This window comes from Akebia trifoliata, chromosome 6 (genome assembly GCF_017979445.1).
Source record: "Akebia trifoliata isolate Shusen 1 chromosome 6, ASM1797944v1, whole genome shotgun sequence".
Classification (NCBI taxonomy): domain Eukaryota; kingdom Viridiplantae; phylum Streptophyta; class Magnoliopsida; order Ranunculales; family Lardizabalaceae; genus Akebia; species Akebia trifoliata.
Window position 1 is genome coordinate 4,055,324 of NC_141380.1, and position 70,873 is coordinate 4,126,196.

At 35.0% G+C, this 70,873-nt stretch overlaps 6 protein-coding genes, 1 non-coding gene and 1 pseudogene across 11 annotated transcripts; 2 read left to right on the forward strand and 6 right to left on the reverse strand.

Moving 5' to 3' along the window:
- Nucleotides 1-1,379: 1,379 nt before the first annotated feature.
- On the reverse strand, nt 1,380-7,173 carry LOC147399724 (lactate/malate dehydrogenase family protein). Its single transcript, XM_086445193.1, has 14 exons — nt 6,913-7,173; nt 6,729-6,825; nt 5,841-5,927; nt 4,160-4,244; nt 3,791-3,972; nt 3,370-3,440; nt 3,194-3,284; nt 3,010-3,084; nt 2,813-2,914; nt 2,572-2,694; nt 2,192-2,260; nt 2,029-2,097; nt 1,889-1,942; nt 1,380-1,784 (listed from the first exon to the last, which is right to left on the reverse strand). The coding sequence occupies exons 1-14, from the start codon at nt 7,068-7,070 to the stop codon at nt 1,731-1,733; spliced, it is 1,317 nt and encodes a 438-aa protein (XP_086301319.1). The 5' UTR covers nt 7,071-7,173; the 3' UTR covers nt 1,380-1,730.
- A 4,005-nt stretch (nt 7,174-11,178) lies between these two features.
- Nucleotides 11,179-16,549, reverse strand: LOC147399725 (NAC domain-containing protein 53-like). The gene is made up of 6 exons (XM_086445194.1): nt 16,260-16,549; nt 15,892-16,169; nt 15,558-15,758; nt 12,180-12,653; nt 11,982-12,096; nt 11,179-11,813 (listed from the first exon to the last, which is right to left on the reverse strand). Exons 1-6 carry the CDS (start codon nt 16,423-16,425, stop codon nt 11,386-11,388), a joined length of 1,662 nt encoding a protein of 553 aa, XP_086301320.1. The 5' UTR covers nt 16,426-16,549; the 3' UTR covers nt 11,179-11,385.
- Nucleotides 16,550-19,259: 2,710 nt separating this feature from the next.
- LOC147399726 (ras-related protein RABE1c-like) lies at nt 19,260-29,250 on the reverse strand. The gene is made up of 8 exons (XM_086445195.1): nt 29,015-29,250; nt 21,250-21,322; nt 21,066-21,166; nt 20,435-20,500; nt 20,200-20,297; nt 20,047-20,109; nt 19,872-19,964; nt 19,260-19,788 (listed from the first exon to the last, which is right to left on the reverse strand). Exons 1-8 carry the CDS (start codon nt 29,085-29,087, stop codon nt 19,705-19,707), a joined length of 651 nt encoding a protein of 216 aa, XP_086301321.1. The 5' UTR covers nt 29,088-29,250; the 3' UTR covers nt 19,260-19,704.
- A 5,171-nt stretch (nt 29,251-34,421) lies between these two features.
- On the reverse strand, nt 34,422-34,493 carry TRNAP-AGG (transfer RNA proline (anticodon AGG)). The gene has a single exon. It is a non-coding gene; the product is annotated as a tRNA-Pro (tRNA).
- A 1,051-nt stretch (nt 34,494-35,544) lies between these two features.
- LOC147399728 (Ankyrin repeat family protein) lies at nt 35,545-39,465 on the reverse strand. The gene is made up of 6 exons (XM_086445196.1): nt 39,194-39,465; nt 36,779-36,870; nt 36,611-36,689; nt 36,109-36,203; nt 35,922-36,017; nt 35,545-35,839 (listed from the first exon to the last, which is right to left on the reverse strand). Exons 1-6 carry the CDS (start codon nt 39,363-39,365, stop codon nt 35,759-35,761), a joined length of 615 nt encoding a protein of 204 aa, XP_086301322.1. The 5' UTR covers nt 39,366-39,465; the 3' UTR covers nt 35,545-35,758.
- Nucleotides 39,466-41,573: 2,108 nt separating this feature from the next.
- Nucleotides 41,574-53,402, forward strand: LOC147399729 (uncharacterized). 5 transcript variants are annotated; one of them, XM_086445198.1, is made up of 8 exons: nt 41,574-42,237; nt 43,480-46,371; nt 49,130-49,183; nt 49,681-50,026; nt 50,316-50,405; nt 50,508-50,571; nt 51,267-52,611; nt 52,920-53,395. In XM_086445198.1, exons 1-4 carry the CDS (start codon nt 41,707-41,709, stop codon nt 49,936-49,938), a joined length of 3,735 nt encoding a protein of 1,244 aa, XP_086301324.1. In that variant the 5' UTR covers nt 41,574-41,706; the 3' UTR covers nt 49,939-50,026; nt 50,316-50,405; nt 50,508-50,571; nt 51,267-52,611; nt 52,920-53,395. The 5 variants fall into 5 exon arrangements, with proteins under 5 accessions (XP_086301324.1, XP_086301325.1, XP_086301323.1 ...); XM_086445199.1 differs by having other exon boundaries at nt 50,327-50,405; nt 51,267-53,402; XM_086445197.1 differs by having other exon boundaries at nt 51,267-53,400.
- A 10,106-nt stretch (nt 53,403-63,508) lies between these two features.
- LOC147399730 (aquaporin TIP1-1-like) lies at nt 63,509-64,587 on the forward strand. Its single transcript, XM_086445202.1, has 2 exons — nt 63,509-63,981; nt 64,072-64,587. Exons 1-2 carry the CDS (start codon nt 63,598-63,600, stop codon nt 64,444-64,446), a joined length of 759 nt encoding a protein of 252 aa, XP_086301328.1. The 5' UTR covers nt 63,509-63,597; the 3' UTR covers nt 64,447-64,587.
- A 5,386-nt stretch (nt 64,588-69,973) lies between these two features.
- LOC147399731 (pentatricopeptide repeat-containing protein ELI1, chloroplastic pseudogene) overlaps nt 69,974-70,873 on the reverse strand; it is a 1,617-nt pseudogene continuing 717 nt past the window's right edge.

Here is a 70,873-nt window from a genome sequence, read left to right on the forward strand (position 1 = left end):
AAGACTTTTTCTTGTGAAACAAAGATCTCACTTTTTCCCATTTTTTAAGATGTGGATTAGATGCATAATAAAATTTGATTATTCATTATGGGATTTGATTATAATAACTTGAATTTTCATTAGATATATATGTTTTCATAATTTTTAATATATATTTTTATTTTCATCATTTTTTCCCACTTTTTGGTCAAAATTTTTTTCCCTTGCCGATTTAAATCCATACTCCCGACTTCGTGACTATGGGTGGAATACCTTGAGAGCATATATATATAGGGGGTGGTTCAAGGGACATATGTAAAAACAATGGTTTTTCAAAATATGGGTTAGAGGTTTTGGATTTAGCTGATTTTTTTGCGAGGATGGTCACTATGATGAGAAGATCATCCTCACAAAAAATCAGCTCAATCTGAAGTTTCTAAATCCATCAAAGATGATTTACAAATTATTGAAAAAAATTGACAAAAAATCGACGATCCACATTCTAAATCACTTTTAATGGGGTTAAAAGTTTCAGATTGGACTGATTTTTTTTTTCCGGATGATCTTCCCATCATAGAGATCATCCTCAGAAAAAATCAGCTCAATCTAAAACTTCTAACCTATATTTTAAAATTTTATTAATGTTACATTGTTTTTACATATGTTTTTTCATGCCCCTTATATATATATATATATATATATATTTTAATACCGAGATTCGGAACCATGTATCCACTTGGGTTGTCATGAATAAAAATATCTTAATGACCTTCAATATGCCCTAATCTTCAAGGTCTCTTGTAAATGAAAAAAATGCAAAGTTGAGAGTTCAACACCCATTACAAGCCCATTTGGATAGAAAATAACTAGAAAACAAAAAGTAGTTTTTAGGAGAAACTAACTTTTAAGGAAATTTTTTTTTTCATTTTCTTAAAGAGTTTTAGAAGTGATTTTTCTAAAATGAATCCAAACAAGTTTTTTAACTGTCAAAAGTAACAAAATCTTTTTATGTGTATCCAAACGGGGCTCTAAAACAGTTAATAAGCTCATGCCTAAATTCTTTATGAATCAAACCCACAAGATTCATATGAATTCTTTAATTGTGCTACAGTTTCCAAACCTTTTAACATACTTCTTTCCTCAATTGATCTCAAAACCCTATTGTTAAAATATGCTGTGAGAGGTACCTGTAACATGTAAAACAATAATGATTTTCCAACACCCCCCTCTGACATACGCTCCGATGTGGCATGTGTTAGAACCATAGATTTTTTCTTGGGATACACAACTGCATATATTTATGGGGATGTACAGTTGTGTATTCCAAGGGAAAAAATCTATGATTCTAACCCATGCCCCATCAAGGAGCGTATGTCAGAGGGGGCCTACGTAAAATCCTCTGCATCAAAGACCACATAAAAGAGTTTTGGCTAACAAGAATATAATACATTATTACAGGCAGACATTGGCTATATAAACTCCAAAATTTAAGCCTGCCCAGGTTGGTTGATCGAAAAAATAGCAACAGTTTACCAGCTCAGAGCCACTCCTTGGGAGGCTATTAGAACCTCAAAAAATTCTGTGTTGAAATATGACATATTTATTTCCTATGACTGAATTAATGCCCCACTCATACATATATAATACATATATCTGCGACAAGTGGCATACTTGTGATCATATGGGCCCGCCGCTCTTGCCAACAGCTGTTTCTACCAAAGTTTGCGATAATGAACGAAATCTGATCAAAGCTACTGCTCCCCAGGAAGCATGGTGTCCTCGGGAAGATCACAAAATGCGTTACCCTGACAAAGAGTACATCACATTGCATCACCAGGTTAAACTAAGCAATCCCATGGAAGTAATTGGCCAACACTTGAATAACCATAACATAATCTGTGTTTCTCACCTCCCCTGTAAGGTGTGCTACACATCTCTTCTCGGCGAGTAACTCGGCTTCAGTCTGTAATGTAATTGTAGAGTCACATCACATGATAGATATATATATGGTGTCTTGAGCAATGGGTTAATGAAAAAGAAAAAAAAAACCTTTTTTATACGCGCACGGAGGAAATCGTCAATGATCACATCCTTGACAAACTCATAATCGCCGTCTCCCTGAATAGTAGAAAATCATTTTTAATAGGTGATCTCCAAATGCATTTGAGAAGAAAATAGTATTACAATGTGAATTTCCAAACACAAAACTTACATCTGATCTGCATGGCATGCTGAAAACAATATCCTCCGCTATACCATAGGGGTTGCCATTGGTATAAACCTGGAATTGCACCATAAATAGTGAGCTTAGAGAACATCCTTTAATTTGAAAAACAATTCAATGGTATGGATTGGAGGATCAGTACTACTTTGATGATGTTCAGTGAAACTTTAAACATGTAACCCCTTAGAAGATTAGTATGGCTGCTGAACATGGGAACAACCAAGCAACAAAATAAAGCACAATCAAATGCTTGTATCTCTATCCACGTATTTAGCAATCTATTGACAATGCAAACAAATCACTTTTGTACAACTGCCTTAGGAATGAGAACAATGAGAAACAACACACTTCACCCAACATAAACTCACCCCAGAAGAAAACCAATCTCCTTTGGGAGTGGGAGTGATGAGGGACCTTATGGCGTCTACAATTGAGACAGAGGTTGATGCAGCAGAAGATCTCCCCCATTTTTGAATCAGAACACCTCCTCTCTGCAAATAAATTTAGTTCTCTAGTATTAGAAGATCACATACAACGTAATTTAATCTAATAAGATAGTTAGCTAGACTGCCTTTTTTTGTTTTTCAGTTTTAATTCTACAGATTTTACCTTCTGGACATTCTCAGTGAACTCTTCCTCTAACCACTTGGTGTCCTTAATAACATCTTTTGCAGGCACACCATCGATTCTAGCATTTAAAAAATCAGGAACCTGTCGATATTTCAAAGACAGATTGTAATAATAGAGACCAAAATAAGGCTTGTTATCTATCTGCACTCTATATAACAAAACTCATATCCAATGACCTGAGTAGTTGAGTGGTTTCCCCAGATCGTCATATTTGACACCTTATCATAAAATACTCCTGCTTTAAGAGCCAACTGCACCAAGTCACAATAAATGTATATTATAACCTTTTAACATTTAGTGGTGATAATCATAATTAAAGAGACTTGTCGGCATAAAATGCTCTTAATGAATGATTTTTACCTGGCATTTGGCCCTATTCTCATCCAACCTAGTCAAAGCATGAAAATTCTTTGCAGGTATATTTGGTGCATTTTTCATACAAATCAGGGCACTACACAAAAAGAAGCCCGGATTAATACAATAAGGACCGTGGAATAGATAATATAAAGCCTGTACGTCATGTCATGACATCTTACTTTGTATTGCATGGGTTGCCCACAACCATAACTTTAACATTATGGTTTGCAACAGCATTGAGTGCCTTTCCCTAAATTAACATGTAGAACCAAAGGATTAGAGAACATATAAGAAACAAAACCATATGGGTTAAATTATAATTTATTTGCAGGTATTGTAACCATAGTCACCAAGTTGGAATACGGGTTTAAAATGGCAAGGGAAAACTTGGGGAAAGAATGGAAAAGACAGGAAAGAACCGAGAATAAATTACTCAAAAGACGGAAAATTCTTCTTTTTTTTTCCCCCCCTTTTGAAAAAGACTAAAGAGTTTTTTTCGTATTGTTTTGAATGCATTTTAAAAGAGACTTCTAAAAAACAAACAGAGTTTTTGTTACTATGATTGTAACTGATACGGGATATTCAAATTATAAGTAGCACCTGTTCAGCAAAAATTTGACCATTTATGTCCAACAAGCCAGCTCGTTCCATTCCAGGTCCTCGAGGCTTTGCTCCAATCAGAAGAGCCCATTCTGCATCCTGGAACACCTCATAAGGATCAATGCCGATACTTACCTCCCTTAATAAAGGAAATAACGAGTCCTCCAGTTCCATAGCCACTCCTGCACATCACAAGGTAGCATTTTCGGTGAGGCATCAATCTTAATTCCAAGGAATTAAAAGATTAAAGCTAGACAGAGAGGATAAGCTAGGAAGAAAAAGGACCACCTTTAGGAATCTGGATCAAAGTATGCACCAATTAAAAATTTAAAGCTCAATAGAGAGAATAACTCCATTTAAGAATCATACCTTCAAGAGCTAGGAATGACCTTTCAGATCCCAATAGTTTCAAAGCAATTGGTTGATCTGGCCCAAAAACCTCACCGGATGCAAGCTGAAATAGCAAGATAAAGTAAATTGCCATTTAATGATTATAGGAGAATGCATGAATAAATGACACGAGTGGGTCCAGTCCCACGGAGAGTAAATCCAGATTATAGAACCACAAATTTACTCTTTTATCTAAAAGACGAGTTCAATCTACATTGCATTTATTGTTGGGTTATGTCTTCTATTCTTGATATATGAAGAGTTGTCATGAATTCAACCCAGATCTTTTGATGGTCCGCTAACGACCCGTATGACCTGTTTAATTGGTAATGTGTGGGGTTTCCCATTTGGACCCATTTGGTTTGGATTTGGATCTGACCCATTTACCCTCTTTGTAACCCTAAGTATATAAAGGGTAAGAGATGAAACCCTAACAGAGTTAGAGAGATATATGAAAGGCAGAAAAATTGTAACCCTGTTCTTCTTTGGTTATCATAGTGAAATCGCCGTTTTGGCCCGTGGATGTAAGTCAATGCTTTGACCGAACGACGTATATCTTGTGTCTTGTGAGATTATTTGTGTTCTTGTTGATTTATACTTCGGATCTGAGGATTTTTTCTAACATTTATCTTATAGTTTGAGTTTCTACCATGAACATTTTATGTCTGGATCAAGTTTTGTTGATCTTTCATAAATCAGATAACTAAACAGAGGCTTATAGGTCCCTGGATCAAAGTCATTTAATGTTTAGGCGGGAAAAGTACTTAGAGATCACTTAACAATAATTGAAATAGTTAATACTATTGGTAAAATCCAATCTTAATCAGAGCATAACTAATACTAGTTATAATGAATTTAGGAAAAGGACATTAATTGGGGTACTAATAATTGTTCTTGAAGTAAGACAATTTCACAATCGAGGCTATGTAAATGTACTAGGCCGTCATATATGACTAGTAAACATTAAATGCAATTTAAAACCATTTCCAAACTAAGCTACATTTTTCCTGCTAATTATGGCTTCACAGGGTACATTTGAGTCTTTCACTATCATGAACCTTTAGTGAATTTTGGCCCCGTTGATATATATATATAGAGATCTTTCGTATCTTAATGGGTCATTCTCAATTACAATTTTTGGGGGATCTTAGATTCTAAAAATATATAAATTTATTTAGAACTTACTGTTTACTAGAGTTTTTTTGTAATTATGAATGGGAATAATTTTCAAATATTTCTATAAAGGTGAATATCCTAAAAAAAATTATGAAAGGTGTGGGGAATCGGTCTAATGCAATAAATAGTTTGGGAAGTTATAGATTGATATGTAGGGCTTAAGGTACGACAACCCTCATTTATTTCAAAATGAAGAGTACAAAAAAGAAATTTGATGGATTAATATTGTTCCATTCGTTCCAAATTTCATGGAACAAGAAAGAGAGTTTAAGCTTTTCAATCGAATGTTAAGAGCCCGTTTGGAAACACATAAAAAAAGCAACTTTTTTACTTTTAAAACGAATGGAAACTACTTCAAAAGTAAAAAACTTAACTTTTAAAAAAGCAAAAGAAAATTACTTTCTACTTTCTACTTTCTATTCAAACGGGCTATAAGAACTCGAAACAATCCATTTTGACAGCTAGAATGGTAAGGACTGCTTACTTTAAAAAGCAGATGATTAGATATCATGCCAGCAGCGCCTGAAACTGCAATATTAATTAATTTCTTCCACGATTTGGTCTCCTCTTCCTATAAACACAGTAAAATACAGATCCATCAGCATTCATCACTAAGCATAGTAGATAAAACAATCCAACTGTAAGGATAAAAATCATTTTATACACATAGCGTCCCTTTAAAAAAAAAAATACAAAATTTTTCTTTTCTTTTCCTTTTAACTCTTTACATGGTTCTTTCATATACTTCTGTTTCAGATAGGGAGGTATCGGTTTAAAAATGCAAAAAAAGGTTCAAAATTGATCTCTCTTTTTGTTCCTTTTTCATGTTTTCAGATCCTCAACATCATCTAGGACTAATCCCAACTAAATTCCGTTGGGATTGAAGTATTGAGAGCAAATATGAACACACTAAACTTAATAGAAGACATAGCTTTATATAGAATTGAATAGATGAACAAGTTCCATTCAGCCGAACCCAAATTTTCGGGATAAGGCTTTGATGATGGTGATCCTGACTCCTCACTATAGTTTCAGTTAAGGCATGTGTCCTCATATCCTTCCTTAATACATCTAGAAAAGTCCTTTTTAGTCTTTCTCTTGGACTTTTGGGACTCTAAATCCAAACCAAAGCACTGCTTCTAACACTACCTAGTCTTCCTTGTATTTGTATGTTTCAGATTTTAAATCTGTAATTATTTTCCTTTCAAATGGATCTTAAATTTGATTGATATCGGTTTTGGCTCCAAACAGTTTCAGATTTACTCCAAACTAGAACTTCATCAAACAGTTCTCTTCAAATTCACCATTAATTAATGATAAATTACTAAGAAATTCAAAAATGAAAGTCACAAGAAAATCGATTGAAGCTTACAGCTTTGAGATCATAAGTAACGCAGAACACGCCGAAGCATTCGCGCTTGATCTTGTTGTTGTCTGTCTGCTGTGGAGCGATCGGAACCTCAACTTGGCTGAGATTGACCAAAAACAAAATTAAAGAAGAAAAGGAATCAGAGAAGAACAAGAGCAGAAGTAGAAGACGAGAATTCGAAGCTTACTTGGGAGCAACAGAACAGAAAACTCTAGCATTTCGTGATCTCTGAAGTGGACGAAACGAACGACATCGATTGTTATGGAGACGTGTAGATATGGAGGAGAATTGGGAAGAAAGAAAACGAGTTTCAGAGTAGGTGGGAGTGAACTCTGCAACCGCCATTTAAACAGACAAGTTTGAGATAACAGAGACTCACTATCTCTGACTCTGCTTTATTGGGAGAGATAGAGAGAGAGAGAGAGAGAAAGATTGGTTGGATGGATTTTTGAAGGTCATCAGATGGACACGTGGAAAGACATGAAGATATGAACATCTCTGCTTCTCGTTGCTGGTCGGTATAGATTTTGAAGGAGATGGCAGTACTGTCTAGAAAGTTTTAGGAAATTTTCAAAAAGACCTCCCAAAATTATATATTCTTAAAATCAACCAAAAAAAGATAAAGAACTTTTTTAAAGACCTGATCTTCATCTTTACTATTAAAATGAGAGAAGTTCGACACCAAATCTTGGTTTAAAATAAAAAAAAAAAAAAAAATCGTGATAATCTAACGCTCCCTCATAGATCATTTTCTTTGAGATACACAAGAAAAAGATTTATGATTTTGTAATTGTCGAGTGAGGGAAGCGTCGGAATTATTATTAGTTAAATAAATCAATAAAATTAAAACACACCACCCAAGAGAATCAAGTTAGTTATTTTTTAAAATTATAAAAACATCCATTTTTTTAGTATGCAATATTCACAAATCTTTTAATCAATGTTTTAATTACAGATAAACCCTTTGGATATATTTTGCATCACTTCTAAATTTTTTATATTAATATTTAATTAATTTTAGGACTTTTCTTATAAGTATAACTAACATTCTACAACTCGAGCTTAAAGTAGGTCGGGTTCGGGTTGGATATATGTTTACCCAAATTCATATTCGAATTTTTAATTTGGGTCTAAATCCGACTCGGATCCTACTAGTTCAAATCATATCTGATTTTTTTTACTTCCATTAAATCCATATGGATCGGATAATTTTAAGTCAATACAAAATAATTTATTAAAAAATGTGATTTAAACTCAAGCCCTATCTACTTTTGAAAATAACCTTTGACCATTACTCTTAACACTCATTTCTTGACAAGTGATATACTAAAAAATATAAAAATATAACATATACAACATATAAAATAATATATCATTCGAATAGAGGCAGATATATGATTGGATTTGTATTTGACCCGTATCCAACTCGGGTCAAGGGACATCAACTCCTATTTTAATTTGGGTATAGTTGAGAAACCAAATCCGCTAAAAATCATATTCGGGTTTAGATAAAATTCGACCCATTTTAAACCCTAGTTTGTAAATCCGCTACCCTATAATAGAGAGATTCTATTGCCACCCCAACTTTTACTAACTCTAAGTTAGCAAAAGTTGGTGTGGCAATAACAACTTTATTAGAATAGAGTAAATGGTCTAAGATTGAAATTTTGTGTACATTATCTTAATTTTTTTTACTTTTTACACCCTAATTACTCAAATTATTTATTACTTCCCAACTAATAATTAACACACCCCATTTAAAGTAGGAATTGACTTCTCCACATCAAAAAAAAATTTCATAATACTTGCACAAATAAAAAGAAATAGTCATGAATTGCCAATATGATAACCTATAAAAAAGAACAAGTTGACATCAACAGTGATCATGTACTCTAACCTCTTGATGTTGATCATGTGCTCTTTGATCTTTGATCTCTCCATCAAAGTGAGAAAAAATCAAGATAAATTGTTATTTCCTAAAGTGAGAGAATGATAATCTCACCCTATGAATTTTTTTTTACTTTTGAAATTTAGTTGGGTGCCAATAGAAGTTCTCTTATTTTTATATTCCTCTCTTATATAATGATTGTTAGTGCTTGATCTCATCGGATTCACTTACATTTAAATCATTTTTACTTGTCAAATAATAATTATTATATATTGTTTCTATGAGATTTTACTTTATCAAGATTGAGAGTCCATATCGTTAAAAAAAAAAACGATCACAAAAGATTGCCAATGCATATTTGAATATCTGCCAGTATCATACAATGGTATCTTCTCTGTGTCAAGCCTCTTAAGGATGTGTTCCACTTAGAGCAACTCCAACGCGCCTTCCAAAACAAACATTATTTTTCCTCAACTGTTGTTTTTGAAGTGTAGCCTACTTGAGGGGTCTCCAATGCAGTCGCCATTTCCTATTCCATTTTGGATTTTTCAAGTTTTCAAACTCTAAAATAGAAGACAAGTAGAGCTTCTCCATTTTTTGGCTCCAAAAGATTTCACATCCTAATTGCTATTTTGGAGGATCATTTTGAAATCTTAGGATCTTCAATCCGGTTAGTCATATCAACTCCATTTTAGGTTGAATTAAAAATATTTTGAAAGACAATTGGAGTACAAACCCCTTAAATCTAAAATGATGGTCTATAATGCTCTCCTTCTCCATTATGGAATATTATTATGGAGTTTCCCCTTGGAGTTGCTCTTAAGCATGTGTTCCCCTTATGCCATTGATCAATCATTGCTTGGAGCGCACGTAACTATTGTTTTTGACTTCTTGAGGGTAAGTTTCTTCCTTGAGATGATACCAAGATCGACACCAAAGATTGGGTCAGCATGCTAATTCTTAGAATAGATGCAGTGGCAATTTCTCCCTCAAAAATTAAAAATCACCGATCAAACTAATTTTGATTTACAAATCTTAGTGGTAAGAACCCAATTGCATCAATGAACTGAATGCAGTAGAAATACTACCCTGTTGTCGATAAGCCTTCAATTCCCAAAACTTTACAATCTCAACTATCTGGCTAGGAAGAATGGTGCTCCCTCTAGGAGTAGGTGTGGAGAACTTTTTGTGGGGAAAGGAAAATTAAGGATGAAAGAAAAGTAATTTTTTTATTATTATAAGATAACCTACCAATTAGATTAAAAAATGAATTACAGAAAGATTGAAGTACTCTGAAATTATGATAGAAGAAAAGAGAAATTCTATATATTTTTTTTCTTAAAGATCATACCAAAGAAGGGGGGATATTATATGTGAAGTTAACAAATAATCAACAGTTAAAACAATCAAATGGGGTAACAAACAACTAACAAAAATGTCATCCTTATCATTCACCTCATTTGTCATCCAATGCAACATCTCTTAGACACTTCAATTGAACTTGTAAGAGGAACTCCAATGCCAATAGGCATATCTGCTAGACATTTTATTGTGGAGAGTGATTTTGCCTATTAAGGGGTCTTCACTCCAATCATACTAGTCAAAATGACTCCACAAATTCAGCTACTTTAAAATGTTTCACAGTTGCCATTTTTTTTTTTACTACCAATAGGTAGAGAGAGAAACTTGTTCTTTTCTTTTGCCTCTCCCACTTTCTCTCTCTCCAAAACATTTCACACTAGAAAACTTGGGCCGAGAGCATTGGAATGCTTTCAAAGGAATCTAGCTCAGTAAAATGACAATTGGGAATGAGACCTCCTATTGCATTGGAGTTGCTCTAATTAACCTTTTAGTCTATAGAGCTGAAATCAACTTTGTATTGGTCAGAGTAGAAAGAGGATTGTTAATTGACAACATCAGCATTGCCTTCACATTTTGGAATCATCCTTAGCATAGGGCGGAGAGAGGTGTTTTCTTTCTAAATTTCATGTGCTCTTCTAGTGTTCTCCTTCAATAGATAAAGTGTTTTACAAAAGTTTTTTTTTGTTGATAATTATAAATTTATTGAGATAAGAAAAATATTACAGGACGGTCTAGATGACCAACGACCAAGACACATGCCTACATGACACACAAAGTTTCCCAACAAAAAACAAAGTCTTCAAAGAAGACGCCCTTAAATTAGGGCATGATTTACTCAAGTAAAATAAAAGGCTCAAAATACTTGCAACAATCTCTTGCGATGTGTAAACCACCCCTTTGAAGATTCTCCTGTTCCTCTTCAACCATAAACCCCAAACAAGCGGCAAATGAAAGAAATCTCCACAGGATGTTCTTTCTTCCCAGGAAGAGAGAAAAATCCCAACTTTTAAGGTGTAATAATGTTTAGATAATAATTTGAGTCATACCTTTGCAATGTTTGAATGGTGTGTTTTAATATTTAATTGGAGTGTTAAAAATAATTTAAGAAATTGGGGTGTAATAAGTAAAAGTTGGGGGCCAATATCAGCTCTCATAAAAATTCATCAAACAAAAAAAAAAAAAATCACTGAGGTCAAATCAGAATTTAAGATCACTTACCAAATGGGCTGTAGCATTATAATTTCAAATTAGTCATGAATATATGTTGTAATAAAAAGGACGGCAAATGTTGTTCGGTCTAAGTTCCTTATCCACCACATCAGCTGCCATTATATGTTTCTCTCAAAAAAAAACACACCATATTTTCCAATGTTCATCTGTGTAGTAAACCGTCTATCCCAACCGATAACACTACCAGGTGTAAATATAGCTTCCAATTTTGTAGCTCACTGAAAGAACCAGAATCCAAAGGAAGATAAAATAGAACCAGCAATGAGCCATTACCGAACCTCCCTTGCTCGACAGTACCGAATTGCTGATCAAACGTTCAACTGTCATCAAATCACCCATTGTACTTCCATATGGAAGGATGAAATCCGTATCTTCGCTTTTCGCAAAGGACCAGATCTTTTCGGTGCCACTTACTGTCATGCCACTTATACGGATCATCCCAGCAGTAACATGGATTGAACTGGAAGATTGTGCGGTTGAGTTCTGTCCAAAAGTTGCTTCCTTTGTTGGGAACTCTGCAGCAAATGCAGGAGGAGCAGAGATGGAGCCCAACATCCGACTGACTTGTTTGGCAACGGTATCATCCCAACCCTCATTGTATTGGCCATCTGCAACAGAAAAAAGTTAGACAAGAACGGTCCCTTGAATGAGGTAAAAATCCCAAATTTGGCAGCATAATTTTCAAGTAATGAGATACAATGGGGCTTTATCCCTATTATTCCCTGGAAAATTGTGCAGTTGGAGAAAAAAATTTCTTTAAAAAATAGAAAATGTACCTGGTGCAACCTTTGTGATCTCTGGTTCTTGCTTTGAGGAGGATGCACCTTCGTTGCCAGGTGTTTTTGAAAATTCTGGGGAGACCAAGACCAATTCTCCGTTTCCTCCACCCACCTGTAACAGATTGAAATATTACATATGAGTTTTGAGGTTTTAGATTTCACAAGCAATATATACAAGGTATCATCTGTTACTACCTCCTCGGTGAAGGGTGATTGATTAAAGTTATTGTCTGTTGCATCAAAGTATTGCAGGTATTCATCAAGCATTGCAAACCCTGATGGATCAGCATTCACAGGGTTTAGATCATCAATTTCTAAGAATGATTCATTTACAACTGGTGGATCATGAGGAGGAGCATCATCAAAGTATGTGGGCATTGAGTCAACTGGGTCATCGGTATTGTGATCAGCATCCAAAAGATTCAAAAGATCATCCGGTTCAAAAAATTCGTTTTTTACTGGTGCCAGGTCCATCTGAAAATATTCGGGTGAGTCGAAGAAGTTTTGTTCATCAGGCAATTCCGGCATGTCATCACTTTCCCCCGTGCCAATGAAAAGTTTTTGATCATCTTCAAGGAAACCCCCCGAGTCACCTAAATAGTTGTAATCATCTCCACCATCAGAGATTACCTGAAGTTCATTTACGGGTGGAACTTGCATCACAAGATTCTGGAAACAGAAAAAATTCTTCAGAGTTCAACATAATTATATACAATTAAAAGATTGTGGATGCATATCGCAGAGGCTTCTATATGCATCGGCCAATAGCGGAAACAAAACTAGAAGCAAGTCAAACAATAGTGAACACTATAAATGAATCTAAAGAAAACGTAGAGGTCCAGCATAACCAGTCCAACCAACCATCCATCCAATAGACAATCTTGTGGGTTGGCTATAGGGACGGTGCCATTGTCCACATCATACCTATATGTACAAAAAACCTATCATTCCAGTGAAATATGGAGGACCACTCCAAAAACCTTGCACACCATCACGATTTCCAAAAAATAAATAAACTCACTTGTTTCAAAATTAAACTACCATCAAGAATTTCACCTTCTACGCTAAGGTTTGAAATCATTTTGTTTTATTTCTTTCTCAGGATCTTTGGAACTTAAAAAAGTTGACTTTTCTGATTCTACAAGAATTTTGGAGGTGGTAGTAAAGTTAACCAAATATTTGGTGAACTTAACCAGATTTAGCTTTTGGGAAATTGTTATGTGAAAAATAATCATTCCAATAAGGGTACTCAAGTAAAAAATAAGCTCATGTGCTCCTCAAAGGTGGTGTATTATTTTTAGTTATTCTTAGGTAGAAATCATTTTTATCTAGAATTTAATGTCTTTTCACATACTTAAGCAACAATAACAAATGTGTCAATACAGCAGATCCACAGATCTGTAAGGTAATTACACAATTTTCATTTACCATCTTTCAGATTCTTAGGGTAAGCCCGTAAGAAATTTATAGTAATGTAAACCACTTTAAGTTACTATTAATAAATAAAGCAGCCAAAGTTTTACTTAGAAAGAGACAGATGGAACACTGGCGTATGCATTAAATTTCTTCCAAAAGGTAAATATCAGGATGTAGAAAAATAAATGAAGCCAGAATCAAAGGGAACACTCGATCAAAAAAAAGAATCAAAGGGAACACTAAGGGATGTACTAAATTTCTTCCAACAGGTCAACGTTGGGAAGCAGAGGTTTGATACGTCAATCCTATCCTACAGAAAGTTCTTTGGATCAGTCAAATCTTCTTTTTCAGTTGGCACGAAGAAAGTTGTGAAAATAAAATAAAATGACCGACAAGATGAAATTTGAGAAACAAAATATGCAAAAACATAGCAGCTTGTTGGAAACTGAAGGAAGAAAGACAACTTACTGAAAGCTTAGAGAACACAACAAACAGACACCAGAATAATCCTCAAAACTCCAAGGAAGCAGTTGGCCATACCATTTAACAATGATTTTCAAAGATGGGATGTGAACATCACATGTATTTTTGCACTAGAAGAGCAGATCACTGCACACAACTTATTCATGGGTGATAGAAAATTGGCAAATGATCTTAAGACAATTTCTGGGAAGCCAAGTAAGTTTGTGGTTTTCAAATCCCTTCCAAGGTGGGTGACTTTTTCTGGATAGATTCTCTTCACAAAAGAAAAAACTTAAGGTGGACAACTTGATTAGTCAGAAGATCAGTTATGGCTAACATGTCTCTTATGCTCTTGTTTGCAAATATAGTAGAGAATCAATTGACCATTTACTTATTCAATTCTAATTGTGCTTGGTTAATCTATCTTCTGCTCTTTGCAATTGAGTAATGACAAGTAGTCCTATTGAGCTTATATAAGGTTGAATGGATGAGGCATTTGCAGTTAGAGCACTTATTTGACAAAGATTGCCTCTTTTCTCCACTCCCCACTTATTTGTTGGTGAGTACGGAATGAGTACTTGTATTTAAAAAGTGTGTTTTACTGTTAAGATCTCATAACATACATTAATCAAATATAATCATCAAAGGAGTTCTCTAGAGTACAGTATTAAGAGTAGTGATTTTCTGACTCCCCCAGGTGGTATACTCAAAATACTCTCTTGACGTGGCATGTGCTAGAACCATTCATCTACTAATCATCGGGATACAAAACTACACATAATTATGGGGATGCACAGATGTGTATCCCGAGGCATAAAATCTGTGGTTCTAGCACATGCCCCATCATTGGGGATATTTTGAGTATGCCACGTGGGGGAGTCAGATGATCACAACTCAAGTATTAAGTCTTTTTAGTTTTTTTTTTTTTTTTTTTGGATAAGTTAGTCTTTTTAGTATTACAATAGTTGACCATGAATATTCCAATCCTTGAAGTGCTAATATTTTAATTAGTCCAGTCTTAGTCTACTAAAAGCATAGGAACAGTCTTTTCTTGCTAAGCAAGGTTCCACCCTAACCATTAATGTAGCACCCCACCAGGCTTGTATTTTTTCCTTTCTTTCTTTCTTTCCTTTTTGATCTTTTTTGTCTTGTTGTTTGGGGGCTATCTCAGCCTCCTCTTCTCCTTTTCTTCATTAATAAAATTTATATTTATCAAAAAAAAAAAAAAATTAATGGGCACTAAACTAAACTCTATACGGATAAATAGGGTGATTACTCACTCACTAACACTGATGATGGATGTCGAGGAGATTCAGACATCCTCCTCTTTGTGCCTGAGAAAGATGTAAACTCTTCATATTAGGACATGGGGGGATATTATAGTGCATCCATTCGCTCCTTGTTAAGATCCAACTAACTAAATACAATCTAATCTCCTTCTAGGCAACTGGTTCTCCATGAATTCTTTCTTTGCGAAGGTTTAGTATCGTGATTGTGCAAACCCCATGGTAACCCCACTTGTATAATCAGTAATCCCTAGATTCTAACCAAGCTGACAAGGATTAAACATCCAAAAGTCTCTATTTTGGTCACTTGGAACAATCCTTTATCACCTAATCATTCTTGAACTTGGATCGATAATTACAGCATTTACACTTAACAAAGAAAAATTTTAAATAAAAATAAAATACATACCTGCTCAAGTTCAACATCATTCTGCTGCTGAACGTATTCATCTTCATCGCGAATCTCACAATATCCATCAACGCCAACCTCTCTTTTCGGAACCAACACATTATCATCCCAATCCTCCTCAACGAATGGCGCCCCGTACTGCTCCCCGTTCTTCGGCCCCGTTCCGCTCTTCTGGAAAACCCTACATAACACAAATGCATCCTTCCCCACACAAAACCAAACCAAAAAAAAAAAAAAAATCAAAAAAATATACAAAAATAAGCAATTTAAATCAAATGGGTCTTCTCCATAGTCCATAATGAATTTCAAATTCTCGATTACCTAATTGACTTACCTGAGCAATACCAGCTTTCCCTAATTCTTCATCAACAAGTTTGTACTCGTGCATAACCCAATTAGTACGCTCCCCTCGCGGAGCTCGTCCGATGTGAAAAACAAGGGTTTTCTTCATCCCAACCGTCCGATCGAACCGTCGAACCGAGCGGTCCTTTCCGGTTGTCTTCCAATACCCTTGGTCCGTAGCTCGGTTCGTCCTCCACCCGTTACCGTATTTCTTATCTAGGGCACTAAAGAAGTACCACTCTAAGTCTCTGCTCTTCAACCTCGATTGACCTAAACAGAATTAATCGAACAAATTCATCGAAAAATCAGAAATCAAACTGAAAACGATGATGACGATGATATTAAAGAGAATAAGTTGACCTGGAAGATCCCACGGTTCAGATCTGTAGATGTCGATCTCAGAAATCGCATCGAAACGAAAGGGTTTTCCGCAGACCTTTCGCTTGAGATAATAGCTGACGAGTTCTTCGTCTGTTGGATGGAATCGAAAACCTGGAGCGAGTGATGATGATGCTTCGTCTCCCATTGATTCTGAATCTGAGATGTATATCTTGAGAAGCTGAATTGGAATTTTTAAAGAAAAGTTGGATTTAGAAATTGGTATCGAAGCTCTTTGCCATGTATACGGGAAAGAGAGAGAGAGAGATGGTCTATTTTCGATCGATTTCGCTTTCTTTTCTTTTGTGCTGGAAGTTTGATGTTATGCTCCCCGGACCATTGAAGTCTCCATAACGAACATGTTCTAAAATGCCACGTGGTAGTAGCTTACGAGCTCAGTGACATATGAATTTTCTGCCCAATACATTACATGCTGGAGAAATTGAGTCACCGCTTCAAATTTTGAAGCAAACCTCTTCGTCATAAGACACGTGGCAACTTGTATTAATGACCTTTTTTTAAATCTTATTTCTTCTTTTATGTTTAGGATTTTAAATGACCTAATCATAGTAATACACAACTACTGAAATTGTTTGAAGGATTGTTATAATGTTGAGTAATAACTTTTAGGGACAAATCTTTGTAATGTTTGAATGGTGTCTTTTAGTTTTTAATTAGAGTGTGATGTGATAAATAAGTAAAAAAAATTAGGGTGCTAATAGAAAATCTCTTTCCTTGTTTTTTTTGTTCTCATTTGTTTTTTCGTACTCATTTGTATTGATTGTAAATCATCACACATTTTCTTTCAATATTTGGTAATGGTGTCTTTGGTGTATCTAATATCTAGAAATTGCCTTGTTTGATTATATTATTAGCATCTACTCGCTTCTAAGATTACAATGTTATTTTCTCCAGAACATTATCACATATTGATAGAACACAAGAAATCTCTCTAGATTCCAAGATTATTGAAGTGATCTGCATCAAGGTCTAGTCAATTGTTTTATCCTTGAATTTGAAAAAGGATATTTTGTAATTTTAAAATTTAATCAATGGATTTTAGGGTCATGACTTGTAATTTTTTTTTTTGTTTTTATTATTAAAATAATATTAATTATATTAAGTTTAAATGTAATAGTGGAGATATTTGTGGGATTCATAATTTAGTTTCAAACCTCTGTTCATTCTACCTTCTCTCACTATAGTAGTAAAGAGAGAGTTAACTCGGATTGTTGACGGACATTCTTACCCAAATAATCAATCAATCTTGTGTTTTTATGCGTGACTTTTCAAAAAAGGGTTTTGTCTAACATGTACCCTTAGGACACACGTTTGAGTGCATTAAATACATCTTGAAATTTTAATTTCCTGTCAAAATTGCCCTCAAAAGATATTTTCTTTTCTTTGAAATACCTTCAAGTTCTTTTTTTCAAAGTGAATTTAATGCACTCTAACATGTACCCTTAGGGCACATGTTAACAAGAGAACAAAGAAGAAAATAGTTCACCATCATTTTGGGGTGGTTAGAGCTCAAGTGAGCAAAGCCCTGACGAAGCCACTGATGTATTATATTATCTTACAGCTGGTTGTATATCATCGCTATTTTATACATTTACGCTACGCGAACCAATGTCACCTTGTTAGGCGCTGTTGTTGTGATCCGGAGGGTACCGTCATCTCTAAGTCCATACCATTGGACGATCCTTCGGATAAGTGCATACGTTCCAGAAGATTCTTGACGCCAAGTCCCCCAACCAACTTCGATGGTTCATGGTTGACGTAGAATGGCAAATACTTGGATGATATTTTTTTCTTGTGCCGTACTAAGCTGACTTTAAAAAAAAAACACTAAAATTCACTCAACTGACGTGGAATGTGTAAACTACCGTAGATTATTTTTCCTTGTGCACATTCCAGGTGAGGTGAGAGTATATTTGGCATTTTTTTATTTCGAAGCCTTTGCGCCTGAGAGTGGGGTGGCAGGTAAAGAAGGTGAACGCGTGATGTCTTAGTGTAACGTGGCGCACATGTACACCGTACAAATAGGTGCGGTGTTTGTTTGTTCGTCTATTAAAATCTAGTTCTGATCCAGCAATCGTGATCGTTGAAGATGAATTTTTTGGTGTGGCCCACCCAAAAAGTAAAACGTGGACCGTTCATAACGTTCAATGGTTGTTTGGTCTCTCGCATTAATACCAATATCCATCCTACTACCAACCACTTCATTATGGACCAGGTCAATGGATGGTTGAAACCCACGAATTAAAAATTAAAGAAATACGACTATAGAGGTGTAAAATCATCTTCTACATACATAGATTTGTCATCAAATCTTTTACAATAAAGGATAATTATTCCAGTGGGTATCTGCAAATTTTGTTAGATCTGGGACATTTTGAAGTATCAACTACTCAAGAAAGGAGCTTGGTTTCGAGAGACATGCATGTGAGAGATCGAGATGACTCGTCTCGCTCAACAACTATACAAAACGAGATATCTCGGATGATATTTAGAAAAATCTTGGCCAAGTCGTAAATACTCAGCAGAGTCAATCGAAATTTTGTAGATTTTGATTAGAATAAATTTTTTTTTTTTTTAATTTTAAATACTTATTTATAAATAAAACATGATTTTATCACTAAACATCTTCTAATCTACCTTATTTTATTAAAAAATCATAATTATTTTAATTTAAATACATGTAAATCAATCATTGTAACCCAGAGTTAAAAGGACGACAATTGAAACTTTGGTCCAGATACCTCAGCCATATAGTTTTTCTCTGGAGCCATCACAGAGCAGATAATTGACAAGGACATATATAAAGCAATATATAAGGTAATGGAAGTTAAATTGAGTTCTGAACATTCATGTCTACATATAATCTCAAAAACTGTTCAATAGTGGATTAGGAGAGTACGAGCATCAGTAGTGTTTCAGACTGGGAAACAGCCATGCCGTGCCAAGCGATGCCATGCAATATGACAAGAAAACCAAATATTTTATAAACACAAGTGAAGGATACATTTAGTCTCTAACAAACAAAGCATGAGGTACGACCTCATCATCACCAGTTTATCCAACACTTAGGTTGTTATAGTGATTGGTGGGAACTGTTAAAAATACGAACTGGTGGTAAGAGGATAAGTTGATAAGTATGCATTAACAGACAAAAGAAATTACCCAAACGTGATTGTTAAAAACCCTAGGAGTGACAGAATGACTGGTATCCCCACGGCTATTATAAAGCATTCAAAGACTCTCTCGCTCTACAGATTTTGAGAGAAATTACACCACCAAACGGTTTAAGAAACAAGAAGAGAAAAAGGTGTCACCGTAACATGTCGGCAACCAGTAATGATTTCTCCGAGTTATATAAAAACCAAGCCATGTGTTCTTTTGAGAAATCTTAGTTGTCTGTACTACTTTAGGAACCACAGCAAGCCGATTTCTCAGTAGCCATGCCGGAGCCCTTGTCTGTATCTGGTTTACTAATCTTGATGGTATGTGGCTGCATACAAAGAAACGCTAATTGAGATATAAATCCCGACAAATCCCCTCTTCAATCAGATGGTTCAAGAAGAAATAATGTACCTCCACTTTGGAGTCGCTTTCTGCAAGCCTTTGCTTTATGTCCCTAGCAATAGAAAAGAAAACTTGCTCCACATTGAAGTTTGTTTTTGCACTCTGCACAAAAGGGGTTCAGGGAGGGTTAATAATTTAATGCATCAACAATGTTGTACTTGGCTGACATTAGACATGAGCTTACTGTCTCGAAGAACTTGATGCCATATTCATCAGCAAGCGCCTGTCCCCGGGATGTTGGCACGGCCTATAAGTAAAGAAAATTTAAAGCATGACCGCATCAGGAAAAAAAAGAAGTTGAGTCTATTGGACCTTTAAAGCTTAGCTTATTTATTACCCTCTTGCTCTCGTCCATGTCAGCCTTGTTGCCCACTAGTATTTTGTTAACATTGTCAGATGCATGTTGCTCAATGTTCCGGATCCAGTTTCTGATGTCTACACGTATCTTGGATCAGGGATAACAAATGTGAATAAAAATTAACATTCTTTTTTCTTTCTACGGCCATAGAGTTCATTAGGAGAAAGCCCAAAAAGGAAACAAACTCAGCAAAAAAAAAAAATGCAGTGGATACTGTTGAAAGACGATTCGTCCGTGACATCATACACTAGCAAAATACCCATGGCTCCCCTGTAATAAGCTACAAAAGTATATAAAAAAAAAACTCAAAAATGTCAAATGTAGAAGAAAATTAGAAGAAAAAGAAATATAGATCCTCAACAGATGAAATCCAGTAGTAAAGCATATCTAGATAAGAAACCTCATGTGTGTATGGAAATCTGGGATAGACTCAGGGGACTCTCTACAACAGCACGCTGGCACATGTTGTGCAAGTGCAGAGTCTATGATATATAATCTCATGAGAATAGCTAAGACAATTTATATTTTGAAAGTAAAAAATTTGACCTGATTGGATGATCATAGGCCAGAATTGGATAGTCTCTCTTTCTGAAATATGCACCATATTTTTCTTAACTCTCCTAGAGAATATCAGAGGATGGTTACAATCATCCGATTGAATGTTGGGTTCAGATCAATTTTAGGTTCTAACCATTAGGTACCTTAGATGTCTTCTTTTGGCGCATTCTGCTAACCAATCTATTCTTTCCTCTCTGCCTCATCTATCAGATGTGTTAGGCAAGCATAAAAACCAGCGTTTGGCTTACTATTTAGTAGAATTAAAGAATATGGTATCATTGAACTACCTGTTGTGATCGTCCGAAAGCGTTCTTGACCAGCTGTATCCCATATTTGCAGTTTGATGCGCTTACCATCAAGTTCAATGGTCCTAATTTTGAAGTCAATCCTATAAAGAGACATCATTCCAACTTCAGAAGGGTACATGAAATCATAGAAACCAATCCCAAACCAAAGGTTCTGAGTACACACCCTATTGTTGTAATAAAACTAGTGGTAAAAGAGTCATCGGAGAATCGTAATAGCAGGCAACTCTTTCCAACCCCTGCAAATTGGAGTGTTAGTAGCTCAAATAAAAATAATTATCACACTCCAATCATCCCAATTTCTTTGTCAGAAGTTAATTGTGAAAGGAGAAATGAGCCACCAGAAGTGAGGGCTTCAAACTGAACACATAAAGTCAACAATTTTCCTAAATGCAAAAAAGTAGGCATGGTGTGTCATGAAGAAATTACTAACATTTGACATTGATTTTATAGCACTGTGTAGGAAAATACTAGTTAGATGTAGTTGGAACTTGAAAGTGTTTCTGAACAATAACAATTTTTTATTTTTTTTGATCGGTAAAGATAAATTTGTTGAAGAGACTGAACAATAACAATTCAAGGAAGCACATCTACATCCATGGTAAATATCACTCCCTAAAAACATATTTTCCCATTGTTGATCCAAATCTGCATGAAGAAATGTCAAGTCATTCAATACTTGTTGAGATATTTCTATTACTTCTTGCCTTTTTCTATTATACCATCACGTATACCATTTAACGACCATGATGTTGCATTATCACTAGTGGCAGATCTCTAGAATTTGGTGGTATGAGGTTTGTAATGTAACTAGTGTACTACTTGAGAATACTTATGGGGTGAGAGACCCCTTTGGGTTGTGCTTCCTCACCTATACAGTTTTGGAAAAAAAAATTTAAAAAAAGCATGTCCGTTGTTGCTCATTACCCATTCAGATGTATTTCTTGGAATGTTTTACTTCCTAGTAGACATAGAGATGCCGAAATGGACAATTTGGTTTTTCTTTTAGAATTCTTCTACTCTTCATCAATCAATGTTGATGCTAGGGTGTGGAATCTTCCTCCAAGTCCATTTTTATAGCTCTTGTTCAGCCTACTTCATCAAATTTTCTCCCAAGGAATGTTCAGAAATCATATGCTCCTATCAAGGTTAAGGCGGCTTTTGGGCCGACAGCACCAGTTCAAACAATCAGTAATTGTAGCATTGCAGAAGAGGAGAAAGGACTAAGATCAATCACACCATAGTATCATTTTACAGAAAGAATAAAGAGTATAGGCCAACCTACCAGCGTGTTAGATCATAAAAAAATGTGTTGGGGTATCACTGTATACCTTGATACAATGCATCATAATCCAATATTCTAATACATGTATACAACCACCTCTCAGTCCATTGATAGGTGGCGAAAGACATATCAATTAAGTTCCTCAATCTAGTTGATGCTAATTGGGGTCTTCCTTCTTCTTGTTACTACTATTATTTATATGTATAAATTATTTATAATGAGCCAGCAAAAGAGAGAAGAAGAAAAATAAGGTCAGGGAGGCCTACCTGAAAAGAATGGAAAAAAGGAAATACAAAAAAAACATCAGAATAAAGCATTAGAAAGAAAAGAAAAAAAAAGAAAAAAAAGTCATGGGACATCATGGACCAAAGTCTCCCATCAGAAAGAGTCATAAAAATACCCCTTCCAAATCACCAAGCAAGGAAGCCCATTGGAATTTTTTTAGATAAACAAAGATTTATTAATCAAAAGCGAGGTCGGGCAAGATGACCAACCTGCGAATCAAACTTTAATGTTGATGGCAACCTCTTCAGCCACAACTTCCACATCTATTTTTATTACTTTCCTTTCAGACGCCCCAAAGCATAGCAAAAGGGAGAAGCCTCAATAAAATACAGCCACTTGACAAGAAAGCCATAATATGCTAAATACATTCTCATAATCAACCGAGGCATGCTGCATGCCATGCTGATTTACTCAAAGAAAGCGTTCTAAATTCCGTTGGAAAAACTACAATGAAGGAAAAGACAATTAATAGATTCCTCTTTTTTCCTTGCACGGCTAATGGAAATTAACTAAGGGGAAATTTTCAAAAATAACCTAAATAAATATTAATTTTAATAAAAGTAACCATTTTTTCAAAATTACAAAAACAAACCTTGAGTGACCATTGAAAAACCGTTTTTGGCAAATTACAAAAAGAACCTTATGAAAAACGGCAGTAAAAGTGTAGTTTTGCAAGTTACCATGAAAAACCTACACTTCAATTCTAGGTTTTTCAAGTTTGCATGAAAAGCTACCATTCAAGTGTAGTTTTTCAAAATGAAACTTTTTCCAAAAAATTTATCCGTTGAGAAATCTTACCAAATATTACAAAACGAAACGATGAGGGCATGTAGCTCCGAAAATGTAATCACCAGTGACGTTGATAAAATTTGCATATTTCCACCAATGTACATAACATCTTCGACATGACCTCCGTATCGACAAATAATTACTCTTTGATTAAGTAAAATAAGAATTGAGACTACTAAATGAATGAGGGATCAAATTTTGGTAATGAAAGAGAGTGATGAGATTAGGATTAAAAGAGTAATGAGAGAATGTATTTGAGAATTAGAGAATTTATGTGTGAGAGAAATGGAGGCACCATTGTAATATATTTATATATATGAGAGGAAAATGAGGATAGCATGTGAGAGACATTGTGCAATGGTTATATTTCAATGGCTAACTCAATGGATAATTTTTTTGGAAAAAGTTTCATTTTGAAAAACTACACTTGAATGGTAGCTTTTCATGCAAACTTAAAAAACCTACAATTGAAGTGTAGGTTTTTTCATGGTAAGTTGAAAAACTACACTTCTTCTATCATTTTTCATAGGGCTCTTCTTGTAATTTTCCAAAAATGGCTCTTCAATGGCCGCTCAAGGTTTGTTTTTGCAATTTTGAAAAAATGGTTAGTTTTATTAAAATTAATATTTTATTTAGCTGTTTTTTTGAAAATCTCCCCATTGACTAATGACCAACTACAAGAAATAAGATGATCAATCGTATGAATTGGTCGAGAATGGTTTTCCAAACAAAAAAGGAATCTCTAGAAGGGATTTTTAAACTTCAAAGGGGAAAAATAGTTGTTGGATGGACGAAGAGAGCCATAATGGAACTCACCTTAAACAATCCTTGCCTGTCCCAAGCCCAAAATCTCTTGTTTACATTCAAGGGATTGATGAAGGGGTCTTCCAACCTTGGTAATAGGGAAGGCATTAGATCAATCTCCCAATCATCTAGAAGTATCCTAAAACCAAAGTTCCAAAACGAGTGTTTACCATCATATCATGAAGTCCTTGATTGGATTGCTTGTCCTTATGGAGATAGAAAAGCATTCAACCAGCTCTGGTTTACCTTCCTCAGGGTCCCAACATTATGGTCTAGCCTCCACGCTACCCTTGACAATGTTCAAAAAGTGAGTTGTAATCGGTCCTAAGCGTATAGGGTCTAGATATTCACCCTTCGCTTTGAGATAATCCACTGAAAAGGGGAGATCCATAGCATAGTCTCTATTGCTTGTTTGCTTGGAAATGGATTGAGAATGAACCCCCAAGGTATGGAGCTACCATCACAGTATAGTCTTGCATGTCTTATAAAAGAGAGGGAGAGGGAGAGGGGTGTTAAGTCATTCAACCAGCTTGGGTTTACCTTCTTCAAGGTATCAACATCATGTTTTAGCCCCCATGCTACCCTTGACTACAATACTTGTTCAAAAAGTGAGTTGTGAGCGGTCCTAACCATATAAGGTACAGCTATTGCTTGTTTGCTTGGAAATGAGTCGAAAATGAAACTCCAAGCTATGGAGCTAACATCATAGTATAGTCTTGCATGTCTTATAAAGGAAAGGGAGGAGGATTAAGGCTGCGAAGCAATCACATGATTAATAGGTGATACTTTGTATGAACCCAGTACACATGCTAGTCACATGGCTAGTGAGCAGTGTGAGTTCTGTTCTTGCATGTCTAACTTCCCCAATGCAACGATAAGAGCAATTACCATACCAAATTGCTTGGCAAGATCACAATCGTTTTGTAACAGCTATTTATAGTCCACATAAGAGAGCTAACATACCCTTGTTCCTCTAAGTCTTATCTCTGGACCAACGCCAAGTGGCTACCACAGATTTGCATCATGGCTTGCTGTAGTCACTTCAACCGCCAACATCATCATCATCCAGCTAAAGTTGTTAGTCATGATACACATACAATCTTCAAACTCTAATAATATACAAACCATAGAGCTGTAAAGGCTTTCTTCTATCCAATCCAATAGGCAATAAATAAATTACAAATTAACATGGACAAAATCCTTTGAACCCCATAATTGATATCTTGGCCAAAAAGGGGACACAATTCCCACAAACCCAAGTTCAATCACTGATATGATCAAAGATCAAAAGGCGAAGGAGGAATAAATCAATTAGATTTAAACTATTTGTACCTAAATCAAAAGAAGATCATCCTTCAATTCGAAAAACTAAATAGGAAGCAAACCCTAATTTTACCTTAAAATCAAACAAAATAAGAAAAGATGGACAAAAAGATTAAGGAGAAAAAGAAGAAAGTTGACATTGTTGCCAATGATGTGAAGCTTTATGATGATGGCTTCCAATCTTTCTTTTTTTCTTATTTTTTTGATAGGTAAAGATCAATTTATTCCACAAGGTGGGGGTCGAGAAGATCACCCGAAAAGACAATTCAAACCAAACAAAAGGCTGCAAACAGCCAAAAACAAAACAAGAATTACCCCATACTTACATTGCACACCCTCTCCCGCCTAACAAGGAAATCTTCAAAAAAAATGCCCCTAAATTCTTTAAACCTTTTACACCAATAAAATAACAAGGCCAAAACCTCCAACACTAGTTCGTGCTCATCCCGAACCTTGTTTTCAAAAACCCGGTTATTCTTTTCGCTTTGATTTGGAGAAACCCTATCAAAATTGAGATCATCCAAGGTATTCTTATACTAGTTGGACTATTTGTAAAGCTCATGTTAGAATATGGCAATCATGTCTATAATTCTTTCATCTTCTTCCCACGTTCCATTTTTTGTCCATAATCTAGAGATGTGCACCTTCTTCAAAATTTGGCAATAAGACGAAACAAACAAGAATTTCCACCTCCTTCCACAACCACAAAACTCTAGATTTCTACCTGCATATCCCTATCAAACAAGTCAGCTAAAAGTATTTATTTTTCTTCAATTGCACCCTTATTTTCCTATCTTCCTATGAGATGATACCCAGTTCCTCTTTTTTTCCCCTTTCACTTGTATTGGTACCATTATTGATATTTAAAAAAAATCCTTAATCCAAATCTTCTTATATATGAAGTATTATCCATCCCAATATCTTTGCTTTATCTCAAGCAAAAAAAAGCACATTTTTCAATAAATTAGGTATAGCCATATCTCTAGAAATAAGTCCCCCAATCACTAAAATAACGAAAATAGTTATTTCAGGGTATTTCTGGCCATCAATTTTACTGGCCTTTTCCCTCTATGTGTGCTTGTCCTCTCAATACCCTGCTCTCTAGACAGAAATCCAATATATCAAGGTTTATCCCAATACCCATGTTTGTCTTAAGCAAGGTAAGCACATTTTTAACAACCTAGGCGTAAAAATAACTCCCCCAATCACCTTAAAGAATGGATTTAGTCCAGCTTAGAGTAGAATACTCACAATTTTTCGACCACTTAAATCTAACTCAAGAGGCATTTACCTCATGGTCAACAGAAAGCAAGAAAGTTTCTCATGATTTTCATAAATATTTACCTCTTCTCCGTCCAATATTGGAAAGAATAATGGGATGCCCACCAATAAATAAATAAAATTAATTCAATGTATGCTACCCAACAAATGTTTTAAATTTTACAACACTGAAGATGTTACAATCTTCTTCATTTTGTAGAACCTTATTCCAAACCATTAGGACATGTTCTCCATTGTTTCCCTAAACCCATAAAACCAATCAGCCGCATCAATATCCTCCATTTAAAACTCTTGATTCTTCTATCATAACTAGATTCTTGTATCCCAACCACGGTTTTGAATCTCATACGAGACTGAGATGAGTCGGGCGAGTCATCTCGGTCTCATTTGTGAACAATCCGGATTTCCAATGTGATACAAACATCACATTAAATCGTTAGACAAACACAATATCTCGGACGAGATAAACGAGATGAATTGTTCTATAAGGAAAATAACCAGATAAACACAAAGAGTCCGACTAGCCTTACTAAGTTAGTAAGGATTTCATCATCACTAAGGATCTTTGGCCTCACCTTGTGACATACAAAAACATGATCTGATTGTAGAGAACAAAATTTATGAACTTTGAAAAAAAATATATCCAAAAAAAATTTAATTTTCACTGTTGAATATCAATTTTAAGTTTGGGATTTAAGTTGAAGTTTGATAGCCATCCATTATCAAAACCCAGGATCAAGCTCAAAAAAATTGTTTTTTGGAGGTTTTTTTTTTTGGATCTGAGTTTTTCAATGAAACTTAGAGGGCTGTGGTGTTGGATTGCTGACGTGGTAATCCATTTGAGCAAAACAACCCTTAGCAAGGCTTAAAATCTTCCTAAGTAAGGAAAATGTTTCTCAAATACAAAACGTAGTCAACACTTTCTTCTCCTTTTTTTTTTCCAGATCTAGATTCCATCCTGATTCCTACTTAGAAAACAAAACACATGGCAATTTGTTGGTCAAGGAATGTTCTCAACTACAAATCAATGGCGGAAAGTCCTTGAGTTCCCTAGATTTAACTTGAAGAAAACCCACGAATTATTTAGGGTTCTTTTTTCAGATTTTTAGACAATGAATTATCAAAAAATATAAATTATTTGAGATTTTGAATAGTTCAGAGTTCTTTTCTTGTTGATTGAGGAACATTCAATTTCAAATTGAGAGGAAGTCATTAGATGCCAAATTTAAACTTGAAGAAAAGCTGTAGATGGGGTGAGTTACTTTTTCAAGATTTTTTTTCTGAAAATAAAAATAAAATATTGATTGTCTCGTTGTGGACTGTGATGATTCGTCCGAGACGACTCAGTCTCGTCCATGAACGACACGAGACGAATTACCAAGATTTGAAACCATGATCCTAACTGCTTCATATTTTAATACAGTATCTCACTATTATCCATTAGAAATAAACTATAATCATTCTGCTAAATCCAAACAACATTCAATATTCCCTCTGTCTTCTCCAATGATTTGAAGAAGTTACTATTCACATCTAATCATTCGAATTTCAACTCATCCTGTGATCTTGAGTCTTAATTCTTTAAAATTCAAATCCTTGCTTCTTTTCTCCTTACCTTTTTTCTTTTCCTTCTAAAATATCTATCCATCCATCAGCAACTAAATCAAGTTTCTTCCCTCATCAAAGCAAAAAAATCAATTATCATTCACATCTCACAGAACTTCAAGGAGAGTTTCTAACATCCATCACAGTCCCATCGTTTAGCTAAATCTTGTCGAGTACAATTGTGAGGCTTCAAAACGAATTAGAACATCCAATTTTCAAACAAATAATATAAAAAGCCACAGATCTGCACAGATCTTCCTCTATCTAATCATATAAATAGCAAATAAATCACCAATTAACATGAACAAAAACTACTAAACCCTATAACTAATTTCCATGCATAAAAAGCGAACCAAATCCCTACATCCTTGAGTCGAATCGCCGAATCCCAAAAAGTTCAGAACAATCGGAGATCAAAAAGGCCAAAAAATTAAATCATTTTTATCTAAATCAAGAGAGATCGTCCTCGATTCGAAGAGATTAATTGAAATCAAACCCTAATTTTACATCAAAAATCATTTTTAAAAAATTAAATTAAAGAAAAGATGAAGAAACTTGCCGCTATCACCAATGAGAAGAAGCTTTATGAGATAATCGTAATCGGCCCGAGCTCGTGTTGGAGCGCCTGACATTGTTTTTAGGGTTTTTCAGATCAGCTTCCGCGGCTACAAATGGCGCCTCTCTTTATGATTGAGGCAGGAGGCTCGCTGGCCTAAAATGGCCCCGATTTATATTTTAGAACGAGAGACACAAAAGTTCTCTCTCTATCTCACGCGCTCCTTCGCGCGTCAAACTTCCACAGCCACTTGAGTCTAACCCAAATACTAACTGGAGTTAAAGCATTGTTTCATTGGTAATTTAAAAGATAGCTCTTATTGCCACATCAACTTTTACTAATGTCACACCAATTATGTATAAATCATCAAACAATTGAGAACTGTTGGTGTGGCGTTAGCAAAAGTTGGTATGGCACTACTAACTCTCATTAAAATAACCCTCCCGGTTTTGCTGAATATTTAAAATGATTACTAGACTGTATTGATTCTTTCTTTTTATTTTTTTTAATCTCCGTTGGAGTCTATTGTTGTATTTGAATTTTTAAAAGTTGGTGTGCCAAATATATGATTATATTATTGATGAACTCGACGTTTTTAAGTCATGTTTAATTATTATCGAGTTAAACGATATTTTCCTTATAAAAAGAATCTTCGAATTTGACAATAAAAAGTGGTAAACTCGACACTAAGTGATGAGTTCGACAATTAAAAATGTTGAATTAGACAATAAAAATGGTGAACACGACAATGTAAATACAAACCAGGTTTTTTATTTTGTTTTTCCTATCATTTTTTCGTTTCTTGACTTCGATTTGGGTAAATTTTTCTGAAATATTCAAAAGGCATATATCATAGTTGCCAATCAAAAGTTACGACCTAATCATCACAAATTTTAGGATCTCAACTTCGCCATTTATTTTCTAAAGTAAATCAAAACATACATCTAAATACTCCATCTGTCATTTACGATAAGAAAAATCATCAAAAATAATCGCAATTGTTGTTGAAAATTGTAACTATGTGAAGAAAATGAGAAAAATGACCGTTTGAATATTTCAATAACATTACAACAAGAGATGAGGTTCAGGGACTATTAAAAAAAGATAAGTTTACCAAATGAACTATTAAAATACCACCAAAACCTTAAGGGACTATTTAGAAAGAAAATAATCATTGGGGAGATCATTTATAAGTAACTTTTCCCAATATTTAATCAAATTTTGAAGGGACAGGTTTTCATATTGAAACCAAAACCCAAGGTTTGAATATGGAAGGCTCTCAAAGAAACACGTCTCTTGGGTCGTGGCAACAGATGGAAGATTGGGGTATTTTGGTTATTTTCTTTGAATCGCTCGAATGACCATGATCAAGCGATGTGTCATCTGTTTGAAACATGTAAGGTACTAAATATAGGATAATGCTAAAGTAACATTAACATATACATCAATTGTACATTTTGATGTGATGGTGCACACACAATCATAGATGTTTTTCGCCAAGATATCATTAAAAGCATTTATAATTATGTGTGTACCATCACATATGTCAGAATTGATTTACATTTCAATGTTACTCCAGCACAGACTCTTAAATATATTCACTAAAATCCAAAAGGGAACATTAAATACTCCAACAGGAAAATCAACATATTTCTTAGAATAATGATAAAATGACGTGTTGATACGGTCTGTACGTGATTGGCGTGGCAAATGCACAGAGTCGTAGACCTTTCTCCTTGTGTATCCCGAAGAAAAAGATCTTTGATTTTGTGAAATTGCCACGTCAACCACGTATAAACTACGTATGTGAGAGTGTGACATTTTGTCACGACTCTATTTCTTATTGTGGGCCAAGGGAAAAATTTTTGAAGCGGCCACCTTGTTTCAAAACTTCGAAGGAATCCTCTCCTTTGAATTACACAGGGTATTTTCCAAGGAGTTATTCTTAATATTGCCTACAAAATGCTACGTGTCTTTTAATGGAGAGGGTTACTTCGAAATTTGAAGTTGGTTGGCCTTTTCAAAGTTGGACTCCTTCACCAAGTCGATGTTCATGAACAGAAACTTCTCTCAATTTATTTGGATGATTTATATTTTATTACAAAATTTTAGAGGGTTGAGTTCCGCTAACTCAAGAAATGAGACTCAAAAAATAGCATAGGATCTTAACCGTGTAAACACAAAATTCAACAGTTGACAATTATCTTTTCGAGATAAGCATCATTAGGATATGATCCTAATAAAATCTCAAAAGTTGGATTTTATTTTTAAATGGTTGAGATGTTTTGTTATTGTTTGAGTCGTATTTCTTAAGATAACAAACCCAATCCAATTTTAAATAGAGTTTGCCTAGCCTTAGTAAGTTAGTAAGGATTTTACCTTTACTAAGAGTCCTTGGGCTCACTTTGCAGCATCCAAAAACATGATTTGTAAAGTATAAAATTTTATGCACTTTGAAAGAAAAAGGAAAAAAAAAATCCAAAATAATTATTTTTCACCGTTGAATTTTGATTTTAAATTTGGGAGTTAGGTGAAGTTCGATAGTTGTCCATTTTCAAAACGTTGGATCAAGCTTAAAAGAAATTATTTTTATTTGATTTTTTCCATGAAATCTAGTGGACCGTGGTGTTGGATTGCTAACGTGGTAATCCATTTCAAAAAAACGGCCCTTAGTAAGACTTAAAATCTTACTAAGTTACTATGAAAGTATTGTTCTTTAAAACATGCATTGGTTGTTGTCTCCAAAAAGGAGATATACCATTACAACTTGTTCCCTAAGGGCACTTGTTAAGATGCATTTAAAACAACTTGGACATAAGAATTTAGGTAAATTTGATAGGAATTTTTTTTATGGGCATTTTAAGCAGAAAATTAAATTTTGTAGGTACATGTAATGCATCTTAACGTGTGCCCGGGTTAAAGAACATTGTTATTGCCACACCAATTTTTACTGTTGCCTCACCAATTAATGAAATTACATGTGCCACCAGAAGAAAAAAGAATGTGCCCATCATTTATTGAGAAAGCAAATGTATACACCATTTTTTTTATTACACACCAATGCTTTAGAACAAAAAAATTGAGATGAATTGATATTCCTTTGATCCATTCTTCTTTTACACATTTCATCAAACACCTTAATGATGAGAGATGAGACATGGATTCTAGAGTTTCATGTTGGAGTTCCTCAAATGAATCGACCAACATACAAAATGATTTCGAGAGATTATCGAATTGTCCCAAAATGACTTTCTTTAGTGAAGCATAGAGAGTTGATGGAATCAAGAAACTCAGCACTTTGTCTGATTTCAAAGTGGGCAAACCAGAGAGGTCTAGTTGTTCTACTGTTGGGAAAGACGTTAATTGATGGAAATGGTGGTAGTAAATCGAGTAGACTGCACATGATTGAACCTGCAACACAACACATAGGATCCCCAAATCGATTGCCACATCAGACACCCAAGGTGTGAATGGGTTGTTAACGATGCAAGAAACGGGTTGAGCCTCTTCGAGTTATTTTTTGATGAGACGAGTGAGTGAGTCACTATAAACAATTTCGAGTTGATGCATCCATCTGTCTAGGTCAAGTCGTTTAGGTTCATCATAGTCCTAACCATCTGCGAAGAACTTAAATCTGAGACGACCATTGCCTATAGGAGGTGGAGATGTTGGTTTTTGTAGAAGATGATAAGAGTACATTATCCAAACCGTACACGTGTCCAAGTCGATTAAGTGTATTATGTATAAGTCGGTATTTCTAACACTGCCCAACAGCAGGACAAACCAAGATAAGAGTGTCTAATCTGGTTGGTAGGGTATGGTAGCATTAGTAAAGACTTGGCCTGAGTATTTGCGTAATCCTAGCTTACGTGTGTCAAGTCCATAAATCTTATAAGAGATTTCCCTAGAATCGTAGACTCAATCTCAAAGATCCTAACTCCACTTAGGATCCTTGTAATCAAGTGATTCTCCGGGATCACATCCTGATGGAAGGGGAAATCCTGATTCGAAGAAGGAATCTATAAATTGATAAATTAAGGGAGGCTAAAAGATCTTTTGGCAGATTGAGAAAAAAGAGAGTTTTATCGATAATTATTATTCTTCTACAACTTTAACTTGAGTGTCGGAGAATTCTTAGCGGGTACCACAACGATGCTTAGAAGAGGGACATAGGAGCAACTTCGGATCAATAGGGTAGAGTTTATCAAGGCTTCACCAGATTTCTACCCTATAATTTTGTTTATGGCGTTTTGCATCATTTGGCCTATCAATTCCGATCTCCAAAGGCTTTATAGATTCTAGTTTCTCCAAATCTCCAATCTTCAAGCAAACTTTGGGTTTTTGGAGAGAAAGAGATTTCATAGTAAGGTGAAGATTAAGTAGAGAGGAGAGAGAGAGAGTACCTCTTCCAACTTGAAGGACATAGATAGACAAAAGCAAGTGTTTTTTTAGATTTACTCCTCACACCCCATATTATTCATTGGAGATATAAAATTTGTGCAATAGTAGTCTTTTTTTTAAAGACCAATGATATTACCACCTCCTCATAATGTTATGAATAAACATCATAAGTAATTTTTTTATATGGTGTAATTTTGCAATAAAATCACTAATAATGTTTATTTCATCATTAATGGTATTATATTGTATTTCCCAAAATTTTAGAGAACTTCTATAGTCTTCTATTTTATAAAATACCACTTTTATGAAAGATGGGGTGATCATAGAACCTCGATGATCAACACTTCACTCAATAAGGAAAGGTCATAACCCCAATTAGTGGTGAGAGTCCGTAGATTGTGTGTTCGATACTCAGAATCAACAATATTTCCTCAGGGTCACTTGCGAGGGGGTGCTTCCTCAATTACCTAGTGTGAGTGATGTGCGGCCTTAGCACATTCCTGATGGAGGGACCCTTAGTCAAACGTAAGTCTGAACACCCCCGTTATAAAAAAATAAAAATAAATAAAAACAGAAAAAGAAATTAGACATGGTCATGTTATATTTACACGAATGTGGGTTCAACGAAATTTAAACCTAAGCCATCAAAATAGCTGTAAAAAAATGATTATCTTTAAATTTTTATTTAATTATATATAACTATCGTGTGAAATAAAAACTTGGCATGGTAATAATAATACTCAAAAATATTTTGTGAAATTCCATTAAAATACTAATTTTTTACTCATAACACACCAAACTAATAGAAAACAACCATTTAATTTGTAAATGATTGGTGTGTTGTAAGTAAAAGTTGGTGTGCCAATTAAATATCTCAAAATTATACGGCACCAATACAAGTTGGACTTGCATAAACCCATTACCCATGCATTTTCACCAAATAAAAGGATTGAAAGATAAAGATTGAATATGAGGGTAATTGGATCTCTATCTTTTAAAAAAGGGAAAGGGGGCATTCCGAGAATTGAACTCGGGACCTCTCGCACCCTAAGCGAGAATCATACCACTAGACCAAATGCCCTTGTATGATTAATGATAATATAATAAGTATTTTAACTAATTCATTTTTTCTATTGTATATATGATCTCCATCCTGTACTCCACAAGCTGGTGCAGCCAGCAAGCTTTGGCATCGCTACTTTAATGCGGTTGGAGTGAAGATGCATTTAACTCGTATCTCGAAAAAAAAAAAAACATATCTATACACGCCACCACGTCAAGAGGCTCCCCCTTGTGTCCCCCCATTGAGGTCACTCCAACATTAAGAAGATTAGAAATCCTCGAAAGTCCATGATATTGTTTTAAGGCTTCTTTTCATTCGATGGAACCAGTTATACTGACTTTCCTCCTGCCTCTCAATGAGTCATGATCCTACCCAGTCTAGTTCGCCGATCCCCAATTATTTTAGAGAGCTGCTACTGGCACTCCAACTTTTACTTATTACATCCCAAATTAAAATAAAGAATATGAGAAATTTTCCCAAAACATAGACAACTTATGTCAAAATTCCACTACACTGTTCATTTTAATTCCCAAAATATTCTTTTCCACTCTTATAATCAACAACTGATTAAGCAAAATCATTGGTATTTTATCAATGAATTCATAGATTATATAAATGACAAATTCACGAATTCGTAGATCATAGAAGTGACAAACTCACGGTAAAAGCATATTTTAGGAATTAAAATGAATAGAGTACCAAAACCAGAATTTCATCATATTCAACACACAAAAGGGAGATTTCACCCAAGAAAATAAATGAATGGATGAGAATAAGTAAAAGTTAGGGTGCTAATAGATGCTCTTTCATTTTTTTTTTAATATAGGATTTTATATGAGATTAATAATTGTAAACAACCAGTTTGACCGAGTCTTATAATGAGATTATAAGTTAGCACCAAGCCTTTGTAACGTTTCAAAAGTGTATTTTAATCTTTAATTGAGGTGTGATAAAATAATTTAAAATAAGTAAAATTTGAGGTGCCAATAGTAGCTCTCTTACATTAACCCCCACCGGATGAGCATCAAATACATGCCCCCGCTTAGGCTCTAACAATGATCCGAACATGTTCTCTTTTAACCTTTAGATCAAGACAGTCAACTAGTCACTGTTTGATATCTTATTTTGTATAAAAATTGTCTCCACTTTGGATCTATCAAAGCTATTAATAAATTAAAATGATTAATTTGCCTCCAACGTTTCTCGAACAAAAGTACCAACAACTATCGGTGACTACACACCTACAACCTGATTAAATTTTGTCACCTCACATAAAGCAAAACCTATTGGCACACCTCAGTATTAGCGGCAGCTTCTAAGACTCTCCTCGTTTCTGTCCCGGGGTCTGAGAGCTCTCCTGGGGTCTGTTGAAATTATAAATTAGAAACTCGAAAATGAGTATTTACGGGGAAAATGTGACAATAGAAAACCCTTGTGTGCGCCAACCTTTCCATAGAGGCTTGCCTTAGTAGGAGATGCCCCGGCAGCTAACAGTACGTGCACAACATCCACGTGTTCACCTCTCGCAGCATGATGAAGAGGCTATTTTGTGTAATGGATTAATAAACCTCAACAAGAATGATTAAGGAGTGAAAGAAAAGAAGAAATGTTGGGAGGTTCCAAGTCCACTCACAGTATCACCTTCAGCGTCAACTGTGTTTAGCATCCGCTCCACACAGTCTGCATTGTTAGCTGTATTGATTAACAGTTGGACAATTTCAAGAAAACCTGCAGAAATTCAACAGCAAAAGCAAAAAATAAGAATAAAAATAATTTTTACTGTTAGAGAAGGTGGAGTAGAAGTGGTTCACCACCAAAATTTGGATTCCAAAAATGCTCCCATTTTAACATTTAAACTTAATATAATGAAGTTTTTCTAGTAAAAAAAAAAGCCAAGAAAATTGCAATCCTACATTGCTAAAATCTCGTTGGTTAGTTTTCAAAATTACAAAAATATCCTTTTTTTTTTTTACCATGTAATCTTCGAAACCAGAATTTAATTAATATTATATTAACTACAAATAAGCCCTTCAGATACATGTGCGTTTGCGCATGCCACCTTCTTGTAATAATAATAATAATAATAAATACCACAAAACAGGCTGAAGCGTGGGGGATTAAGTAGTGGGGGTTACCTCCTGCACAAGCATCATGAAGGGGAATTGCCCCATCCTCATCCTTGGCTTCCAAATTAGCGCCCCTTTCCAAAAGTAGCTACAAGGGAGAAGATTTTTGTTAGTATTTGACTTTCATCACCTAAAAAAAAACAGAGGATAGAGCAACTTGAAAATTATGTAGCTAACCTGGGCGCAAGGCAGATGGCCATAGAGACACGTCAAATGGAGGGCGGTGTCTCCATCTTCGATTGGTTCATCAATACTTCCATTCAAATTATCTAAATATCATACAAGAAAATGAAAGTGCATGCCTATGTTAATGAAACCATCTTAATTAATACAAGTTTTTTTTTCCTCCAGTGAGGGTTGAAAACCAGATGTTTACTCATGGTATTGTGGGATCACTATCACAGTTCCTATAATAAAGCTTGTACCTAATTTTATATAGAGACAACAACAAATAAACCCACTTTACTTTATTGTAGTAGTTCAAACTCTTTATTTTATTCGCATAAGTACGTAGTTGATAGGTTTCATCATTGTGGATCTGGATCTTTTAGTGTGCAGAGTATGAACAATTTTAAACATCAACGAAAATATAATACCAACCTCTGCAAGTTTTGGAAAAGCATAGATTGAGACATACACAGTGTTGGTATCAATGTGCTAGCTGGACTTATAGTTTGCAACGTATCAAGCTTCTCCACATAATATATTGTTCTATTGCATGCTTATGCAGACTTATGCAGATCTTATGTTCAGTTGGGATTTAGTGTGTAAGGAGACAGGCTAAGTTCTTGCTTGATACTTGTATTAGGCAGGTCCCCTCAAGTTCTCAACTGCCTCCCCCTTTTGTCAAATGATAAATCTTTGTACAGATAAAATAAATAAATAAATAAAAAATAGTATAGCATGTCCAATTCACAGTCCAATACAACTGTACGTTTGTATATACTGAAGATCTATTTTTGTCAGTCCTTGAGCTCTTGTTCTTTTGGTGCAAGATCTATAAGGAGCTCAAAGGCATGTTCTTCGAGGATTTTTTAGTTCGGTGGGAGATTGTTTGTAATCTGTCAAAGCCCAAGCTCAGTGTTTTGTGTTCTTTTTTCTTCTTGTTTCTCTTTTTGTGTAGGTCAACTCAACCTCACCGCTTTGTTCGATGTTTCTTTTTCCCGCTGTTAAAAAAAAAAAAAAGACTGTGATGTAGCAGAGATGTAAAATATGAACGTTTGCATTGTAGATCGCATAATTAATGCCTATATGATTCTTCCAATGACAATACAAGTATTGAAGTATGTCAATTTCACCGGATTCATCCCAATCCGATCTTCACTTTCACGCTATTTTGAAAAACAAAGCAGTACCTAGGGCATCTCATTCTATTTCTAAATCTATTCCATAAAGAATTTCTCATCCTCATACACGTAGTTGCTGAATGCATGCGGGCCCCCGCATATTTTTCACATACAAGGTATCTCAATAGTATCTTGGGGATCATCACCATCTACATACTGCTCATAGATACATTACTAGAATGAGATATTGACCACAAACACTCCAAATGAAAAAAAAAAAAATCTATGCTTCCTTTTTAGAGAAACAAGTAATGATACGTTAAATCCAACACATTGTAGCATGCATTGACTTCATGATTTTACAACTCCAAGGTTTAGTGACAAAGGGTTTTTTCCCATGAATGGCTTGGCAACAAAGGTTTTTTTCCCCCATGAATGGCTTGGCAACAAAGGTCTCTATTCTATATAAATAATAGACTCATAAATTCATCAAAGCTTACTTCAAACTTAGAGAATCGTAACCAATTAATGTTTCCAACATTTTGAACATAGGAAATATTTATAAAAAAAAATTGATAAGTGGGACATATTTATCAAATTAAATCTAGAGTGCACGAAGAAAGAAAAAACCTTCAAATATTGTTTCTTGTTCCAATCTAATAGCTCTAAGGACATAAGCAACAAAACCTAAAGACACTATCATGGTATCTAAGCTATATTTTCTATGAAGTGCCTATGCTTGCTATTACAAAAATGAACCTGACGAGGTTAATTAGACAATAATTGGTTACTGTGACTTATCCTTGAGCGAGGTCACTTCTAATTGAACAACCAAACAGGCAAATACCGCTAATAACCTTGTAAAATCCTTTCGAGTTTTCAACCTAACGAGCTTTTGATAATGATTTGGCTCCCTGTACCTTGACCAACTTAAATGATATTTGAATACATCTACAGATTGAGTAACCAAGACAAAAAAAAAAGAAAAAAAAAAACATATTTTTTTCTTGCCCGATCACAAGATACAAGTACGCAATCAGAAAGTTCAGCAATAACGAAAACAAATTGCTGAAAACGGTGCAAACTTCGTTAATTTGAACTATTTTTCTAGTTTGAACTGAACCAAAACCCTAAATTGAACCCAAACGAGAAATTTCCACTTTCCAGTTAAACTACAATACCTTTTATCAAACAAAAAGCATCTCTACGTTGGGTTCCTCTTAGAACACTAAACTGAAGAAGAATTGGACGTAAACTAAAAAAATATATCCTAATTTAAGATCGAGAACTGGGTGAGAACTTATACCAAGAGCTTGGCGAAGAAGGTCAACGTTTCCGCTCTGGACTGCTTGAGCGAGGTCGCTGAGGTGTGGCTGTGTGTTGTAGAAGGGTTCCGCCAAACCTTCTTCTTCGAAAAGCTCTACAAGCTCTTCTTCTTCGTCCTCAATCATCCCATTGAGCCTACCTGGAACCGCCATTTTTCTCGTCTTCCCCCTTTGAATCCTTCTTTTAGGTTAAAAAAATATGATAGAGAGAATCTACTCTCGAAGTCTCACCAGCAAGGTTTATACCTTATAGTTTTCGGAGTTATGTTCTTGTCATGGTCAGTCAATCGAACGGTTGTGATGTCTTCCTTATCAAGTGCAGTCCGATCTTTAGGATTGGGCTAGGGCATAGCTTGACGTATGTGGTTTTGGTAAATATTTGAGATAACCCCCTATGTTTTTGGCGAATATTTGAACCTTGCATTTTTCATCGGATGACTTACCACTTGACCGCAAAAGACTACTAAATGACCTCATCTTTAACCCCTAGCCAATTCAAATTCTTAACTTATTGGTACATTTTCAAAAAAATTTAAACTTGTTTGATATATATATATATATATATATATATATATATATAATTTTTTTTTCAAACTTTGCTAACTTTAATTTTTCTAAAAATCATATTTTTTATTATTATTAGTGATAAATCTATTTTTAATGAGATCATTAACTCATAATAATTTTAGAAACACAACTACCTAAAACCTTAATGAAGGTGCCACTTAGTTAAGTGATGAAGGCATGTAGATAATTGATTAAAAAGAAAAAGTTACTTAGAACCTTTAACATTGAGGTTGAAGTTGAAGAGGGTGAAGTATTTTACCTCCAAGGTTGAAGTTGATGGATCATGGATAGGATTGCAACTTTGGCAAGTAGGCATGAGTTCAATCAGAGGTTCAACCCAATTGATGGGTGTGCTTGGGCCAAGTTATGTAGAATATGAGTTGAACCGAGTTTAGACTTTAGAGTAATTCAGTTCGACCATAAGTCGAATTGAGGGTTCGGGTAATTCAACTCAATCTAAACTCGAGACTATAGAAGATAGTTATATATACATTTAAAGTATTTTTTTAATTACTTCATGTTTGAAATATAAAATTTATTTGCTAATCAAAACAAAATTAAACTTGTTCAATGAGTCCAAGTCACCCAACCTGTCCTAGAATTATCTTACTTAGGCTAATCTGAGTTTGGAAGCTCTAGTTTTGATTGACGAACTTAGACTTAATGTTCGAACTCAGGTTGAGGGTTCTACCACTTGAATTGAGCATGGGTCTACCCTCCAACTAGCCCAAGTTGCAGTCCTAATTCAAGGAGGTTGAAAACGAGTGCGATTTTAGTCTCTTAAAAGAGCTTGAGATCGAAGGGTATGTCATCCATTTGAAAATTCAGAGATTTCTTAAACATTTATCAATATATTTAGAGGGCTCACCAATTGCCAAATCACCGAAAGATAGGAGGGATGTTATTTTGGGGTGCACTATTTACACCCACTTTTTTGCTCATCACACCTACTTAAACGTTAAATGTCAATGATGTGTAAGTACTTAAATACCCTTTTGAATTTTATTATGTTTTACTGCATACACCTATGTAATATTCACCGAATAAACACAATTTTCCCCTCCTATTGATTCAAAGCTTATCAAAGTTCAGTCGAATCCACATAACCAATATATTTTTCTTCGGAGATTCATCAAACGACTGTGTTTTGATCAATTTTTGGGAATATTATTCATTAAAATTTGATTATTATATATATTTTTACCATTATTTGATATAATTAAGCATTTTGATAGATGGAAGTGAGTTTTTATAATTTACTTTCATCATCTTTTGTTCTTGAATTTTTTTAAATCGTTTTGCAAATGAACCATCTTAAAGATCAACTTTACCTTTATTATTTGCATCAATTTTTTTTCTTCGAAATTTCCAGTATGTTCAATAACCCAAGGCTGAACTCATCTTCACTATTTCAGTAAGTACATATCGAATGTATTTTTTCAAATGGGATTCTCATGTAAAGAATTGTTCAGTATGTACCTACCATAAAATAATATATTTTTCCAGTATGTTTCAAAAGAATTTATCGTTCTTAGATTAGTAGTTACATACCGAACAATTCCTTGCACGAGGTCCCATGTGAAAATTGTTCGGTGTGTTATTAATGAATCTTTTTGAAAATATTCAGTATGTATTTATCGAATAAAATGGTGGATGAAACAAGGTCACAATTTTTTACTCCGTACACCCTAGGTATAGTTGGTGAAAGAAGTAAATGGGTGTAGCAAGCAAAAAAGTGGGTGTCAATAGCCAGCGCCTTTTATTTTACCGCCTCCCTCAAGACTCTCAGCTTGTTCTCCTCTGTTACGCTCTCTCCTTAAATGGAAGAACAATCCCTAACAACAAAGCGCACCAATTTTCAAAACAACTCCCTTTACAATATAACAATTTATGTGGAAGCCACCATCACTTATTCTCTGCAGCTTTAATGGAGACACAGACACCCAATCCTCCTCCTTCTTCGTCTCTTCGAGTCTTGATTCGGCCCTCATCTGCAACTACTTCAACAACCACCTCATCTTTTCCTTCCAAAATTCCCCCAAATTTTTCTTCAACAACACCACCAGATCTTCCTTCTTCAAACCTTACTTCATCTTCTTCTCAATCTCACTCTTCAGAAGGCGTTGTTGTTGTAGGTTTTATTGGAAGGAGAGAGGACGATTTAACACATTTGATCAATCGAATTCTCGATAATAATGTCTTCGGATCAGGTAATCTCGATGACAATTTTTCTATAATTTCGCATAATTTCGAAGAGGAGGTAAGAGAGAGAGTGAAGGATTGGTTTCGTTCTCGACGGATTAGTTATTACTACGAGGAAGAAAAGGGGATCATGTTTTTGCAGTTTTTGCCCACTTGGTGCCCTAGTACGGAAAGTTTATCAGAGTCGTCAGGATTGGATTCGATTGTGGAAGAACAAGAATTTGGGGATCTACAAGGGATGCTGTTTATGTTCTCTGTGAGTTGTTCCCGATTTATTTTTCTTCTTTCAAGTTGATTTTGATTTTTAATTTTCTTTTGGTTTTAGGAACAAAAGAGATCCCATATTTCATTTGATAACCAGGAAAAAAGTTCAAATCTTACAATAGAGTCTTAAATTTGCACATTTGACATGGAATGGTAATTAGTAAATTTAGTAGAGCAAATTCCCAAAACATGCGCAACTTTTGTTAAAATTTCTATTTCAGTACACTATTCATTTTTATTCCGAAAACATGCATAGCGAGATCACTGGTATTTATTCTAATTTTAAAGTAACGACCTCACTGATAAAATTAAAACATGAGGTAGTAAGAGCACTGGTGTTTATTCTAAAAGTGACGATCTTGCTAGAAAAAACATGTTTTGGGTATTAAAATGAACAGTGTACTAGAATGGGAATTTTCCCATATTCAACACACGAAATGGTAATTTACCCAATTTAGTACTTTCAACTAGATAAGATACTTTTTTTAAGCTAAAGAATTTTCTTAATGATGGGATCCAAGATAGCCTAAATTTCGAAAGCACACTAGGCATTTTTTGAAAAACCATGATATTAAAAAAGGTTCACAACTAGCCTAGAAGCATAGAACAATTCAGATATGGTGGTTGTGTAGAGAGTATGTGTAATTGAAGAATCGTGAAAAATGTTTTATCCAACGTGTTTTGTAATCTGGAGTTATAAGTTTTGGAATGGACCTCATTGAAAAATGTTTGGCTCTTTCTAGGGCCTCTAAACGCTCCCCATATATATATATATAGGGACAGGATCACCATCCAACGTGTTTTGTAAACTGGGATTAGAAGTTTCTGAATGGGCTGATTTTTGGTGATGATGATCTCTAGGGTGAGGAGATCATCCTCACCAAAAATCGGTACATTCTGAAACTTCTAACCCTAGTTTATAAGTTGAAGAATCGTGGACTGTCCGTTTTTTGTAAAATCAGCCCATTCCGAAACTTCTAACCCCAGTTTACAAAACAAGTTGGGTGATCCTGTCCCTATATATATAAGGGGAGTGTTCGGAGGCCCTAGGGAGAGCCAAACATTTTTCGTGAAATTAATTAACCTTATTAAGGATAGGACCAGATACTACGAATAAAAGTGTTCGTGGACAGAAACAATGAAAACAAACATTTTGAGTTCTTTATATTTTTACTTGTGGTGTATGAGACACTTAAGTTTGGATTCAAAATGAATAATTTCATTAGCTATGCAGGTTTGCCATGTAATCATATTTCTTCAGCAGGGGTCTCACTTTGATACCCAAATATTGAAAAAACTACGAATGCTACAGGCTGCAAAGCATGCTTTGGCTCCATTTGTGAAATCCCACATTAAACCTACATTGACCTCTAAGGCTTCTTCTTTATCCTCCTCACAACCAACCGTTCCGGTGACCTCCCTTACCAGTTCTTCTGGTAGAGGCAGTGGTATCGGGAATCGCCATACTTCAGCTATTTCACTTATGTCGGGTTTGGGTTCCTATTCGTCATTGTTTCCAGGACAATGTACACCTGTAGTTCTTTTCGTTTTTATTGATGACTTCTCAGACGGTCCAAACTCTGTGTCCCATGTAGAGGATTCTGCGGAGGCTACATCATTGAATCAATCTTCTAATTTAAGTGGCTTACCTAGGTCAAACATACCTCAAAAAGGTTCGAGTTCTGTTGTTGTGTTAGCACGCCCAATGAGTAAATCCGAAGGTGGTATTAGAAAGAAAATACAGTCATCTCTTGAAGCACAGATCCGATTTTTAATTAAGAAATGTCGAACACTAGCTGGTTCCGAAGCCAGTCATACTGGGTCAAGAGGTGGGGGCAATTCAAGTTCAGCACCTTTGTTTTCTCTTGAAGCTTCAAGAGCTGTCGCTCTGTTAGACAGATCGACAAATCAGAAAGGTGAATCACTTGATTTTGCCTCTAGTCTCATGGAAGAGGTTTTAAGTGGAAAAGCAACCTCAGATATTCTTCTGCTTGAAAGTCATGGACAGGGTGTGAATAAAGAAGATATCCAATCTATAAAAGAGTTCATTTATAGGCAGTCTGATACCTTAAGAGGGAGAGGTGGGTTGGTTACTAACGCCAATAGTGGCTCAGCTGCTGGTGTTGGTATGGTAGCTGTTGCTGCGGCTGCTGCAGCAGCTTCAGCTGCGTCTGGAAAGCCATTTACTACTCCTGAACTCCCTAGTTTGGAGAACTGGTTATCTTCTAGTCAACTTATTTTAGATTCGTTGCTATCTGCAAGACGCGGGTTTCTAGATAGAAGTGATATTAGTAAAAGAAAACCTCTTCGGAGAAATGCTACTGCAGCACAGGTTGAAAGGGCTGTTTCTGGAGGAGTAGATCCTGTAGAATCTGCTTTATCTTGGTTGGAAAGTGGTAAAGGCCTGAACATGAAATTTTCGACCTCATGGTGTCAGAGAGCCCTTCCAGCCGCTAAGGATGTTTATCTTAAAGAACTGCCTGCTTGTTACCCGACTTCTCTACATGAGGCACGGTTAGAGAAGGCTTTGCGCTCGTTTCAGTCAATGGTCAAGGGACCTGCTGTACAGTTTTTCAGAAAAAAGTTGGAAGATGAATGTGCATCCATTTGGATATCTGGCAGGCAACTTTGTGATGCTGTTAGTTTGACGGGCAAACCATGCATGCACCAGAGACACAATGTGGAGGTTGGTGGTTTGCTTTCAGGAGCTGAGGTCAAGCCACATTCTAGTGGCTTTGTTTTCCTTCATGCTTGTGCTTGTGGCCGTTCACGGCGGCTCCGAGATGATCCTTTTGATTTTGAAACAGCGAATATTATCTTCAATTGTTTCCAAAACTGTGATAATCTGCTTCCAGCATTCCAACCACCAAAACTAGGCAATGCAGGACCTATTCAACCCTCATCATGGAGTCTGATTCGAGTGGGTTCTGCGAGGTATTATCAACCTTCTAAAGGCCTGCTTCAGAGTGGATTCTGCTCCACTGAGAAATTTCTAATGAAGTGGTCAATTTTACTTGAGAAACGTACAAAAACAAGTGGTTTTCCACCAAGTGCAGCCCAAAAGGGATCCATGACAAGGTCAAATCAGGACCCCAAGATTGAATCTGTTACAGATGGAGAAGTGAAGAAAGTTGGTTCCACGCGGTTGTTTCCCGGAGAAGCACGTACTGGGGGAGTAGAAGATAAAAAGAAACTCACAGAAAACATTTCTTCTGGTGATCAAAAAATAAGTTTTGGCCGAGGTCTACCACAGTTTACCATGAGAAGACCTTTTGCTGAGGTTGTTGCCGGATCAGTCGCAACAGATGCAGCATTCCCCCCTCTTCAGCAGAGAAAACAGCCTAAAGTGGGTTCAGAAAAGGGTGCTAAACAAAAAGTTTCAAGAGATAGAAGTGAAGAACAGGTTCATGTGACAGGTGATAGCCAAGGATCTCAAAAATCTGAAGATATTTCTTCTGCTCGAGAAAGCTCACAGGGGTTGGGAGCTAATAGCTACAATGATGGAGAACCATTTTTACAGATAGGGAGCTACGTTGTCCCAATGAACATGAATGGTGGTGGAAACATCAAATCAAACACTTCTCTGAAGCATATGGTAGTGTATGTTGGATTTGAGCACGAGTGTTCTTATGGTCATCGTTTCTTATTGACTTCAGAGCATCTCAATGAGTTGGGCTCATTATATTCATTTACCGAAGAATCTCATATTCCCTCATCTATGGAATATTCAGACAGAAAAGCTGTAGAGACGTTAAGCTTGAGTAAGAATGGTGCACATGATAAAACTCATTCACATTTGAATGGAATGGTTACTGGTTTGAATAAGGTGAGAACATCTGGCAAATCAAATCAGAACCAACATTGCGATGGACTTGTACCTTTCTCTGGATCAGGAAATGAACAGAACCAGTCCTCGATCGGGCTGTCATCGGTCTCTAAATCAGCGAATGATCTTGAAGAGAGCCTTCAATATGCTAATCTTGATGATGGTGGGTGTGCGCTTTCCCTTTTGAATAGGAATTTACCCATATACATGAACTGTCCGCACTGCAGGATCTCTAAGAGGAAGGACCAGCAAAAGATCAAGTTTGCAAGTACAGTATCACAGCTCCAAAGGATATTTGTGGTACAGAATCTTTTCCATTATTAACCTAATTTTTTATGCTTGTTGGAAGAAACCTATTTTTTTTGGATTGATAGAATTCATTTACTGGATAATTGGGTGACATGTTAACTTTTTGTATTCATGCTGAAATTCATCTCGATATTTCTTGAGCTTTAAATTTCTTCAATTGTGGCAAATTCCAGATGGCTCTTTGCTGAATGTAGGTTTGTTACCTTTCTGATAGTTGTTTCAATGCTGGAAATTTGGAAAGCCTGTGTTGTATTCAACGGTTATTACTTTCATAAGTGCATTACTGATGTGATTTTCCATGGAGTAAAAAAATCCAACATTGTAGAGAAGTAGGGGTGTCAAAAAAAGTTCCACAGGCCTGAATTTTAGCTGTATGAGTGGGCTGGGCCTATAAAAAATTATCAAAAGCCAAGCCCGGTCCTGGTCCATTGACCCCTTTAAAAAAGCCAACCGGACATTTTTGTTTTGTTTCTTCTCATTCCAAATATTTTTGGTCATGTAAAGGTTTTACAATTTTTTATTTATTGGTAAAAGGTTAGTGGTTAGCAAGTAAAGTTGGGTTTCAGGGAGTTTGAACCTAGGACATGGGAACAATACTCCACACGTCTAACTAATTTAGCTAAGTTGTCAATTCTTTCTATTCATATACCCTTTCAGCATCAAGTGAGAAAAAAATTAATTTAACTTGTCAAAAAACAAAAAATTAATTTGATCATGGCATGCATTGGAATCATCAAAGTTCACTTTGTGGTGATATATGAGGGCTCATATCTACTAAAAGAAAGAGCCGGAATCCAGTTGACATTCTATCCCAAAGTATGGGAAGATGCCTCTTTGGCAACGACGCAAACACAAGATCTCCCACACAGGTTATAAATCCTCATTTACACTCCAATTATTCTTGATAAGAGACAACATCATGAACATCGAGTCTACTTTATAAAAATTGTTTCAAACAAAGCCTAATACACTTGAGTCATACAATTTCAACTAACATCAGTACACTAAAAAAATACTTTCATAACCTTCGTTTGGCTGATAGGATTTTTGTGGCCTTCTCAAGTCAACCATACAACATGCATGCTTCAGCGATGACGTGGCTTGTGCATTCAGGGCTTGAATCAATTATAGATCTTGGTGTTGAACAAAATCCATCTTATTCATGGGATTCGAAGCAGTATTCACAAATAAATCAAGCTTTCTGTAGAATCTTAAAATGGTGAAGTGGAGATAGAAAAATAATTACATATAAATTCCTTTTAATGACTTTGGACTTCATAGCTCATAGCTCCTATAATGCTGCACACATGTTGGATATTTGACTAGTGTCTCTTATTCGTGATTTGTTTCTTATTTCACTATGTTTCTTAATTTTATTCTTATAGCATCCCATAAGATGCATGAAGACAATAAGAAGGAATGATCACATGTATGGTCTTTTGAACTTGCCATTATTTTTCTTTAAAGGGTGAACAAACCCTGTTATGCTTTGGCAGCTAGCTCTTTGATAATTAGAGTGCATTGAATCTTGTAGCAAATCCTCAGTTCTATGCCAATTGTACCATCCAACTAGTTTAGGCTAGCTAAGGTTTAGAAGAAAGGTTATAAGAAATTTTTTTCTTGATAAGTGAAAAGATTTTATTAAAGGGGAATAGTTGTGTGACCAAATGAAAAAGAGAATACAAAAGAGAAAAAAGAAGAAAAACAACAATAACGCTTAACAACTCCCCACACGATTACAAACCCAATCCCATTTGCCCAAGAAGTTATGAAATTATAAGAAGTTCTTATAACCTTAACTTCTTAACTCCCTAATGTTATAAGAAGTTAAAACAGAAACAAAAGGAGATTCCTTTGGGCTATTCTTCCCTCGGCCATTGCTTGGGGGGTGTGGAGTGAGAGAAATAATAGGGTCTTCAACAACAAGATGAGAAGCGCTCATGGCAGTTTCTTAGAGATTTTGGGCTTGATGTACTTTTGGTCAAAACAGAAATTAGAGTTCAAAGGGACTACTTTTGATGATTTTGTCTTTAGATGGAACTCTTTATGTAATCATTGAGGCTTTAACTTTTTTGTTTGTTTTGTAGTTCTTTGAGAGGCTTCCTCGGCCTCATTGTACTTTGTTATTTTTTATCAATACATTACACTTATAAAAAAAAAATGTTATAAGAAGTTAAGAAAATATTTTCGCTGCGTATAACTTCCATCAACCATCTAGTGACTTTATTTATTTTGTCAATGCTGAAAAAGAGATGCTCCTTAATGTTATATAAGGAAATTTGGCATACATGTGTGTATTACATCTTGATGATAAAAATTGTGACCATTTTATACTATGCTCTATTTTTCTGTATGTATTTAAATACCCTGTGCTTTTTTCATGCTTCGCCATACTAATTTGCAATATAACCCCAACTGGTATTATTTCCAGCATTTAATGCTATCTGATAATTGGTTTTGTACTTATTTCTCTGAATATGGGTTGCGATATTCTAAGCTTAATACAGTTTACCCAGTTAACATTCAAAGCTTGAATGTTGGAAATTACTCTTTCATTGTATGTGTTCATAGACAGATGATCTGAAATGAGATTGGGAGCCATCAGTACTTAGAAATATAGTGATAAATACTGTTGCTTCATAGAATTTGTTAAGACGTGAACATAAGCATCTTACTTTGTTATTGACTCATTGCTAATTTGTAAGTTCCTTTCTGTCCATCTGCTTCATGTGTGAATTACTCCATGCAGGTTACGCCTCCATTTCCAGTTGTTTTAGCCACCTGCCCAGTTATACAATTTGAGGTATCCATCCATTTGCTCTATAGTTTTTCAAAAGATGACCTGACATGATAATATAACCATCTGATCATTTTTATGCATCATAAGAGAAAATGTTTGAACCAACCCAAACAAGTTAATTGACCGGATGGTTAGTCATCTTAGCCTAGAATGTTTCCTATTTGGGATGCATCTAATGCTGGAGCATGGTCCCTTGTACATATGCTACATTTAGTTTTTTACCTCTAGGGCATTGATGGGCTGTTATTATAGTCTGCTCAATGGGCTATATTGGTTGCCTTCTTGTTGATGCATATCTTCAGCTAGTTAATGAAAATTATTAAGATGTGCACTTTGTTGGTTAGATACGTATTCCTCAGTGTTATAAGTATACCTTACTTATCTTTTTGTCACTGATATATGATTTTATCTAATAAATGCAGAGATTTGATTAGAATATAGGTAGATATATTCTGAGAAGCTGTAAATTTATTCTTCCTCATAATAAACTCTGATTGTAGGCTTCACACCTTCCTCTATCTGTTCCGGATCAAGAACGACAATCACAGTTCAGCATGGGGTGTCGAGTGATCCTACCGCCAGATAGCTTCCTCACTCTTAGACTTCCATTTGTCTATGGCGTGCAACTGGAGGATAGGAGTCTGCAACCTCTCAACTACCTTGAACATCAACCCGAACTGACTGCCTGGATAACCAAAGGCACTTCATTGCAGGTTCTGTCCAAGGGAAGCAGTCTTAACGAAGAGTTTCACACCTAGCCAGACAAACTGAACCACAGAATTGCAGTAATTTGCTTGTAGAGAGTTGACAGCTGAAGAACTTAGTGGCAGTTCTACTCAGCCTCAGGTAATGATTTAGGCATGCTTTCTTTAGTTTTTATTTGTTTTGATAGATATAAATTCTAATAAAAGACTGAAAGGAAGGAGGCCTAACCTCCCAATTGTTAAGGTTTACGTGCTTTCTGTTATCGCTGTTATAATGTTGCTTAACTGTATCTCTAAGTCCCTTAGGAGTTGCTTTTGTGTATATGATATTAATGGATTATCTATAACAGCTATTTATATATGTTTAATGGTGTTTGATGGATTTATTAGCTTCATATTAATCTCAAATTTTATTATTATTTATGGATAAGGATGTTTCTAGATGAAAACTAAGTTGCATTCAGTGAGGGGGGTAAGCTGCAGTCAGAAGGGAGGCTTCAAGAATGTTTAAACGTTACCAGGTTTTATGCCTTGTGAACTTGTGCTCTTTTAAACATGGTCACCAATGATTCTTCTCTTCATCAATTTCAACAGAAATCTTATTAAAGCTCCCTTTCATGCAGGCATTACTTCTTCGTGCTCTGCAGGGGCAGTGCATTAGTTGAATGAAAACTTCTAGGCTTCACGGTGAGCTTTCTGCATCCTTGCATTCTCTCTCTGTGTTGTATATATAGTCCATAAATGCTCATTCTTGTTAGAAATATATGATGTTAGCAAGAAGGCAGGTGAGTCTCTTATACTGTTGATTGCTATGGCTACTCCCCATAATGCTACTGACCTTGTTTTTCTTCCACCAAATGGTTGTTGGTTGGTATTATGAATTACGACTATGCTTTTGCTTTTTATTTTATTTTATCATTTTCCAACTTGTAAAGCATTTCCTATATTTTCTATGAATTCTATAATATTTCTAAACTCCTACATTTCCACACTGATCGGAAATAGTTCTTGGAAAATCTCCTGTATACCGTCCTTTGGGGATGTGAGAAATCAATTGAAGAGAATGAAACAGAGAAGAAAAATCAACTACAACACACAAATTTACGTGGGAAACCCTAAACTAGGGAAAAACCATGGAGCCACACCAATTTCACAATGTCCAAAGGCCAAAAAATAGTTACAAGCTTTCTCCCACAGAAAATGACTGCCCTTAAACGAAATAGGGTTAGCAACCTACCAACACAAAAGTACACAATTGCTCTTTGGGCCCTGTCATTGACACAAAGATTGTTTCGTGCTTGTAACAAATCATGAATTAAATTTGCTTAAGATTAGTTTGAGATCATCTACACTAGTTTTGTCTGATGATTAAGTTTTCACAGATTCCTGAAGACATGTGTTACTCCATTCCGTTCTTTTGATCTGGGCAAGATGAACAATGGCGGATGACGAGCTTGCCATCATGCATTCTGGAGCAGGGTACTGAGGCCACTTTACAAGGAAAACGATTGGATATACAACAGGTCAAAAAACTAAATTGAAGCCTTATCTCAACCTGATAATCTGCTGTTATACTAAGTTACTTGTACTTTATGTTAACTTTGATGTAAACTAAAATTTTAGAGTTCCCCCGTTTCCTAAACTTCATTTCCTTTGCTATGATTATATACAACTGGTGAACTCCAAAAACATTTTCTTGTCCTCCACTCAGAATGCATGTCTGTAGCTTTCCTTATATGTCTCTGCTCATTCAGTACCTATAGGCAAGGACACAACTATGAGATCCCCAACAGATGGATTTTGAACGAGGGCAGGGCTTTCAGTTCCATCTTATTTGGATTGGGCTTGGGCTTCACCTTCCATCTTATTATGAACACCCGAGGCTCGGGGTTGATTTGCCTAGTCCAGTGATCCTTTTTTAGATGTCAACAGGTGGGGAATAGGGCTCAACTTGCTGGTCATGCCTTGCTTATGTAACTTTGTAGCCATTGCAGCTTGTAAATTATTATCATGCTGCCTAAATTTTTTAATTAGTTATTGTTATATAATAATTCTGAACCCAAGGTTCAATTCCTAGGACTATTATAAACTGCAATAAACCTCACTTTATTCTTAATCTTGAGCCCTAACTAGTCGAAATCATCTACTTCGGTTGCCTTTCCCTCTCATACACGGCAAATCCTTTAGGTATTCAATATCCTTTCTTCTGCGTAACTTCTTTCATGTCAATCTTCTGTGCTTCCCTTTTGTGCACTTAAATTTTTTTCATTCCTTCTTTTTTTACATTATTAAAAAAATTAAAGAAAAGATAATATGCTATAGGTTAGAATAAAACAGGCCCACCATAATGGTTTGTAAAGATATTGTCAGTCCGTCTGCTTCTATGGCTCTTATAAGGAATCATAGGAGATATGTGCCTTTAGTCGCTGGGATCATCATTCCGATTCTGATTGACTTCGTTTTTTTATTTATTTTTTTAGTTTTTTATGCTTTTGTTTGGGCATGCAAATGTCCTTTTCATGATGGATTTTAGCAGAAAAGCTGTCTAGTGATCCCTCTTCTCGGTCCACAAAAAATAATTCTGCGGTGGAATCAGATATTGACCGTGAAACCTTCTGTCGTCAATGCTGATCTTAACCCTGGACCAGAGCGACAACTTTTTTTTTACTCCAGACAGAAATGCAAGGAGGTGCAAAGGAACCACGGAGCAGTGGGCCCTTTCAGCTTGTAAGTTATCTAGATCTCCACAGTTAAGCGTGCTTGCATGAAGGTAGTACTAGAATGAGTGGTCTCCTGGGAAGTCCTCATTATTACACCCCTTAAAATATATCAACACAACTAATAAACGTGAGTCTGATGTGGTTATATAAACAATCTTTTTCTGCTAATTGATAACTAATGTGCTGCATTATCCGATAAAAGCCAAAGTTTTGTGTCTGATATTTTCTAGGTGGAATTTCACCAATTTCTTCTAGAAAGGAAATAGTTCTTCCAATTCTACAAATCTGAACAGAACATTTTTTCCTTCCTTGGAGTATTCTGCATGTTTGTAGGTGCATTTAGTGGTGTCAATGGCTGGCATGGAATCCAGGGAGTGGGACCTTGAAGATCGCCATCAAGCCAAGGGCCTCAAATAGAAGACAGGTAAGTTGTTAATGGTGCTTGGGTTCTGGCTGATCCGAGTAACCCAATCCTGGCGTGGGATACGGACAGCTGAGGGAAGTGCCATCAAGCCCATTATGGATGCATACCAGATCCAATTCAGAGTTTATATGGTTCAATCTAGACAAGCCAACATTGATCTAATCAAACTGATAATCTTTTCAAATTTGATGCAAAGATCGACAAATTCGTACATATTCAAATCAAAGAGCTATAGGTAAAGGTTTCTATCAACATATAAATCAATCGCTGTACATTTTGTGTCATTAATATGTTTTGGATCTGAGTCATCTATAGAATTTTGTTCATTAGAGAAGTATAGAATAACCAAATAATGGTGACAGTGATTTTGATGTTGATGGATAAAGGATTAGAGATTGAAGATAACATAAAGGAAGCTTATACTATTAACGTTTTTTTTTTTTTTTTTTTTATAGTTTTAGATTTAAGTAAATTACAAAAAAAAAAAAACCCAGCTATGTATTTTGAAGAAATTATTGAATCAGCTATTCTCTTTAAGAGTCCAACTACCCTTACTAAATCAGCAAGGTTTAGACCCTTACCAAGGGACCTTGGGCTCCAGTTTTGGCTTCCGAAACCATGATCAGATGCTTCATAGTTGCAGACGACAAAATTCTATTTTTTTTCTTCTTTCCAAAAAGATTATTTTTCAAATGGTGAATTTTAATTTTAAAATTTGGGAACCGTCCAATTTCTAAACCTTGGATCAAGTTTAAAAGAAAATAAAAAAATTAATTTTTTTTTTATTTAGTACCTGAGTTATTTTTAATGAAATCTAGAGGGCTGTGGTGTTGGATTGCCAATGTGATTATCCATTTGAGCAAAATGATCCTTAGGAAGGCTTAAAATTGTATTAAACTAGTAAAGAAAGTGTCGGTGTTTCTATAAATATTAATGATTGGGCCAGTGTTTCAATATATGGACAGTCCAAGACAATCACATCTTGATGCAGCTCACAGGGTCCTTCGATATCTAAAAACAGTTCCAGGACAAGGAATTTTTTTCCCTGCTACTTCTAGTTTTCAGTTGAAGGCCTTTTGTGACAGTGATTGGGCTGGTTGTATTGATTCTCGAAGATCAACTTCTGGTTTTTGCTTGTTTCTTGGAGATTCTTTAATTTCTTGGAAATCTAAAAAGCAAGCTACTGTCTCCAGGTCCTCTGCTGAGGCAGAATATCGCTCCATGGCATCAACAACATGTGAAATTACTTAGATTTCCTCCCTTCTTAAGGATTTTCGAATTCATCATCCTCAACCAGCCTTATTGTTTTGTGACAGCAAAGCAGCTCTTTCAATTGCTGCAAATCCAGTTTTTCATGAACGCACAAAACATATAGAAATAGATTGTCACATTGTTCGTGACAAGATACTGCAAGGTTCCATTCGCACAATGCATGTATCATCTAACAACCAACTGGCAGATTTGTTCACCAAAGCCCTTGGAGTTGCTCCATTTCTCTTCTTACTTTCCAAGATGAATGTCTTAAATGTTTTCTCTCGACCTTCATCTTGAGGGGGGCTCTTAGATAGAGTTGGTTAAGTTAGTTTGATCAGTTTTGATTAGTTGTCAAAGTGGTTAGAAAGTTAGTTTTAACTGATTCAGTTTATACAGTTGGTTAAGTTGGTTTGATTAGTTGTCACAGTTGTAAGAAAGTTAGTTTTAACTAATTCAGTTTATACAGCTGGTTATATGTTTATATATAGATCAATGTAAACTTTTTGTAAGACACACACAATTTTCATAATACAATTTTTAATTCATCTTCTTCCTTTTACTTCTGTACTCAATTTTGTAATTAAAAGAACTATCATATGATGTATTGTTCCTATGTTTCCTGGTTCAAATTTAGGTCCACTCTAGAATCAATTAGTAGGGTAGAGAGAATTATTTGGACAAAAAGAAACGAAGGTACTTAGGCAAATCTTGTTTGTCGATAATCTTGGATCAATCAATCAAATTTTAAGGGTATGTTATGAGTTTCAAAACATAGGGGTATCTCACGTATTCACCAAAACATGGAGGGTGTATGTCAAATCACCCTTATCGTCATATTGAAAGTCGCACATAGAAAAGAGCGAAACAGGCTAAACTCAATTTCCCTTTGAAATGCCATTTAACATGTAATTATTTTATTGGAGGAATTGAGAAATAATTGTCCCGGTAATCACGTGAGGGTCCCCCTCCACCTCCAACTCCACCATATTGAGTGGGGTATCAATTAAGCTGTCAGCCAATCAGAACTCCAACCTCTGTTAACAATCATTGCTGTCTCATGGACCCCACTATAAAAGTGCAATATCACCATCATGATTTTTAAACTCGTCCAACACCGAGATGTATCTTCTGAGTTAACTCGATATCAGAACTGAACAAGATCAATTCACAAAATCATTTTTTGATCGAGATTTACGAGTCACAGTTCAATTTATTGATTTATCTCACGAGAAGTCTCAAACGTATCGAAAAATTCCTCCGAGATGACTTGGTATCGGAGTTGAACGAGACGAGACGAAATACTGAGTTTAAAAATCATGATCACCGCTCCTTGCCACTTAACTCACCACCTTTTTTTTCTAATCTAAATACGCTCAGCCTCGAACAATTAGGAAAATATTTTGATAAAAATGATTTTATCAAAATTTGTGACAACGTCTTAGAAAGTAGAGGTCTTGAATTTGAATCTTCCCTCTTAGGGATTTATCCGAGAAATTACTTGGTGTGTGTCATGGGAGGAGATTTAGGATGGCAAATGGGTTAGCTCATGTCTTGTTGACGTAAGGGTATTATAAAAATTTATCAAATTCAAATCTGACCCATTTAATAATTATATCAGAAATTTAAATTCAAATCCAACTAATTTATAAATAGATATACCTGACTCAATCCATATATATATAATCTATTTAATAAAATTTTAATTTTTATTAATAAAATTAATTTTATTTTCACTACAAAAATAAAATATCATTATTAAAAATAAAGTCACAATCATAAATCAATATCTATCAACTCAAATTAAGTTTCATCAAATATAAATTAAATTTTATCATAAAAAAAAAAAAATGGTAGAATAACCTAACGTGTCAAAATGGGTTAAACAAGTTGACCCTCTAACTCAAATTTGACCCATTTAATATTGTGTTAGACGGACTCAAACCCACTGCTGTCATGTTGGCGGGTCATGTTAAGATTGTCACCTTAGAGGGGACAACACGTGTCCCAAGAATTAGTCAACCTTGGTTCGGAATTTCTTTTGTATTGATAGACAATTAGAATGCCACGTGGTTCATTCAATTAAGTAATTGTAATTATGACTTGAGAGGATAAAATTCTCCAAAGCACCTTAAGATTTTGTTATAAGTTATAAGGTCTTTCTCATACTCTCTAATCACTTTCTCTTCATTTTGGTGGGGTCTACAAATTAAACTCTAATGTCCAATTCAATTTTTTATTTTTCAATTTATTTTCTTCTAAAATTAGATAAATTGAAGGAGATTGAATTATTGGCTTCTGTCACTTAGCGTCCTTTTTTCCCATTTGTCTTTTAATCACTTATCATACTTTTGACAATGCTTGCGATTTGGTCTACTTTTACTGATATTTTTAGAGATCTACCAAGGTCTTGTCTGTCTGCTTATCTAGATAAGACAAGTTCTTCCTATTCAAATCTTTTTTACTTCCTTCAAAAGGCTTGAACTACCTCTAATGTGAGGATTTCGGTTTAATTAATCTCTCTCAATTTTATTGTTAAGGGGCCTCTGCTACATTTCTTGGCAACAGAGGTGAAAATGGATTCAACGGGATTTCAATCTAGGTCATGAGATCAGCGCTCTTTGAATCATACCAACTTAAATAAGTTTGCCATTTTCTAAGGTTATGTTTGATAACATTTCTAAAGTCTGAAGTCTTGAAACTAGACATCAGACTTCAAAAGTTTCTTGAATTTCGATTTTGATATTTCAAATATAAAACAAAATAAACGGACATAAAATTTTTAAAGTGTGGTAGACTACCTCCATTGAGACTCTTGAATCTCGAAGATGTCATATGTACCTTTGGTATTAAGGTCTTAAGGTGATGGTTGCCTTCTCCTTGTATACATGTATGGATAGGGCTCCCATAAGCGATGTGAGGTTATCGTTTTAACACCATATCCCTTGTGAGAGCCAGGAAAACATTTCCACACAACCTAAAAATAGACAGCCCTTGCTCTACTACCATATTATGGTTCATGGGTCGAACTCAACTTCAAAATCATAATCATAAGGTGAGGGTTGTCTTTTATTTATATACCGCACAACTCTCACAGACAATGTGGGAATATCGTTCTAACACCTTGGAGATCATATACATTTTTTTAACTTTAAATAGCATGTATTGAGATATATAATTGGAAGGCTCTTTTAATTTAAGGTCATATCACTAAAGATGAGTTTCACAAAATATGGCATTTTAACTATTAGCTTTTCTCTGACTACCTGACGTGATAAACAAAGTTTCCCCACATGGCAAATTCAATTGACTACCTGATGTGATAAGTTTGGAAATCGTAGATCTGCACTTCTCGGGATACATGGTTCCTTCGAGATAATTTTTTTTTTAAATGGAGAAGTGCACTAAAGAGGAGGTTCATAAAATATGGCATTTTAACTATGGGTCCCTTTCAGCAACAAACATTTTGGCAAAACATTTTTCAAAACATGGGTTAGAGGTTTTGGAATGGGCTGATTTTTGATGAGCATGATCTCTATGGTGAGGAGATCATCCTCATCAAAAATCAGCCCATTCCAAAACTTCTAACCCCATGTTTACAAGTTGGGAAATCGTGGACCGTCCATTTTTTGTAAGCCATTTTTGATGGGTAAGAGGTTTTGGAATGGGCTGATTTTTGGTGATGATGATCTCCTCACCGTAGAGATCATCCTCACCAAAAATCAGCCCATTCCAAAACCTCTAACCCATATTTTGAAAAATGTTTTGCCAAAATGTTTGTCAAAATGTTTGTTGCTGAACATTTCCCTTTAACTATTAGCTCTTCTTCGACTACCTAACGTGATTAACAGAGTTTCCCCACATGGCAAACTCAATCGATTACCTGACGTGATAAGTTAGAAAACTGTAGATATGCACTCCTTGAGATACACAATTCCCTCGAGATACACATTTTTAATATAGAGAAGTGCAGTCGTGTATCTTGAAGAGTGCAGATCTATGATTTACAAATTTATCACGTCAGGATAGTCGATTGAGTTTGCCACGTGGGATAGTTAGATTATCGCCATTCTTAAAGAAAAAGGTTCGAAAGTTGATGAGTCCATGCGTTGGTATAAGGATCGTGATCGTGATCGAGTTGGTGGCAGTGGTGGGACCATATTAATTGGTTTCACACATGCCTACTGAAATCAGTACTTTCGGTGCACATAGAATCAAGTCTCAATAGCCTTTAGTGGCCCCCCTATACTGGGCTTTAGTACTCTGGAGAATTTGAAACCTCTGTTTCGAAATTAAGTCTACTCCTTGTCCTTACCTGATCTATTGGGCTCCACATAAATATCCCAAGGATATTTACTGAGAGCTACTATTGCCGCACCAACTTTTACTATCGCCACACAATTCCTATGTCAATCATCCCACATATAGCTGGTGTGGCAATGATAACTCTCTATTTATTTTATCATTATTTATGATATATAAAGATAAATGAGTTGTGATAATATAATTCACCAAGTGGCATACTCAAATGAGTTCATGACATGACAAGTTTGGATACCTTAGATCTATATGCCTCGGGTTACACGATTGCCTTTCCCATAAAAAGTATATCTTGAGGGAACTGTGTGTCTCAAGGCATACAAATCTATAATTCTCAAACTTGTCCACGACATGAAAGTTGAGCATGCCACTTGGCAAGTCATATCATCTGGACTCTTAAAATAAATTTCTATTCTAAAATTCCTAGTTGAAAATCAAGTGCACGTAGTAATAAGAGTTTTGAAATATACGACTTTAAATAATATTTTAGCAAACAAAAAAAAAAAAAAAATTAAATACTTGACTTGAGGAGTTAAAAATAAATATAATTTTCTTTTTTGATAATTGAGGATCCTAGTAGACAGCGGACCGACACTCATGGCCTACATGCATTAACAGCTTATCAGTCGAAATAGCTATTGAGCCAACCCCTCAGGGTTTTAAAAAAAAAGTTTTCATCAAGTTAAAATAATAATAATTTTTTTCATAGAGGACTGTGGCTAAAAATAAAATATAATTAAAATTTTAAAATAATTTTTTTCTCTTGGTATGTGTGGCTTAGGTGATGCAAAGGACCCTTATTATTGTCCAAAAAGTTACTTCAAGCTACCACTAACACCAATAGTTTTCAAATAAAAAATGGTGTTTTATCAATCTGATAATTATTCTACCATTGTTCATATTTAAACAAAAGTAATGGTCTCAATGATCACAAGCATAGTATTAAATTTTGACATATTTTTACAAAATGTATCGAAATATTTTCATTTTCACAAGTTTTAACATGAAATTTAATTGACAATTTATTTTTGTATATATTTCGGTGGAAATCATTAATCATTTCGTGAAATATTTCGATGAATAGTTAATTTCAGTGGAAATATTTCGATGAATGATAAATTTTGACCGAAATATATATTTGTTTTTTGAAAAAAAAAAAACTTATAATTACTTAAATATTTCTATCATTTTCAAAAATTGTATTCATTTCCACATTCATCAAAATATTTTCACGAAATATTTTCATTTCTAGACTAACTGAAATAGACACTGAAATCGAAATTTAATACCTTGATTCTTTTCACGACAATTATTTTAGGTTTTGGATTTTTAATCATAGCTTGTATGGTACTTCCTCAGTGATGCTTTAATTTTGATTGTGACATTTTTGTTCATTTCTATCTATTATGTAAGTTCGTATGAAATATAAGCATGCCATGTCTCATCACATTGTGAACTACTATGCTTGAAAGACCTCAGTGGAAATTTTTTTGGATGTTGTCGATTTTTCAAGATTCTTTTCAATACATATTAGGAAAAAAATAATTGAAGGGCCCTGGTGAAGGGATTTATTTCTAAATGGTCCATAAGTTTTGAGTGATAGTTGATAGGATATTTAATAATTTTTTTATTTCTTAATAATCCCTCCTTATTGGCCAACTCACTGTTATTTATTTATTGTCGAGTTTACCACTTTTTGTTTATTGTTGAACTTGACATTGATAAAACTCTCCCTTTTTTGATTAAAATACATGGAAAGATCAACTAAAAAATATGAGATAACGACTTGTTTAGATGATTTCAAATCAGAAAAATCATTCTTGATCAATTTTCATTTAAAAACTAAGAAAAAAAATGAAAAAGTCCTAGTTTTTTTTTACATACATCATAAAATGTTGAAAAAAAAGTTCTTAAAAATGACTTTTTTCCTTCTTAAATCCTTTTCGACGAAATGGAATCTCTAAAACTCAATTGAAATGTCAAAAATCTTTCTTATTATTATTATTATTTTTATATTTATGAAAATGATGAGTTCGAATGATTAAGGTATTCAATCATAAGAAATGTGGGAGATGAGGCCTATAAACTGTTAAGAAAAGAAAATTTTACTAAATAGACTATTAAGAGACTGTCCAAAACTTAGGCACTATTTAAAAAAAAATCCCTCCATTAGAGTCTTTTAAATAAATTTTCCTAAATATTATTATCTTACTCAAAACATTGATTCAATCCCACAAAATAAATAAATCAACGGAAGACAAGCAATAGAATAAAAAAACAAACTTTATGGACAAGGATCATTATTAAATTTTATTTTTCATGGAGGACAAGAGGGCCCCTAGGATCTCCATCCTGGTTTGTTGGTGGAGTGTGTCATTGGTTTCGTGTAGGTTTAAATTTGAATTTTCTTAATTCCTAAACAACGACTCAAGAGGATAATAATTGAAACTTTTCAAAATATTATAAAAACATTATTGATAATTTTATATTAATATAAAAATTATTTAATAACAAATAATCAATCTATATACTCAAAATTATGACAACTTGAAAATTAATAATGAAAAATATGTATTTTAGAAGAGACTGGCACATGGATGGATAAAAATGGATAGCTTTGAGGTAGGACTCACAGCTCAACTTCTTGACATATTGCAATTCAACCAACCAAAAAATATAATAATAATTATTATGAGATGTGCTGATGATGAAAATTTATATATATAAAAACAAAATAATTGAAGAGATAGTGTTTCCTCATCAACATAGTAGACAAGACATCCCTAAAAAAAAAAAAAAAAAAGAGGTTTAGAGTTCAAACTCCTTTTTGGTCATCCACATAATTTTTTCTTTGCTAACCTAGTATTTGTAATTTATAGTATATTATACGTGTCTAGAGAATTTGAATGAGATATGATGCTCTAAGAGGCCAGTTACCTCGTCCCTATTAGTCGGGCCTACAAATCTGAACCTTGTGAAACATTGATGATGATCTCAAAATGTCTCATATGTATAAGAAAATAATAATAATAATTCAACATTTGATAAATAGTTAGGAATAAAGTGAAGCATATAAAATGTGAAAATGGTTGAGATTAAGTCCTAAGAATTTATTACTATAATATTTATAGAAATAAATATATCTATTTCCCACTAAATAGATTCTAAACATAATAATTAGCTCTAGAGACATCCTCCAACTTTGACAGCAACATAGCTTATAAGATTCCCTCTTTTACACAAAATAATGACAAACGATCATTATCTTTTAAAAACGATTTTTATGGAAAGGAAATAATGCTTAATTAATTAATTAATTAATTTTTTTATATATTTCATTAAACAGTTAACTTTATGAGAAGCTTCAAGATCTCTCCAAGAAGCAGACAAAATATTTCACATCGCTGCAGAACCACTGTGCGTGTCTCTTATCCACTATTGACACGTGTCATTCAGATAATGTTTTGGAAGTGCTAGCTGAGCTGTACGTACATGTTGACTAGTCCATTAGTGGGATTTGAAATATTCTTGTTGTCGTAGTACCGGTAGTAAATTAATATTATACGTAGCTAATCGAAAACTATATAAGAAACAAATAGGGTGATACACTCCCCACTTTGGAGAATATTAGAGGGGAAAATTACTTAAAGGACCCTCATTGAAGGTTTTTTTTATAAAAATAGTCCATAACTTTTTAACGGTTACTTAGGAAGACATTTAGTAAATCTTTTCTTTCTGAATGGCCATGGTCCTCATCTCTCACATTTCTAACGATTGAATGTATTAATTGTTTGAATTCATCATTTTTATCTAAAAATTATATTTTTGACATCTCAATCAAGTTTCGAAGACTCCATTTCCTTAAAAAGGATTTAAGAAAGAAAAAAAAATATTTTCAAGGGTTTTTTTTTATAAATATTTTGATGATGTATATGAAAAAATTAGGATTTTTTCATTTTTTTCCTTTTAATTTTTGGATGAAAATCAATCAAGAATAATTCTTTTGAGTTGAAATCATTTAAAGAAGTGTTATCTCAAGTTTTAGTTGATCTTTTTTATGTATTTTAGTAAAAAAATATTTGAAAATTGAAATGGGTAGGTTTTACCAATATCGAGTTCACCACTTTTAATTTTAAAAAGTGGTAAACTTAATAATAATTAAAAATTGTCGAGTTCAATAATAAATAAAAATTGGTGAACTTGATACTAAATAAAAAAATTGTCGAGTTCGACAATAAAACCTATGAATTTGACATTACAAGGGATTATTAAACAAGAAATTTTTTTACTAAATGTCATGTCAAATTACCACACAAAATTTAGGGATTATTTTGAAAGAAACCCTTCTACAAAAGTCCTTTAAATAATTTTCCCATATTAGAGATACCTGTATATTTTCAAATTGATGACATATCCCTTGACTTAAGTCTCCTATACAAGCTAAATATAAAACAACCTAACTGCCCTTATATCTTCAACTTGTAACATGAAAAATGTAATGGAAAATAAATTAAGAAAAGTATATATTTAAATTATTAAAAAAAAGACAAATCGGTTCAAACAAATTGAACCACAGTCCATTGATAGGTTTTCGGTCCAATCATAGCTTTCAAAACATTTGATTTTGGTCATAGTCTTATAGGTTGAAGATTAGGACATTTCGGTCATTTTAACATTAGATTATAAAAGAGACTAGGTCAAGGGGGCACGTTATCAATTTGAAAACTATGGGTTAACTCAAATATCCAAGAAAATGTGGGTGGGTAAGTTTGAACCGGCTATAAGAATTAAGAAATCATTATTTCTGCCCACTGTTTTTGAGTTATTTTTCCCTCTAAAATATTGTGACGACCGGTTGACCGGCTATTCCCATTAACCCAAGACCATTACTCCTTCAGTATAAGTGGACAAGGATAGATGTGGAGAGCTGCAAAAGCGAGCGAGAGAGAGAGAGAAACCTCGCAATCTCATTAGTTCGATTTCGATAGAGCGAAGAAGATGCCGTTCTACCAGATTACTGTTGGAAGATTTGAAGAGGTGAGTCACCCGAACGCGTTGAAGGCCGCGTTAGCCGAGTTCTTCTGCACACTCATCTTCGTCTTTGCTGGTGAGGGCTCTGGTATGGCCTTCTCTAAGCTCACAAACAACGCAGCTACCTCTCCATCCGGCCTCATCGCCGCCGCTTTGGCTCACGCCTTCGCTCTTTTCGTTGCCGTTGCCGTCGGAGCTAACATCTCCGGTGGCCACGTCAACCCGGCCGTCACTTTCGGAGCCTTTGTTGGTGGAAACATCTCTCTCCTCCGTGGAATTCTCTACTGGATCGCTCAGCTTCTCGGATCCGTTGTTGCTTGCTTGCTTCTAAAATTCGTCACTAACGGCATGGTCAGTTTTTTAATTTATAAATTTGATCGCTTTTCCGTTAGTTTGATCGTTAGGTTATACTTATTGTGCCGTTATGTTTAACTTTTATAGGCAACTTCCGCATTTGCGTTATCTGCTGGAGTGACAGTATGGAACGCATTCGTGTTCGAGATCGTGATGACGTTCGGGCTTGTGTACACTGTGTATGCGACCGCAATTGATCCTAAAAAGGGTAATTTGGGTATAATCGCACCTATTGCGATTGGTTTCATCGTGGGCGCTAATATTTTGGTTGGTGGAGCCTTTGATGGTGCATCGATGAACCCAGCCGTATCGTTTGGACCCGCTTTGGTTAGCTGGGACTGGACCAACCACTGGGTTTACTGGGCTGGGCCTTTGATTGGTGGTGGGCTTGCTGGGCTTATCTACGAGTTATTCTTCATCAGCAGCGACACCCACGAACAATTGCCCTCCACAGACTACTAAGAATCATAGATGGACTCATGGGCGGATGTTTTTATTTGATTTGTCGTTTTCTTTTGCTCTCACGTGTTTCATAAATTATCCCTTGAAATGTTCTCGTGTTCTCCGGTGTTATTATGTTATCTTGTTTCGGTTGTTTGATTCTATGATATCTTGCCTGGTCTCTCTGCCATGATCCAATCGAATGGCTAAGATCCTCGTCCATATGTTAATTACATAGAAACGAGAGTACAACGGAGAAATTCGAACCTCAAAATGGACAAATCTGTGTACGCTGAAAAAGTAGGCTATCAAAGCGCATTAATTTAACTTAAAAAGTAAGTTAACGTGCGCCGGTTTTTAATGGCAACTTTCAACATCAAGGCTTATTTTAGCGATTGGAAACAATGAAGTACCGATACGAAATAGAGGTGGGGCGCCACAAAATATTTGGAGAACAATAGTGGGGTCCACGACCTAACAAGTGTCATATTCTGAAGAGTTAGTACCAGTGCCAAACATAATTTGCTCACCAACAAAGATTTTTTTAGAGAGGCACTATTGCCACACCAGTTTTTATTAACGCCAGACCAACTGTGACTAATTCTTTGACGTGTTATGTAGGAGTTGGTGTGGCATTAGTAAAAGTTGGCTTGACAATAGTATCCTGGCAGTGGGATTTCTTTCTAATTACTCCCTAAGTTTTAGGGCTTCTCTTAATAGTTTATTTCTAAAACTTCTTTTTCTAAGTAGTCCTTAAACCTCACTCCTAACATTTCTCATGATTAAATCGTTCGAATTCATTATTTTCATTAAAAAAAAAATTGAATTTTTGACATCTCAATCAAGTTTAGGAGACTCCATTCCCATGTAAAGGATTTGATAATGATGAATAAGTTATTTTCAAAGATTTTTTCAAGCATTTTAAAGAAATGTGAAAAATTAGACAAGTTATTATGTCAAGTTTCTAGTCGATCTTTCCATGTATTTTAGTTCGAAAAATTAGAAAAACGAAAATGGGTGGGACTTACAAGTGTTGAGTTCACTGATTTTTATTGTTGAGTTCGATATTTTTTTAATAATTATTGAATTCAACAATAAAAAGTGGTGAGTTCGACAATAAAAACATTGATCTCAACAATAAATAAAAATTGGTAAGCTCTACAATAACGAAGGAAATAAAAAGTTTACTAAATGGACCATCGTGCTACCATCCAAAACTTGGGGACTATTTAAAAAGGATTCCTCTCGTCAGGATCCTTGGAATAAATTTCCCTACATATTATTTGCTCCATGGAACAATGTTTTGAAAATCCAACAGAACCAATAATCTCCAATTTTGTAATAAAATAATTTCTATTTTTGATTAATGATTCGTCAAAATTTTTTTTTTAAGTATTATCTTTTTATGATTATAGATAAAGATATTTTAGAAAAAATGTTTTAAACTAGTAAATTTTAATAAATGTACATTTGTCCAATCAAATTGAATAGTCCCATAGAGTCGGAACACATACATGATCAATTTGACAAATGAGAAACCCTTTCCTTGTTAAGATAGTGAGAAAAAAGGCCTTACTAAACCTTTTTCCTCACTATCTTAGTAAGGCTTGGACAAATATTTGGACCATCATTGCCATAGGCAGCAAAAGAGTTCAAAATTTGAATTGAGTTTGCTAGAAAATGATATTAAGTGATTCTTTTGTAGCTGGCAGTACAACAAAAGATGTGGTTTGTATGGTCTCTGTGGTTCAATTTTAGAGTTACTATTGCCACACCAACTTTTACTAATGCCTCACCAATTCTTATGTAAGTTATCAAAGAATTGAACATTAGTTGGTGTGGTGTTAGCAAAAAGTGGTGTTGCAATAGTAACTTTCTACTTCTCTTTTCCTTGAAGTATTTGCCCAAATAATGATCTATAAAGTTAATAATAAAGTTGGGAGAGTAACACAGTGAATTAATAAAAGTTCATGCTTTTGTCTCCAATGGTTATAGGACATTGGATTCCTTTGCGCATGAAATGGGGGTCTTTTATATCTCAAATTCAATGGCACATGCTACTCCTAAGGTTAGGTGGTGGATTTGGTGAATCATACTTGGGATCATCTTTTATGGTGTGGTGTCTGATGCATGCATATGAGATCTCGCTCGAATTAAGCGTATTTCGTGAAAAGTTAAGAAATAGGGATGGGTCTTTCTCCGAGTGGAATTTTCTATAACAAAATAAAATCAAATAAACTACTAATAAACTAACGATCTTTGTACGTTCTCTGACGTGGCATGTAAACAAAATCGTAGATCTTTGCGTTGTGTATCCCAATATGGTTCTATGCAATATCACGTCAAGGAGCGTATAAAGAAAGTCACTTTTAGAGCATCGATTTATCAAATAACTACAACTCATAAGGTACAATAGAATACATGATGAGAAAGTCATTAATCAAAGATAACTATAATATGGGATGGACCATAGAAGGTGTCAACTTAGCTAGGTTGATAAAAGTATTTGAAGTGACGACGAAAGGAAAAATATGAAAAACAAAATCACGAATTGAGATGTAGTGGATCCAATGAAGGTGATGTTTTATTTTCAAAATGAAACTTATATAACATGGTTGTGTTTGAATCTTCAACAGTTCCTATAATCCCTATATAGATTGAGATGTGGCGTAAAGAAATAACTGAGGGAGCACTAGAATCTCTTTTTCCTCTAGATTGTCAAAAGGAGATCTCAATATTTCCACTCAAGTGGGTGGGGTGCCAGCCTAACATCGAAAACGACTTCCTATTTGATTCACGTGGTTGGTTATAGAGTAAAGATATCTCGAATTCTGCGGCCAATGAACCATCGTTCTTGACATGGTAAAGAGATAGACCACCATTTTTTTTGTGTAGCGTCTTTCTTGTATATGATCTTCCGTGTAGACAACATCATCTTATAATTATTATTTTATTCAAGAATAAATTAATAATTTAAAATTTAATTTAATGTGAATTTGAGTCAACAACACTGACTCTTTTATAATTATAATAGTATAGATGAAGATCATTGCCATTATCTCGGACAATATTATCCTTTTTCTAAATAAAAAAATATAAAATATTAAACACATAACTCATAGATATTTGATCGATTTTCAAATTTATAGTCTGAGTCACCTCGAAATACCATTGAGTCGAGTCAACTCGTCCTGAGTTCAAGGTGATTGATAAGTTTTAGAACTACTCTAAAGTACTTTGTACGCTAGGCACCACAGAATTGGAATTCTGCAATATTGCCAATAGCTCTAACATTAAGGCAACAAGGGTTGTCCCTTGCTATGACTTGACTTCTATTGCCAATGTTGGCACTCTATCAACCTCATAATGAAGGGAATATGTTATACAAATTCCTTGATACATGATACCTCTTAATCACAAATTATATATATGAAAGATTGATAAATTAGATGAAAGAGAAATATTTTTTTTAATTTCTTGTTCTTCTACTCTTATCAATTAGAATTTACTCTCTCGGTTAGGATTCTTCACCTATCCTTTTACGTTAATTATTAGCATTTTTTTATTTTATTTGGGATTAAAATGGGACGTTTTGGCGCACACATTACAAAAGATGGAGCAAGATTGGGGTACCTTGTTGCATCCAAGGTCCATTTCCGTATCATGTCACGCAAGTCCTTGCTAAGAAAATATGGGCAATCAAACAAATAAACGAATAAAAAAGAAACACAATGCAAATCATACAGAGAACATAGAGATTTTTTACATGGTTCCCTCAAGATTGAGGTATATCCACGGATCACATTGATTCCATTATGAAGAGAAGATTCATCCTTTCATCGAAAATAGATATATATACCCCCAAGTCGTGATTTTTTGACTCCCCCCCTTCTGACATATCCCCCCCATACTCTCCTTATGTGGCATGTGCTAGAACCATATATTTTCTTCGGGATACACAACTGCACATCCCCATAAATGTGAGCAGTTGTGTATTCCGATGAAATAAACTAAGGTTCTAGCACATGCCATGTCAGGAGAGTCTAGGGGAGTATGTCAGAGTTGGGGAGTCAGAAAATCATTATTCATATACCCCCTGGAGAACCAGAAACCTAACTAGGGTTTTATATAATATCAGTGAAATTTAAAAAAAAAATACCCCTGGAAATTTCTTTCGGGGGCCACTGACCCCCCTCCAACTCCCCAGCAAGCTCGACCGGTGGGACGCGTGGCTTGATTAACAGTACCTCTCCATTGACCTAACAACCATTCTAATGTAGACATTGAGCGTTAGTTACTAATGTGATTCTGAGCTAATTCAGTTTAGTTGGCGTTCATTCATCCTATTGTAACTGCAGGAATGCATTGTAAAATTGGCCATATTGATGTAGTTGGATCATTTCTACTAATGGCCTCAAAAGCAATCAAGCCGAAAAGGGTAAACATCCCCATTTCATGTAGTCACATATCCACAATGACATCTAGTTTGGTAGAAAGATTATTTACACTCTGCTCTATAAATGCTCACTTTACTTGCACTCCCCTTTGTGAACATGAAATTAATGGATGAAAAATAGTACCACCCAACAATTTCGCTAGAAGAAGAGAAAACATCGATCTTGGCGTTTGGTTCGCTAGTGAGGCAAGGTTCAAGATACAAAATTATCACACAAGTCTTTTATTTGGTCAATAAATAAAGCACTGTGTATATTGCATCAAATTTAACTTTCATTCATCATGATGAAATGCACCACACAGACATGATAGATTTTTTTTTTAATGAATATATTACCATAACAGAGAGAAAAGATGTCGAGAGAACATACCTTACATAAAGCAGAAAGCAACGAAACAAAGCATGATAGAGTAAAAAGGCCAACCACCCCAAAGCTACAATCTCTCGTTGTAAACAAACTCTCAATTAAAAAGAAAATCTTCAAAGCTGCTCGCACCAAAAGAACATGAGACACATAGAATAAAGCTTCGAAGGTCCTGAGCGTTAGCAAGATTGCAATGGATCACAATGTGGTAGAAATGCTGATATATTAATAATGAAAACAGCTAGCTATCAATTTGCTAAGTTTCGGTTTTATTATGTAAGTTTAGCCAAGAATGCGTCGATGACGCAGACTGTTGTGACAAACAAATAAATATAAACTGCTCACATGCATTGATGGAATAAAATATGAAAAACATTTAATCCACTATACTCGAGTGGTTAATGAGAAACATAAACTTACAATAAAGTTTCTGTCCTCCAACAAGTACCCACCCATTCTAGGTAGGATTGAAGGATCTCAAACTCATGTAATTATATTTCATGTTAGGTGATTCATGATTGTACACCTCTCCATCTTCAGCAGAGTTTTCTATTTCTCACAAGTGCATTAGGAAGATCCATAGACCCTCCTCTCAAACTTTATAAAACGTAAATATGAGACTTCATCTCAAGCAAAAAAAATCGCATTCATAGATGCTATATTATTTCCTTAGTCCATCATGATCAGATTGAGCACCATAAAATGTCGATGGCCATCTGGTCTTTCACTCACCAGTAGTCTTGGCAAGAACAAATCCCTCCATTGAAATGGTGAAAGCGATTACTATCTCTTAATATTATTTCTCTTCTCACAATCTTTGAGATGAGCTTTATAGCAGAATGGCAATCATCACAGACCCGAAGATTCTTCACAATTCTAATTAGTGTTCCTTCTGGACCATTAATCAACCCAAAAGCAATTGCTAGTTTCTCACTATGGACATTGAGAGATTGGTCCTCGTCCTCTATGTCGCACAACGAAGAGTCCACATTCGGTTTATAACTTTCAAGCTCCAACAGCTTAGCTAAATCATCCAACTTTGCATAAATTTTATTACTTTGGGGATGAGATTTATCTCCTGCAAAGAACTGATGAACAACATTGTCCAACTCTATCCAACTTTTACCAGGTATTTTCTTCATTCCCGAGATCTTCTTCATCCGTCGCACCTTTTTCATGCCATCGTAATCTCCCATTCTAGCATATGCATTGGATAGAAATACAAAAGCCCCGGAATGCAGAGGTTCCAATTCTAAAATCCGTTGTGCAGCATGTACACCAAGTTTAAACTCTCGATGGGTCCTACATGTTCCGAGCAAAGCTCCCCAAACAACAACATCTGGCTTGATGGGCATCTCACTAATGAACTCATAAGCTCGTTCAAGATGGCCAGCCCGGCCAAGGAGATCAACCATACATGCATAATGTTGTAGTTTGGGAACTATAGAGTACTCACGTGTCATGCAATGGAAATAAAATTGGCCCTTGTCGACCAAACCAGCGTGACAACAAGCACATAACACACCAACGAAGGTAATATCGTTAGGCAACATACCGTGGAATCTCATATCTTCAAAGATCCCAATGGCCTCAACTCCCTTTCCATTCATCGCCAACCCCACAATCAT

Excerpts from the sequence above, each read along its gene's own strand:
- LOC147399728 (XM_086445196.1), bottom strand. The coding sequence starts at position 39,365 with ATGGCGGTTCCAGGTAGGCTCAATGGGATGATTGAGGACGAAGAAGAA. Across the intron at positions 36,204-36,610 it reads TCATGATGCTTGTGCAGGAG|GTTTTCTTGAAATTGTCCAA; the intron begins GTAACCCCCACT and ends GAATTTCTGCAG. Across the intron at positions 36,018-36,108 it reads TTGACGCTGAAGGTGATACT|CCTCTTCATCATGCTGCGAG; the intron begins GTGAGTGGACTT and ends TACACAAAATAG.
- LOC147399729 (XM_086445199.1), top strand. The coding sequence starts at position 41,707 with ATGGAGACACAGACACCCAATCCTCCTCCTTCTTCGTCTCTTCGAGTC. Across the intron at positions 42,238-43,479 it reads GGATGCTGTTTATGTTCTCT|GTTTGCCATGTAATCATATT; the intron begins GTGAGTTGTTCC and ends TTAGCTATGCAG. Across the intron at positions 46,372-49,129 it reads AGCTCCAAAGGATATTTGTG|GTTACGCCTCCATTTCCAGT; the intron begins GTACAGAATCTT and ends TACTCCATGCAG.
- LOC147399725 (XM_086445194.1), bottom strand. The coding sequence starts at position 16,425 with ATGGGAGACGAAGCATCATCATCACTCGCTCCAGGTTTTCGATTCCAT. Across the intron at positions 12,097-12,179 it reads AATCACCCTTCACCGAGGAG|GTGGGTGGAGGAAACGGAGA; the intron begins GTAGTAACAGAT and ends AATCTGTTACAG. Across the intron at positions 11,814-11,981 it reads GATCACAAAGGTTGCACCAG|ATGGCCAATACAATGAGGGT; the intron begins GTACATTTTCTA and ends TTTCTGTTGCAG.
- LOC147399724 (XM_086445193.1), bottom strand. The coding sequence starts at position 7,070 with ATGGCGGTTGCAGAGTTCACTCCCACCTACTCTGAAACTCGTTTTCTT. Across the intron at positions 6,826-6,912 it reads TTCTGTTCTGTTGCTCCCAA|CCAAGTTGAGGTTCCGATCG; the intron begins GTAAGCTTCGAA and ends GGTCAATCTCAG. Across the intron at positions 2,261-2,571 it reads GAGATTGGTTTTCTTCTGGG|GTTTATACCAATGGCAACCC; the intron begins GTGAGTTTATGT and ends GTGCAATTCCAG.
- LOC147399730 (XM_086445202.1), top strand. The coding sequence starts at position 63,598 with ATGCCGTTCTACCAGATTACTGTTGGAAGATTTGAAGAGGTGAGTCAC. Across the intron at positions 63,982-64,071 it reads AATTCGTCACTAACGGCATG|GCAACTTCCGCATTTGCGTT; the intron begins GTCAGTTTTTTA and ends TAACTTTTATAG.
- LOC147399726 (XM_086445195.1), bottom strand. The coding sequence starts at position 29,087 with ATGTCAGGCGCTCCAACACGAGCTCGGGCCGATTACGATTATCTCATA. Across the intron at positions 20,501-21,065 it reads CTTTCGGACGATCACAACAG|CTTATTACAGGGGAGCCATG; the intron begins GTAGTTCAATGA and ends ATACTTTTGTAG. Across the intron at positions 19,789-19,871 it reads AAAGCGACTCCAAAGTGGAG|CCACATACCATCAAGATTAG; the intron begins GTACATTATTTC and ends CTTTGTATGCAG.